Source organism: Triturus cristatus, chromosome 3_1 (assembly GCF_964204655.1).
Source record: "Triturus cristatus chromosome 3_1, aTriCri1.1, whole genome shotgun sequence".
Taxonomy (NCBI): Eukaryota; Metazoa; Chordata; class Amphibia; order Caudata; family Salamandridae; genus Triturus; species Triturus cristatus.
Genome location: NC_140583.1, coordinates 521460899 through 521532987, shown reverse-complemented (window position 1 = coordinate 521532987; position 72089 = coordinate 521460899). Strand labels below are relative to the sequence as shown.

Genomic DNA, 72089 nt, shown 5'->3' with positions numbered 1-72089 from the left:
TCCTCTCCCTGGCGGTGCTTTTGGCCAAACGCAGCATCGCTATGCACTGGCGCTCCCCCACAGGTCCACCGCTGGCGGCTTGGGTGGGAGCTACACACAAGTGGGCGGCGGCAGAGGAGGAGACGTTGCGGGAGGAGGAGGTGAGAGGGGTCCGCAAACACCACATATCAATGGAATGGGCCATGCTATTGTACCAGTTCAAGCAGCTATCCCCGGGTGCAGATCCAATAGACAACCCACTCACACCGTCGGCCCTGCACGCGCAGTCACAGACCCCGCCCAACCAATCTCTCGACACTCCGCCCATATGATATCCTTACATACTCCAAGATCGATTATGCTAACGTAATTCTAGGTCGACCCCCAATAGGATAGACACTCATGGGACACAGTGGTGCCTTACCCCTACGACGCTACATACCCTCGCTGATGTCATTGGTTGTGCCTGTTCATGCCTCCCCCCCCCATAGTTTAGGCCTTCGTTTTACCTTAGTTTCTGTGCCATATCTGGAACCTGAGACACCGGGGTATACACCTCATATCAAGTTTGCACGTGGGTCATGCTCTCCGATGACGTATCACGGATATATGCAGATGATGTGTACCACTATGGAATGTACAATCTGTTATAACTATTTGAATGATCTATACGATGTACAATGTGTCTAATGTAAAAATGGCAATAAAAAAAAAGTTTTAAAAAAAAAATGAACATAACCTTTGCTCTTCTATTAGTGAATAACAATCTATTATGCCCTACAACAGAAAACAAAAGGTAATGAAAAATATAATCAAGACTTCCATTCAGCCAAAGGAAATGGCCTTCAATTGTATACAGTTGAAATTCATCCTCTCCTCAGGAACAGATAAATAATACATTTTAAAAGTGTTACACTGCAAACAAGACCATAAAGCTAACAGAATTCTGTATAACTAATCCTGGTACTGCCCAAAGTTTCCCCTTAAGATTGATTTATTAATTGAGGGAGCTGCCTGCAGATCATCCTGCAGGTTAACTTCACACACCCAGGCATTCAAATGTGTGTACATGTTCAAAGGGTAACACTTTGAGCTTGGGGGTTTGATCTTGTGAAGTGACAGGGGTTTCAGAACAAGTATTTGGTTTCCACCGCATTGATTTCCAGGCCACTCTGGCTGCAAAAGTTCTGAAAACAGTCTGGTATTTTTTGTAGCCCCCTAGGTGATTTAGAGAGTAGGAGTGTATCAGTGGCAAACATTACGGCAGGAGCCCTAATGCTTGCCAAACACGGGGCATCACTATCACATTGGTTCAAATATGAAATCAGATCACTGGCATAGAGAGTGAAGATAGTAGGGGCAAGAACATTTGCCCCTGTATTTACAGGGAATGGGTCCGTCAGCTCGCCTAGTTGTCCACATCGGACCTGGGCATAACTAAGTTAGTGAAGCTTCATTAAGACGGTCAGGTCGATGGCAACACCCATATCTGCCAGAACCTGCCAGAGCATGGATTTAGGAACCAGGTCAAATGCTGACTGCAGGTCAACAAATGCAACAAAGAACCAACTGCCCCTGAAAACCACCATTTTCCAGAATATTAAATGAAGTTGAAAAACCTGGTCCATGGTGCTGGTACATTCCCAGAAGCCCGCCTGTAATGGTGTTAAAATCTCTCTTTCAGCCATCCATTCCTATAACCTTTCAAGGAGTATTCTACTGAACAGACCTTAGAGCCGTGAATTAGGTTTATCAGCCTATAATTGGACAGCTCTGATGGGGGACCTTTCTTATGAATTGATACTATCTCAGTCCCAACCAGGTTGGTGAAATTGGTGCCCCTGACATGATGACATTAAAAAGTAGTACGAAATAGGGTCTTCCGACATCAATCTCACTCAGATACAGATCTCCAGGAATCTTCTCCATTCACAGAATAAAGGATGGTGAAATGAGCGACTTAGTCTGCAGCAAGGACATTAGTTTCAATCAGGCGATATTTCTCTTGGCACCCTGTAGACACAAGATTCCAGATGGAACTCTAATCTCCTTTTCTAACTGGTCCAGCAGTCCTTCCCACTTCCTCTCTTCCTAATCCCTTTTAGCAACTTTAATGGTCTTCTTGTAGGCCTGCCTTCGTATTTCTATCATGCCCCTATCTTGCTGTTTGATGACAGGCATAAGGGCTGACATTGCTATTTTACAGGCTTGGTTATACCAGGTCTTGGGTCATCTTCTCCCAATGACCCTTTTTGTTTCAAAGTTAAAATACTTTTTTTAGTCCCACATATAAATTGTTATTGATTGTACTAATGTGTTTCCATGTTTTCCCCCTGGTCTAGGGCCCAGTCCAGTAAAAGAAGTCCCTCAATGCTTTCTACTACTAAATGATATACTTCCCTGACCAACTCTTGGGAAAGAGCCATGGTGGACCACTTTACTCTACGCTTATTGTTAGTTGCTCGCATTCTTTGGTTGAAAGTCGGCGGAGAGGTCAACAACAAGGACCAGGGCATTATGATCACAATCCTACCCGGATAGTACAGCCATATCAACTACGTGCGGCCAGGCCCTTACATCTACCAATACGTAATCAATCAGACTGGTATGTGAGATGAGATGAAATGTATGTTTGCCTTCCTTATCGGAAGCTGTTTTACTGTTCCCAGCTTTCAAGCATGGATTCAATGTTAAAGCATTAATTTGTATTGCTGGTGTAACATTTTTTTATCCGGGGATTTACCAGTTTAGGGATGCACCAAGCACCAACTTCGTCCTGGGTGAGTGCTTCTGCATTATCATCCAACGATTAGAATTGACAATTGAAGTCCCCACCTACCAATTTCATTACTTCCACCAGAGCAGTTGAGTTTAATAGATCTACAACTGAAGAGTCACTATTATTCCCACCTGGCCTTAAATACACATTTTTCGATGTAGGCTAAGTGCAGGAAACCCAATAAGATGCACAAAATGTCTTGGGAGGACATCATTATTTCCCATAACTTACAGGTTAACACTGTGGTGACCCAAGTTGTTAAAGCCCCTGAGGGTCTTCCCTTACCTCTAGTTGTTGCCTCTTTAAATTAACATAACCCAGACGTTACACCGGCTTAGCGGTTCAACTTTCTTGACAGAGACAGAGTGCATGCGTACCTATAAACTGAGCCCAATCTGAGCACTCAAGTTTGGAAGGCAGCCCGGCTATGTTCCAAGACAGCAGTTTAACGGGGGAGACCGCTTGATTGCTGACTCAGCATGATTATTGGACCTAAATGGCCCATCCCGAACCTCAGGTAAGTCGGTTTGTGCATAGGTTTCAGTGTGTTGGTGACCCTACTGTTATGTTCAGGTCGTGTCATGACAATTGTCATGTGGGCTCTGCAGTTGGAGTGGCTTGGCTCTCTGTGAGCTAACTAAAGGTCCATTACTAATGTCTCCAAAGGCTCGTGGTTCATGATTGACCATCTTTGCTCTACTTCCGAACTATCATTAACCCTTGCAATGGCTTGTGACCCAGCTGTAGATGCTCCCTCGTTGCTAACCCCGGGGTCATAGGGTTCATGTGCAGCTTCCTCACCACGTCCACAGTGGCCCCAGACCCCACCATGCCTAAGTGCTTATTTGAACCCCCCCTACTCCCTTCCCATGCTGTTGCAAAACAATCTATTTTGGGAAGGCCCACATTGAATGTACTACAAAGTGGCAGGTGCTGTAGGGGGTCTGGCCGGGGATGTGTTGATATGGTTTGGTTCAGTCAGCCACCTGGGCCGTTTTGCCACTCTAGAAGTCTGTGAGTTTGCCTTATGGAGTTCCCCAGAAAAATAAATGGCGAACAATGAGCTCGGTAAAGATATTTGACCCCTAACGAGTTCATGAGGTGCAACTGTGGTGACAACATTAAGAGGAATGGAAGCAGGGGCTGGAATGACATCCGAAGTTGGAGAAAGTCTTTCTCCTGAAGACAGTCTCCTCAATTTTGTTGGATATAACCCCCTTGGCCCTCTGCAGCATCTTATCTATGGTGGTTGTTTTAGGGGAAGGGGTCAAAATAGCAGGCCCTCCTGGTGCTTTCCTTTTTCCCATAGAGCTTAGGATGTAAACCCGTAGCGAGTTAGCAACTCAAACAAGCTCTGAGCACGCCCCTCGCCGCGGGGGATTAGCAGCCTTTAAGAATCACTGCTGCCGATGTGCGGCACCTGTGTCTGCCCTGCCGCAGTGCACCTTGGGCGTCGTAGTGTGTCCTGTGATCCTGATGCGATGTGCCCCCACGGAGCTTAAGGACGTCCCACACGGCTAATCTAATAACGAAGATCTCACTGGGGGCTTCTTGGTGCACAGGCAGAGAAAGAGAAAACAAGACCGTTTTTGACATTGCACCTCACATGCATTTTAAAGTGCAATGAAAAACATGAGTAGGGACGCTCATGTCAACTAATAAAATCTCATTATGTTAAACACTGTTTAAATATTGCATTTGCGTCTAATATTAATTAAAAGCACAGACTTATTAATTTCAAAATTTGCACTAACATGTTTTAATTTAGTGGAACCTGTATGCTTTCTCCAAAAAAGTGCTTGCCCTCCACGCACCTGTGATCATTTTATTTTTTAATCCAGCTGACTAAGCTTGAATTTTAAGGGGCAAGAGGCACACACAATATTGTAATGCTATTAAAGTGGCTTAGAAAGCAAGATATTTTACAGTACTTTTTTTCTCTAGCAGCAGCACAGATGGGGCAAGGGCAGTCATTAACTTTACACTTCAGAGTGCAATTTTGTGTTTGAGAGCCCAGGCCTACACTAATCTCCATGGATTTTTTGGTCTGGCTTGATGGAGTAACTCACATTTGCACTTATATGATTAACAAAAAAGAGCTTTGAGAGTCCTACTGAAAGAAGCTTAGGCTCCACCCTCATTTTACTTCCCGAGTACAGGATTTGATTGGGCCACATTTGTGTGCTTCCACTAAAAAGACTGCCTGTACTGTACTTTTTGGCATGGGGCGCAGTTTATACTTGATATAGTAGGACTGAGTTTGCTATGATGAAAAGCCAATGATCATAACTGTTGGCCTGATCTCTTTATTATGAAAGTTTATGATATAGGCACTGGTCCCAACATATTTATTGTGAAAAGCATATTTTAAAATGATAGGCATTTAAGTCTGGATTCTTCTTCTTTTTCTATATTAAAGCCTCACAGATTACCGTATTAGGGAAGAGTTTTGGTGCTGGCTAGCCCCTCTCACAAACTGTGTATTTAGAAGATTTGTCAGAATCCTAGTTATACCCTCTTAGGAGAGAAAGTATTCTACTTTGTCATCTGCAATTTTGTATACTATGTCATTTAATTACTATATGCCTGGTGGCTGCCTTGTGTGAAAGCTTACACACAGTACAGGAGGACTCCGTTGGTTATGGTGATCAGCTAATGATAACAGCTATTGGCTTGATTTGGTAACTAGAAAGAAATATATCTTTTGCTAAAGGTTGGATCTGTTTATTATGAAAAGTTATTATAAACACACTAGACTTGACATTTTGATTGTGAAAAGCATATGTTAAAATCAATGTGAATTTAAAGTTGGACTGTTATTTCTCCATAATAAAAACTACAGCTAGTTATTTTGTTACATGAAATGTCAGAGATTGTTTTTCTAGGGAATCATTTTAGCATGTGTTACTGCCTCTGACAAACCCTAAGGGGAGAAGGTTGCCCTCTAATAATTCTTTCAAGAATCGCTTCTTAGCTGCCTGCCATATTCCTATAATAAAAAATAATTAAATGATAAATAGATCCATATACATAACTATACATTCATAGAGATACATAGAGGACCTTTGGGTCACCTTTGTTCTGCTAGTGGTCCATTTGAGTGCCATTTACACTTTGCCTCCATCCAAGGGCGTCAATTCACCAAAATGCCAGTTGTTAGACTTGGCATCTTTTGGCGTGTTTCCCCTGAGTTTTTGCTTTCTGACCTCCCGGTTTTGACTCTGCTTGTGCTGGCTTAGTGTTTCTGCGCACTTTTCTCACTGCTGATTAAGTGGTAAAATGTAAGTGCTCCTGTTGTAAAATGTGTTGTGGATTGGTGTTTCCATGATTGGCCAGTTTGATTTATGTGTCTGTCCCTAGTAAAGTGCACTGCGTGTGCCAGGGCCTGTAAATCAAATGCTGTTGGTGGGCTGCAGCACTGGATTGTGCTACCCGCCCAAACAGCCCGTAAATGTAACTGTGGCCTGCCATTGCAGAGCCTGTATGCAGTCTGGTACTGCCATGTCGACTTGGCAAGTGCACCCACTTGCCAGGCCCTAACCTTCCCTTTTTCTTACATGTCTGTCACCCCTAAGGTAGGCCCAAGGTACCCCTGTGGGCAGGGTACAGTTTATGTGAAAGGTAGGACATGCCCTGGTGTGTGTGGCATGTCCTGATAGTGAATTACTGCCAATTTCGTTTTTCACTATTGCAAGGCTATCTGTTCCTCATAGGACAAAATGGGGAGTTTGTTTATAACATCTTATAAACATAACTGGCCCTGGGAACTAGGTAGGAAAATGAAGTTTAGTATGCCTGAACTCAGAATCTAAACATGCATCTTTTAGTGAAGATGATTTTTACATTCTGTGTTTGAAAATAACACTTTTAGAAAGTAGGTATTTTCATGCCTAACCATCCAGTGTGCCTCTGCTGGGTTTGTGGATTAACTGTCTGGGTTTTGGATAGCAGGGGCTGGGGAGCAGGAGTGGCTACAGATAGTCTAGGTGGGTTAGGAAAGGGCTGAATAGACCTGGGCTGCATGTAGAATAGGGGGAGGAGATTTCTTTGCACGTGAATGGGCCTGGTCTGCCTCTGACAATGCCGTCTCCCACTCCTGCCAGGAAGCCACACCAGAGAAGGCAGAACTGGTTTTGGTGGGGCACAGACACTCTCTGCCTAAGAGATCAAAGGATTTTGGTATATAGATATTGGGGCCCAGACCCCTGAATTTTAAAACTCTTTTGGACCAAGAAGACTGCCAAGAAGAAGAGCTGGAGAAGCTGTGAGGAGGAACTACAACTTTGCTGTGTTGGCCTGCAGTGGCTGCTTCTGTCTTGGGCAGTGAAAGGACTGAACTGAACTTTCTGCAATCTACTTTTGTGAGTTTCTCCAAGGGCTTGAGGTGGAGCGTGCCCCCTGATCAAGAAGTTTCAGGAACAACAAAGACTTCAAGCTCTTCTGCCCTCAGCACTGGGAACTGTGTGTTTTGTGCTGCTACAGAAGAAAAGCAACCTGACGACGTCGACCACGCCGCTGCTGACTCTGTGTCCTGAAGGCACCGCAGGGGGCACCGCCGCATCACCGCACCGCTGCACCGTGACCCTGGTCTCACCAACGATGCCGCCACCGAGCCGCTGCTTGCACTGCGACCTGTGAGTACCGCACTCTGCCCCGTTTCACGATGACGCCTCGGTATCCCCCGATAACGACACTCCACGCCAAAATCGACGCAGCTGCTTGCACTGTGGTTCGAGGGCACCGCTCGTAAAGTTACACAACGCACCGCTCTCATCCCGCACCACAGCCTTGGCCTACCGATGCCGGTGCCATCGACTCCAGTTTGTCAGCTGATGACAGCGCTTCAGCAACGACGCCGCCGCATCTTGCTCCGTGACCTGCCAGCACCGCGACAAGCACCGCATCACTGGTCTCACCGATGACACCATCTGACGCCGCCAACGAGCCGCTGCTCGCACCGTAACCTGAGATCATCGCACGCCGCACCGCTGCACTTCACACTGCAGCACCTGACGCAGCGCTCCTGACTTCAACCGCGAGGAGTTCGATCTGCAACGCGTGTGACTTCATGGGCCCGACGACTCCTGCACCGACCTCCGAAACCAACGCCTGCGGATGCCGTGCTTTCGGAAGCTCAACGAGAGGCCGCCGACGCCCTGCATCTCTAAAGGTACTGTTTTGCGGGTCTTCCCGACACCATAGCTGCCCGTGATGCCGCGGTCAGCCAGAACTGTTTGAATTTGTTTGCTCACTAAGCCGTGATAGCCCCCGACGGAGCTATCGACCTCAAGGAACTATTTTTCAAGCATATTTTGCTAACTGAAGATTTTTAAGTACTGTGTTGTGGATTTTTAACGTTTTTGGTCTTGTCTTAAGTTTAAAAAAAAAATTGGATATTTTTCTAAACTGGTGCGGTGTCCTTTTGTAGTGCTTACACTGTATTACTGTTGGTTATGTGCAGATGCTTTTCACACTGCCTCTAAGATAAGCCTGACTGCTGGTGCCAAGCTACCAAAGGGGTGAGCAGGGGTTATTTTAGGAGTGTAATTCCCTTATCCTGACTAGGAAGAAGGGTCCCCATTTGGACAAAGGTACCTACCTCTGTCAAGTAGAGGCCCCCATTTCTAAGACAAGGGGTAGCGGAAGTGACATCAAATATGCTTTGACCTTAATGATATCCAGGGAAATGACATCCTATGACTCTTGACCCTGTTGTTTTCCAGGATGGCATGTTGCAGGACCCTAGCATCACAACAATTGACATTGCTGTAGTTCCAACATAACTGCATGATTAGTATAACATCTCAACATAGACAAATGTCTATTTTAGATACCACCTATATTATGTTACTGACTTGATCTTTGAACGTTCTTGGGCATAACACTTGCCCTGATTTGTAGTGTGCTATTGAAGCAAGTAAGCCAGTCTAAGAATTTTTTTCAAGAATGGGGCGATATAGTTGATTTTAAAGCACACTTTTCACATAAATTTGCTAAAATGCTATAGGCGCCGAGAGAGCACTCATTAAATACTCAAATCCATTCATGATGTGTCAAGCCAATGAAACCTTATGATCCCCAGGAGTTGATCCCATTTTTTAAAAATGTGGTAAGAGCGCCCCCATCCGTCACAAACTACCTCATTTGTGCCAGGGCCAGCATTTTGTCATGGGTGCTCGCTTTTATACGAATTGCATAAAATATGCCAATGCCAAAACTGAGTTTTCAAAATGTGCCATGAGTACCTCCATATGTCAAAAATATCCTCTGCTGTGCCATGGCCAGCATTTTGTTACCAAAGGTCCTGTTCCAGCTAAATATGCTCTATTTTTTATTACACTAATAGTGAAAATTAGAATATTCTTCACTACTAGTATAATGAAAAAAAAACAGCAGAAAATAGGAATTTCAGAGTCACCCTGTGTTCTTGACAGTGATTTTGCCACCTCTGAGGCTAGGGGTTGCAAAGGCAGTTCCAGGTGTCGCAAGTGGTATGCCAGGGGTCACAGTTGTGACGTCCAGGCTTCCTTGACAGCGAACTGCTTGAGGTAATGGTTCAGTCCGCATCAGTCATGGACTTTATTGCCCATGGAATTATGTTATTTTCCGATCATGTGTGAACAAACTATATGAAAATGTGTGAACTTCAGTGTTAGGGCTGGTTGGCCAGTACTTTAGTTTGAATTTTCTACTTTCCCCTTTAATTTCTTTGCTTCTCCTCTTTTTATTTTAATGTTTCTAAAGAGTAAACTACAGGTCTAAAGTCAGTGCTAGTGGGTCACTTGCTTGCCGCTCATTTCATCTGCAGTGCACCACATCCCACGTGGTCACTTTCTGTAGACCAGGAGATTATCCATAGATCATTATTGTTTTACCATTCCAAGATGGTATACATGGTGGTTCTAAATGTAGCGCCATGCTTGAACTTTAAAACAATAGACTATTTCCAATACCTTTGCAAAACAGATACCTGCTCCTATGTTTAGTTTTGTTTTCTTAAGCATATGCCTGCTGTATTTAGACATCAGCATGTTTTCTTTTTTCTTCTTATATTCTTTTAATTTATCTTGCCTATGTTGTTGAGTATGTGTGTGTTTTATTGCAGTTGTGTCAGAGGTTTAATGTAAAAATGAGTCCGCGGATTGATGAATGGATGCATGAGTGTAAAGATTAGTGACAAAGTGTGGGTTATTGTACTGCAGCACTTATATAGTGCTTACTACCCCCTATCTGGGGCACTGAAGCACTTGCCTACATAAGGAGTGTACTACACATTGTAGGGCTTGTGGTTGGAAGGGTATTGTCTTTTTTACTCCGAAGTGGGAAGTGATTCAGTGTAGTGTGTAATGACCACCAAGGTGCAGTTATCGTGTTCTGGGATGTAGTGCATAGCAATGTGGTGGATGATGAAATGTGAGAGACGGATGCATAGCTTTATGGTTTTCAGTTTGCCATACAATAGTTTGGTGGCAATGGTACTCCATCGTAACAGTGACGGAGTACCCTCCCTGCCAAACTGAGGGTTCATCTCCCTCATTTAGAGTTGGGTGGACCTTCAGCATATCGACAGCGGAGACTGCACGGTCTCTGCCACGGACATACATCTCTAATTGTTCGACAGAGTACGGGGCCATTGTGGGTTTGTCCATTTGACCATGCACCCTATTTAAAGTGGGCGGACAAATAACCAGTTTTCACAGTCAGTCTCCACCAGGTAAAACCTGGCAGTAAGAGACAGTAAAACTGTAAAATTACCCCCACACCATGAGAGAAAATTCTCATGTCGAGGAGGTCATTGTTTGTTTTATTTACAAAAGGAAAATCCCACTTTGGGATTTTCGTTTTTGAAAATAAAAGAAATCATTGAAGGTTTGCCACACAGTTGCATCATGTTGACTGAGCCATCCGTCAAACTTTCCATGGATTTACAGGAACTACAGTGATGGCGATTATTGTAGATGCAAGAGATGTCCACTGGGCGGACAGACATCTAAATAAATTGGCAGGCAGATACTCCCTGAGGGTGACAGAGTACTTTACTCTGTCGCCCAGATGAAGTGAATACCCATCTGCCAAACTGTAAATCAGGACCAGTCTGCTTAGCTGGTTACTGCATTGGGTTGCCCAAGCTGAGATTTTGCTTATAGTTCTGGTCCTGAACTGGCATGGTGAAGGGAGAGAGAAGTGGAGAAATCTGTTGGGATGAACATTTTTACTATCATCCCATATCGGAGTGTCTTTGTGAGATGGAAAGAAGCAGTCAGATTGTATAGATAATATTTGGAACCTGTAGTGGTGGACTATATTAAAGTCCTCCAAATTGTCCAGCAATGAGTGGCAGATCTCTTCAGTTGTTCCATGCCCGTTCATTTGATAAGGTTTTTTTTTTTTTGTCTGTACAGTACTGATGATGGACAACCTTCGCACCAGATATCTCTTATGTGAATTTAAGAAGTTTAAGCTACAATTTGCTGCTGGCCGTTGCATATTATAGTCTTAGAATTATTGTGGGCCATAACTGTTATCTTTGGAAGTACATGACTATACTGTGCCACAGCGAACTATAGGTCAGAACTTCTTAGCTTACCTGCATGTCGAAAGAAGTTTGCTGGTTGACTTATTATCAGTTGTGAGTTGTAAGCTGAGGATTGTGCTTGACGGTGTACAGGCTTGAATGCCCAACTCCATCAATGGCGCAAAAAGGCACTTTCATTCATTAGTCAGACTTATTGCCATGAACAGTGCTTGTTTTATGTGTAACAGAGCACTCTTATCAAGTGCATACTGTAAAATGTGTTGCCTCTAGGTGTCTAGGTGAGTTCCGGATATAGGTGGGTGTTCATGACGGGTCAGGAATGAGGGCTCTGGATTTAAGTCTAGGACGAGTTTTTCATGGTACCTGTTGGTAAAGAAATTAAGGGGTTCAGACTGCAGGATGATTCAATTCTTGATCTTACTGCAAGACGCACAGTGACAGTCACATATATGTAATTGTAATTACCATTTTGTGCAAAAGTGTGTGAAAGAGGTATAACCAACTACTGAAATATTGACAGCAGCAAAGGAAAAAATGTGGCTGTCCGAGGCCCCTGCAGGGGGCCACTAAAGAGGGCAGCCCTCTAGTGCCATCGGGGCACCCCACACCCCCCTATGGGCAGGGACTCAGGGAGGAGTCCCACCCAGCCTTGATGCAGCTCGCAAGGCGAACGTCACTTCCTGTGCGCGAGGACAGGGGGAGGGGTATATATGCTTCCCCCACCATCTGGACATCCTCTTTCGCACGCTGGACACGCCGTCTCCCACCCTTCCGCTTACCCGGCGTGGTTCGTGGCAGGCAGGAGGCAGAGAATGTTGTAATGTTGTCTTTTTTCGTTGCAGGCGGAGTTACAGGGCGATTTGGAAGCAAAGGGGTACAGAAGGGTACCTGTGCGCGGCACAATAGGGGTGCCAGAGCCAAATCCCAGGAGCCTCATGGGAGGTTCCTGGAAAACCGTGTTGGCGTCCCGTTAGTCCTTCGGGCAGTTGTGGGCCTGAACAACGGGGGGCTTGCCATGCTACGCTCCACCCTGAAAGGGGCGTAAGCAGTGCTTAATTTGTAAAATTTTAAGTGCCAGGGCTCTGACCAGGAGGCCACTGCAGCTTGCACCACCCATCGCCCTTGTCATCGCTGCCAAAACAACTACTAACCATCTTTCTCGCATGTAAATGTGACAGTTCAGATTATTCCAGGTCCCCAAAGCTAAAGGAATGGCTGGGGAGGCAGGTATTAGTCATTTTTAAATGTATATTGTTTTCCTAAACAACTGGTATACTGCTCATCTCTAAATGACATGAGCAGCGCCACCTTGTGGCAGACTGCCCTAAGTGTGGTGTTGACAATTAGATGCCGGTGCTGAGCACCGGAAACCAATTAAGTGCCGGTGCTTAGCACCGGAAAGCTCCGGCTCAAATTAAGCACTGAGCGTGAGTAATAAGGGACCATGTGTCACATGATCCGGGAAGAGGATCGCCAGAAGGGGCAGCACAGATGGGGTTCGCCCCAGTGCTGCTTGGCTCATCAGGCGGGCAGGCGGCCCAGATGGTTGCCTGCCCTTGGATCGCCCGTAAAATAACCCACCATATTACATAACGGTGTATGTAATAAACCTGCAGCAATTTTACCCAAACAGAAAATGTGTGGTGTGTTTATTTATTAGCATGCATGTTACGTGTGGTGGGGTGGGGAGTGTTGCCAATGGTGGTGCTATGTGTTTTTACAGGTGAGGAGACACAAAGGATGTGTATGAGAAAGAGGGCATTGTAAAGAGGGGGTAACACAAGGACGTACACGCAGAAGGACAGAGTGAACAGGCAGTAATGAAGGGGAAGAGGATGCATGACATATGCAGATGGTGTATTTCAGAAAGTTGTCAGAAGATAAAGGACGTACATATCTAACAGAAGAAAGTGATGTGAAAGAAAGAACGGAAGAAATTAAGGCACTTCCACAGACCTTAATAATGTTGAATTCTCGGTCTCATATCTTCGGATTTGAAACATTTGCAATTCTAATTACGCATAACAAAATAATAGTAGTTCCACTGACTTGTTTTAGGCGTATTTTCGTTGTTTGCTGAATGCAATGAATTAGGCAGACAGCGCCAGCACGTGGCAGACTGTCATAAGTGTTGGTGCTGACAATTAAGTAGTGGTGCTGAGTACTGGAAATCAAGACCAGGGTGCAACAGGCAGATTCAGCCATCGCTGTACCAAGAATCCATCAACGCTATAGTCGAATCGAAATGGCATTCTTTACAGAGAAATAAACCTGGTAGCGTAATGAAACACGTAAACATTACCCATACATAGGGCTTTAAGTGGGCCGGTCCGGCCGGTCCTGAGCGCCGGCAGTTCTAAAAAGCAGGCGCGGAGACGGGTTCCTATCGGGCTCTACATTTTTTGCCTTCACCCGCAGGATGAAAAAAAAAAAATCTTAACTCTGCATCAGTACCACCCTTCACTGCCTATAATGTAACATCACTAAGACTCATAGTACTTTCACAGTCCCATCATTTCAGAACTGAATCATTATCATTATTCTATACTACAAAGCCATAGTTGTTGCTTATTTATCTTATGCAAGTAACAACCATTGACAAAGCCAATAACCCTGGCTTGTTGTAGGTGTAATGCTATATGTTGTACTGTATATCTGGGTGCAAGGACAGAAGCAGCAAAATGTCAGTCAGGTGGCACACTATGCTAAACACAGATTTTCAGTGTCTGTGTTTTTAAGCCACGCCCTTAATTACACCAGCCATGCCCCTTTGAGAGTGCCCCCCTACTTGCCCCCACCAACCCCACCCCGTTTTTTCATCCCACTTAAAGCCCTGCCCACACATGTAAACATTTTAGAAGGCGAAAGTGGGAGATTAAAAAAAATTCCCCCTTCGACGTTTAATGAAGCAGAGGCAATGTCTGCGGAGACAGACGCAACAGAGCCACATTTTGCTTTAAAAATCGGGAGTCTCCCGTCTGAAATGGCATGTGTGACTACTTGCATTTTAGAAGTGCACTTTAAGGGGAAAGTGTCCTTTGTGACCCAGATTAACGGTAATCATTTTACCCACTTTGGGAGGATGAAAGGTTGAGTGGACCCACAATGGGATCCGACGTAGATATCTTCCCAGGATACATTACTCATAACATGAGCCACAATTAAACAGGCCTTAAAATGATAATACTGGCGAGTGTAGGTTTCTTGGCGTGCCTCTCAAAGCCTCCGCCGGTCGGATAAGAGGAAACGATGTGCAGCCGTTCCCCATGATCGTCTCATGGGCGTAGCTTCCATTAGGGCAATAGGTTCTGTTACTGGGGTCCAGCGGCCTGGGGAGTCAGTTAACCCCGATGATCCCCTTAATTCAAAGTTTAAACAACGTCAGGCCCTTACACCAGGGTCTTTGACGCCACTAAATAGTCAACGCCCTTCTGTGTCTCCGTATCGCCCGGCCATGCTTGGCACATGCATGCCTCGTTTTGTCTCCGCCAGGTTTGTGTACATTGCGGGTTCAGCTGTATCTTAGCAACCAGTAGCACGCGCAGCGTTGAAGGCATACGGTGTACAAACTGCGGCCCTGCGCGCCCCGTTCCCGTGATACACAGTGAGTAAAGTTCACCTCAGAAGACCGTGTTAACTAATAACTACTGCTTCTTTGGAGCAATCGTAAAGATTATTGAGCGAGCACTAGAGAAAGGACACAGCCATAGTTTGCAGGAGGTTTGTGTGGATCTGTTGGCCGCAGGGTTGTTGTCATGTGTTTGAGAGTTTGTACTTCAGTGTGTAATGTCGTAACCTGCCTGGCGGACTGCACAGTGAATGCCTGAGACGGCTGACAACCCCCCCTCCATCTCCCGTTGGAATGTACCCGAGCTGCATGCTGGACGGGTCCTACCACGGCAGAGAGGGAGCGCGGATGGAGGCCCGTTCGATCTAAGGGACCTGAGCTCCCCCCAGGACTCTGCTTGGGCTGTTTCCTTAGAGCAGAGGCGCAGAACATAGCCAGCATTGGCAAAATCAGTAGGTCTCGCGACCCTTAAGACCCTTTGGCTTTGCCAACAGTTTTAGCAATATGCTACTTTATTTTGACTGCATATTTTGCGTAAGTAAAGAGACTGGATTTAGAGAACCCCCTTTACTTTAGTACAATTTTGTAGAGTAATTGGAGTTGACTTTACTAAGTATTGGCAAAGAAGTCTCAGCTCTAAAAGGATGAGCTATTGGCTTTTCCAATAGGTGTTTGGTGCATGTGTGCGGTCGCCTGAAGGTATCCGGTGAGATTTGGCTGTGGGAGGGTGTTAATATTGGGGCACGACTGAGAGCTCTGGAGCGGAGGCTGAAGGCACTGGAAGTCAATGGGCCATACCACTGTTGAGATTACATGTTCATCCACTCCGTGGCCTCTCTCTAGTGCACACATAGTGATGTTCACATATGTACCCTTTGTAATTACCAGTTCTAATTATTTACAACAAAATCATTGCTTTACTTATGTATATCAAACTACCTTACAAGCACTCACAAAGCAAATAGGTCTGTCTTGTTTCAGGCATATGTTTGTAGGTGTGTGATATGTCTGGATGCAAGAGCAGAAAACTCACAAAAAGGCACCTAAATGCTGGTCAGGTGGCATGCTATGTAAAGCACAGGATTGTAGTTCACATGTTTTAAGCCATGCCTTTAATTACTTAGGCTGTGCCTCTTTTAGAGCCAACAAAGGGCCTGAGCTCTTGAACTGTTACACGCCAGATCGCGATTTCAGGTCCCAAGGCACTTGGTGCCATCGCAGCCCTTTAGAAGTGGAGATGCAGTGTTTGTTCCCCTGCCAAGTTGATCCAAAAGCTGTGCAGGTCATTTGCTCCTTGATGAAGCAGATCCACCGCCTCTGGCAGTCAAGTGCAGAAGGAGAAACACGGGAGAGAGATAGCAACGTGGAGATTGGGGGGGTCGAAGCAATATGGGGGGGCAGAATCACAGTGGGGATGAGTGGTGGAGGCAATGGGGGGGCAGGGGGAAGCAACACCAAGGGTGGTACAAAAGCAACATGGAGCGCTAGTGGTGAAAGCAGCAGTAAGTGCATTGAGAGGGCCGTAAATTAACAGGGAGAGAGAGCAGCATAGAGAAGGAGAGGAAAAGTAAACATGTAAAAGCAACTGCAGTGGGTGAGGGAGAAGCACACGGGAGAGAGTGCAGCAAAGAGTGCGAAGGGGGAAGAGAAGCACACTAGGGAGACAGCTTCAAAACTAATGCACTCTTGTGGAATGCTTAAAAATATTAAAAAGAGTAGCACCTGAAAAATGAGGAGTTGAAGGACAAAAGTAATAAGTCCATGCTTCAGCGGAGGAACAAACGCAAGAAAAGGAAGGAAAGCCAGCACAAGCTAATCAATAAGAAGCAAGCAAATGAGAGTGACAATGAAGCCATCCATTGGTAAGCAAAAGATGGATTTTGAGCCCACTGTCAGCTATCAATACATCCCACATTAGACAGTGCATGCACTGTCTAGTAGGGGAGACCTAAAAAGCTGTCCTGAAGAGATTCTTGCATAGTTTGACCACTGGTTTCCAGCCTCCATGTCCGACATTTACCTTAATTTCTGGCAGGTAAACTTCTTTTTAAAAAGTGTGCATTACTTTGCAAATATGGAGGTACCAACATTTATATAGACAAAATGTGAACATTTACAATATATTAAAACACTGATTCCCTACAAACTATCCCTATTGAGGAAAATAAATCGACATAGCGGTCTGAAACTTTCCTGACCTAAAACAATTTAACCTTGTCCCCAGCCCTCTTGGTGTAAAAGCCCTCATCCTTTACTTAATACCCAAACCTCACCAGACATAACAGTCCTTCCCCCTTACTCAACACCCCCACCCCCTTTTTGAGGAAAATTCACTGTATTGTGTATTCCCTGTAAATTCCGACCTAACTGTTACTGGGCCAACTGTGAGTTGTTGGACATGGCTGCAAAATTCTACCACTTTTTTCCATTTCGCAAAAATAGCTAAACTCCCTACTAAATCCTGAAGATGTTGTCCCTAAGGACCTTTTACACATGTGAACCATTCTTTAGATGTTTTGTCGTGGGAGCCTCCCAGGCTTGAACCTTAGTGTGTCAAAATACAGGAAAATGAGTAGGATAAAATACCACAACTCAAAGTTAAATAGAACAACAGGCAGGCATGCAGAACGGGTGGATAGGCAGACTGGCAGAAGACCACGGAGCACAGAGAGCAGGAATATTAAAGCTAAACCTTCTGCCTTCAGACACCCAGATGTGGAGTGTACACAGTGGAAACAGTTAGCGGACATATGCAGTGCATAAATGAAAGTGCAATGAGGAGGTGCTGAATGGGACAAGCAAAATCATTTTGACCCAAGGGGTTTCCTTGTGAAAACAGGAGAAGGTCACAGATGGGGAGATGGCTGTGAGATGTTGAGATTGTCAGGTGCAAGGCAAGCTGGGATGGAGGACAAAGGAATGCCATTAGAGGAGGAATACGTTCTCGGCACAGATATAAAATATATTGAATTTGTTGTCTATGACACTGTCTTTTGGATACTACATCAGATTTGCTCCAAAACCTTTCTTTTCATGGTGGACCTCGCCATGCATTTCCCATTGACCTCACTCATTTGTATCTTGAAAAGGTCTACTCCAGGGTTTTCCCTGCATATTCTGCTGGGCGTCCTTCCGTATGTGTTGTCATCATTCTGCCACATATACTTATGCCCATACTGTAGTATGGCTACAGTCACTGTCCCAGCTGGTCCCAGTCTGCCCTGTACTACTTGAGTTCCGAGGCTTTAACAGTTCCTAAGTTGACTGGGCATACCAACTGCACCATCAAGACCTGCCCCTTCAATGCCTGGGCCACATATTCACTCTTTTAAGCCCGCCCCCTTTATGCTCTTAAGGCCCTTAGGATGAGTAGAAGGCCAGTATCTGTGTTTGTAGAGTGTTAAAATAAGTAACCCTTTGATCCAGATCTCAGTACGACGAATAAACCTTATAAAATATGCATGTCATCACTTAGAAGAAAGGGACATATTAAACAGAAGCCATCCTGGGTTTTTGCAAAATGAATGAAGTCAAACTAATCTGGGTAAGCAGATGTGGTGAACTGTGTTAGCATTGTACAGCATTTGATACTACAACACATAATAAACCTCGATTTGTTCACATGGGCACCTCTAGGTCAAAAAAGCTTCCTAAGACATATGGTGTCGTCAGGGTTCTATACTGTCTCCTGTCATCTTCATCCTATATATTGGAACCACCTAGTGCTCTTCTCACACATAACAGCATCAAGATTCACCAATATTCCAATGATACACAATTCTACTCTAAATTCTCATCTGCTCAGACATCCAACACCTTAATCACTGCTTACACATCCCCCAGACCTGGATGGCCTGCGCCAAACAGAATTCCTAATTATTTGCCAAGAAAAACAAACAAGATATAGGACAAACCTGGCTCGATGGCATGAACCTTGATGGCTTCGACCCTCAACTCTCACTGAATGCCAATCACCTGGCTCCACCTGGACACCAACCTCTCCTTCAAGGAACACATTTAGTTAACAAAAGACAGCCTGATACCAGCTCTCTCTTGTAATGAAAGTCAAGAAAATGATTTCATAACTGCTGTTAAAGCCCTTGTACTCTTGCCTAGGGATGATGGCAATGCCCTACTACTCCCTGACCCCCTGGACTCCACAGGTACCCCTTAGGAGCATCTTTCGTGGTAAAGCACGTCTCATCCAGGGTCTAAAGAAATGTGATCACATCACCCCTACCTTGATGGAACTCCATTGGTTTCCCCTACCAGCCAGCAACATCTTCAAAACCAGCTGTCTCATTTACAAAGCCATTACAACCAGCACCCCTGCTTATCTTGCAGGCAAGCTCACCATTTTTAGTGGTTCTTGGTACCCCTGAACTAAAGACACCATCAGACTGCAGACTAAAAAGTGTAAAAAAGAAGAAAAAAGACAGCAGGCTTTATCCATCTGTGCTCACAAGAACTGGAACAACATCCCTGTATCCACCAGGGCCACCCCAATGCTGCTCCAATTTAGAATAGAGATGAAGACTCACCTCTTCAAAGAATACCACATCACAATACATTAGCTCTCCAAATCGGTTTCCTGTGATATTACTCTCAGACTTTAATCTTGCCTTTGACCACATACAGTGCTCAGCTGCCTTTTGGCTGACTGTGTACTTTTGAAATACCATATACATACATAGATAGGTACACTGGCATAAACCGAGCAATGCATCTTGAAACAGGTGATTGCTCATAGGACCCAGAGAGGGATCAGCCTCCTGAGCACATTCATAAAAGGAACTGGTGAGATGGGTTGTGTGGCTGTGCCTCACTATTGAAGAGGCTTGAGGCTTGCAGCAAGATATTAGTAATGGGGGATCATTGTCTGCAGAAATCTGTAGAGGGATAACACTTTAAACAACAAGAACTTTTGATGGACAAAAAGCACAATGGATAAACCATCATCATCATCGAGGTTATTTATGGATTCAACTTGAAATGCATACAAACAAAAAATATCATATACAATTAATAAACAAGTTCATAATACATCACCATTACAACAGATAACAATTACATATTGCAAATAGTTAAAAGTTAAATGTTCAGAGAAAACTTTTATATATTTACTGGAAGATCAGTGTACTGTAGTCCAGTATGCAAACACAAACTGCAAGCGAATAGGCCAAGAGCGATTAATGACATTTTGTTTAGCATATATGCGTAGAGCAGTCTCGATGGAATAACATAATTTCACAGCAACGAAAACAGAAAGCCAAAAGGGGAGAGGAGTTGGCCTACCGGCTAGGGCGGTCGACCTCGAATCTGGGGAACCGGGTTCGAGTCTCGGCAATGATGCTGAACATCCTGTGATTCTGGACAAATCTGCCTGTGCCTAACAATAATGAATGTGTCCTCATGTAACGCAACTGGTGCTATGTAAAGAGCTCTGATACCCGATGCCAGGTCAAGTTCTCGCTATATATAAAAAAAAAATCTTCTCTCATTCCAAAGTAACAGGCAACATAACAAGAACTACACCATAGAGTTTAAGTGGAATCACTGGAGAAGTAAAACATGAATACAATTTTTGAATGCCCCTATTCCTCAGCAGTTTTCCACAGGGGAGAACACCCACTCAAAACTTAGGACAGAAGGTTTGTGGTAGGTGCATCACATCTAAGAATGGTTCAAGCTCCCTGGTTAGATTGTTGGAAATATAAAATCATACATACGAACAGTTCAGATTTAGGCGGAGACTTCTGATTTTTAAATCCAAAAATGTCTTTATTTTAGCCGTCTCCACCTAAAATTGCCTCTGTATCAATGTTAGCCAATGAGGAAAATACATTCCCCTCTTTCCTGTTGAAAATCTTGTCATGTTTATAAAATATATGGATTTGAATTGATGTGTTCCTGGTGACTCTATCCACATAGGCCAAATATTTCTATTGAGGATCACGACTGACTCTTTGACAGATGAATCAAGGCAAAGCCATAAATCCTTGCGACCAGAGCATCACATAAGTAAAGTATTTTATGTGGCTAAATCAGGGATGGGTCATAGTGTGAAGTAATACTCCATAATACTACCTTACATACTACAATATACATTCAGAGATCGTTGGCAGAAGAGTTACACCTCCGCGTCACCTATGTTTTCTCCCTTGAAATACCCTCCCAGTGGCGGAGATTTCCACACATGTAAGTATCGGATTTAATAGTAAATGTGGGAGGGACAAAGGTGAAAGGTGTGAAAATGATTAATAATTTCTACAATATATGTGAGGTTAAGAGAAAAATAAGGAGAAATGTAGGAAGGGACATGCTAACATTGAACATACATGCACATCTAATTCTACTGCAATCTTAATAGTGAAAAAGTAGGCACAAAAGTGCTCTAGCCAGCCTTGAAGTAGTTAAAAGCATGACATACAGCCAACCACTGGTCCTGCAACACACACCCCTAGAAAGCTATGGAAGTAGGCTATGAAGCTAACACTCAATTTATAAAAATGCAAACTTATCTAAAATAATTATAAATATGTGTATATATATCAATTTTAAGCAGTATTAAACCTAAGGAAAAAGATCATTTCTAACCAAGTTTGGTACAGATTGAATAATGATAAAAATGCTAGTGCATGTGAGTGATTTTAGTTCCAAAGGATTGATAAAAAATAATATTGAAAAGGTGATCAACATATTTAAATTCATTTACAATTTGATACAAAGTTAATTTAAGGAGGTAGTGTGTTGTATCTTCTTCTTTAAGTGTTCTTAGGTTAATATTAATTGTCTAAAGTTATTTTATATCCATATTTTACATTTACTTATTTTTATTTTATTTTTTGAATTGATAAACTTTATTGAATTTCTGTATATTTCCTATAGAGAGATCTCTGCCCTAGTGCCGGAGAGCTCCACAAACAGGTGAAAACTTACCAATAGTAACTTAACAACTTTACACTAGTAAATTCAGTCGTAGGAGTCTCCATCGCCTAATTTGATGGGATGACGTCTCTAAAGTCTATATCTAGGTGTAAATCTCCACTCGTAAATTGGGACTAGCAAACAAGTGGATGTTTACACCTAAGTGTAGGAGCACATCTACATGTATATATGCAAAATTACCTTTCTGAATCAGGCCCAAATTTTCTATGTATGGCTCCACCTGGGTTTGATCACAAGAAATCCAATATAAAAGAAGTATTAGGCGACTTTGTTTAACTGTACGTTTTATATCTAATTCAGGATGAAGTTATAGGTTTGGCGCCCCAAATGGTAAAGCTAAAAAAGCGTTTCAAGAAACTGTCCTCAAAAGACGCAAAACAGTTCATATTCACCTGGCCCTGCATCTCTGGGTTTTGATGACAAACAGGCACAGAAGAATGAAAAAGTGCTGTTTAACAAAAGACCTTACTTCCCACAGTCCTGTCTTTGAGTGGGTGATTGGACTGTCAGCCGTGTCCATCCCTATGCCACACATTGCATGTAGCAGCAGCTGAGGTACTTCCTCTCTGGTTGGCCATCATGAGGGAAGAAAGAGAGGACTTTCTCCCAGACTACTTAAGTATTCTCTGGTCCCAGTGGTGACCATCAGGTACCCAGCCCATCTTCAGGAACATGTGTTTTCAATGGTCCCCTGCGGGAACAAGAACATCTGAAGTCCCTTTACGGGTGTATAAACTCAGATAATCTTGGAAAGTCATGATGAAACACCAAACCAACTGACTTCACATGCCTATATGGGACAGGCAGCTGCTCATCCTTTCCATGCACATGGCCAGTCTTTTCAGAAGCCTAGCTTTCAAAGGAACCTTTACAAAGGCAGAGTCTCAGTACTATGATTCACTCAGGAGATGGCCCTCAAGGGGCGGTCTCTGGATCAGTCAATGGAATCAGAGGGCACAGCATGATTCTTATTACATTTGGAAGTCCCAGAGACTTAAACCCAGTGTATGATGAAAGGCGTCATCCTCAACCCCATGATTGAAACCCAACATATGAGAAGGAGTGATGCTATGGCCACATTAATTTACATTTTCACTCAAGACCTTTCCTTTGTGAACCTTCGAAAGCATGTGTTAAGCGTCTGGGTTGTTACCTTAAAGCTCTACATAATTACAGTGAAGCACTACAGACTTGCACTATAGACAGAAATGAAGATATTTCTTTTTGAAAGCCCAATTAAATTATTAGGTCTTCATAGCCCATAATCAATTTATTAAAGGTCCCATCTGCATCAGGTACCGTTAGGGAGATACTGGGCTGAGTTAGATAGGAGTCCTACTTGCTCAGCCTACACACAGGCTCTTACATTTTGTAATTAGCCTGGAATAGTCCAACTGGCTATTAGTAGAAAAGCAAAATGGGCAGAGTCCTTTCAATTTGTGATAGCTGTCTGTAAATATTACCTGAATATTCACATTTTATTTCCATTTTAGTTTAGATGTTTTGGGGCAAATTCCCAAAGGGAAGTAAAGGTATGTAAAAGAGTATTACAGGAGTTCTATTTTACATGCTTAAAAATGCCTCTGTAAATAATATGCTGTTTATATAAATCTGAAAATTTAGTATTCATGTCTTATTAACTGTCTAAATCATGGTACAGCAGTCTAATTTAGTTGCCATACCACTTCAGATGTTCTCATGTACTGTGTTTTGATGATATGAATGGCATGACTGGCCTCAAATTGGTGATAGGTATTTATGTGCATGTGCAGAATGCAAAACCAGCTGAGCGGAGCGCTGAACAGGTTCTAAAGCAAAGATACAGTCAGTGTGTGACTGGAGGGGCAGCTGGTCTCTAAGTCAAAATAGGACAAATATCACATCATAAATAAATAAATAGTCACAGTAAGAATACCCTGGAAGTACACTGTAACAGCAACAAACCAAGGGGGGATTTGGTTCGAATATTTGCATATGAAATCCACAGTGTGTAACTGTTCACATTAGTTTAGTTTAGTTTAGTTTTTAAATTTATAATGCGCGGCAGCTACCCAAAAAGGGTTTGCCGGCGCAGCAGCAGGTCAAGGTGTGATAGACAGAAAGCCTTCTATTTATCGAACAGCCAGGTGTTTAGCGACTTGCGGAATTTAATATAGTTTGTTTCATTTCGAAGAGCTGTAGGAAGAGAATTCCAAAGTGAGGGGCCCAAGTGTGAGAAAGATTTGCCGCCCATCCGGGCTAATTTGAATTTGGGGACAACAAATTTTGCTTGGGTGGCAGATCGAAGGTTGCGGGAAGGAATATAAGGTTTGGCCAGGGCAAGCAGGTAGCTGGGAGCATTTCGGGTTTTAATTTTGTGCATATAATTGAGTGCCTTGAATTTTATTCGACTCTCGATCTTCAGCCAATGTAATTTGCGTCGATAAGTTGAGGTGGGATGGTCTTAGGGACCCCACATAGAAGTCTAATAGCGGCATTTTGGGCCATCTGCAGTCTGTGAATTACTGATTTGTTTGATCCCACATAGAGCACATTGCCGTAGTCAAGCCTTGATGTAACTAATCAGTATTTAATAATATTTCTTTAGAAATTTTAGACCTTCTTATTGCCGAAGCAATTTTTTTAAAACAGAGAATCACAATACACAAAAAAAGTTCATAATAGTAACACCACACCGATTATTCACTCGCAACTAACATGCTGATCTCACATACCAAACACTCTTGTCCACTCATACGTTCACGCAGGCTATTTTGATCAGGAAATGAACACAAAAAAACAACGTATTTTACACTCTTTTCTGTTTAGACCACAGAAGAAGGACATTCAAAAAGACATATAAATCAATAAATGATTCTTATTTGTAGATTTTTCTAGTTCTTGTGGTCTTTATACAAGGTCTACGCGTTTCGAGACACTTGGTTTGCTGGGCCTCTCATCAGAACCTGTAAGGTAAGGAAGGAGAAGCCTGTATAAGTTTCAGGAGGGCCCCTATACCTTGTTTGCATTGATTGTTCGTTTCTGTAGAAATAAAGTTACCTTTGTTTGAATGGAGACAGGCGTTTTAGAATAGTGGGAAAACCTGGGTGAAAAAGAGTGAGAAAAGAGGTGTAATAACATCCATCAAAGCCTGACTCATAGGTATGCACTTAGTTAGAGAGATGGCTTACTTTTCAGTGTGGAGGACGGAAGGGGAACGATTATATCTGCTCTATTGGGGTGATCCTCATTTGGGTGCTGGGGATAGAGTAAGGGAGTTTGTTGAGTATATTGGGGGAAACATTATTGATAGCAACGTCATTTGTTTGAAAAACTTGTTTTGGAAAATTAGATTGGTTACCTTATTGTGGGGCCGATTGGGAGCGCGTCTCTTCTGAGCGCTGGGTTTTAGGTCATCATGTTATCTCCGTTTGGATTATCCTTGGAGCTGAAAGGGTTTAAACTCGGGTTAGCTGGGGAAGTTGTGACTACGTACTCGTTGGTGCGAAGATGTGGCAGCGGGGCGTACCTGCGTTTTTCAATCGATTACTTCCACGTTAGTCAGTCGGTTTCTTCTGCGCTTCCAGTCTCGTTGGTGCTGACGTGTAGAGCGTCGGCATGTTAAATGGTCTTTTGATTGGTTCTCATTATATAGACATAGAAGAAAGACTTTGTTATGTCATTTAATGCGTGCCTTCTACAAATTCGTATACTGAATGGATCTAATGAAATACTTATGGAGGCGCATGCTAGAAATGGAAAACATTCTAGCGAAGACCATTAATGGGTAGAGATGAGCAATTTAAAAGGTGTCCACCACATGTCTGGTGATTAATAAAATTGGGTTGCTACCTATATGTGCTTAGTAAGAAGTGCTTGTCTCCAGTTCATTACAATGGGGAGAGGCCAGCAACGGTCAAGAGGAAGAGTACGATTCAACACACAACCATGGGAGATGACAACCAGACGACAGAACTACAAAAACTAGATACATCATTAGTTTATAACTTATCCAAAAGAATTCTAACCAAAGATGAACAAAGCATCTTAGAGAAAGGTTTATCTTTTGTTCCTGCAAAACATACAGACTTTATAAGACTGAAAACAGAGGTAATTGAATTCTGCAGAAAAATAAGACTTAAAACCTTTTTTTCGCTCAATCCACTCACTGAGATTCAAAATGACACTGGTCTCAAGAAAAAATCTACCTTCTGTCCACCTGCTAATAAAATCCCAAAAGAAGTAGTCATTTTTGAAAAAACCCTACTTTCAGCCATAACTGACATGGAAAACAACAGAAAATGGGTCAAATTCAATACAACAAAACCTCAAACTGAAGCCCTTTCCAAACTCCCAAAACATACTTCTATTATAATCAAACAGGCCGACAAAAGTGGGTCAATAGTCATTCTAGACAAAGAAGACTATATAAGGGAGGTCACCAGGCAACTGGATGATATCCAATGCTACAGGAAAATAAACAGAGATCCAACTCTTTAACTCCAGAATATTCTGTTTCCAATTCTTACTAAAGGTCTAGAAAAAGGTTTCCTTTCAAAAAAAGAATTCGAATTCCTACAAAATAAAAATCCAAGGACACCTTTGTTCTACGTCCTCCCAAAGATCCATAAAAGTGAAACGGCACCACCCGGCAGACCAATCATCTCTGGCTGTGACTGCTTGATGGAATCCTATCTCGAAATTCGTGGACTACTTTCTAAAACCTTTTATAGTTGAAGTACCATCTTTCCTAGCAGATACAACAGACTTGATTAACAAATTGTCATTCATTGACTTCGTCCCAGAATCACACCACCTAGTAACACTCGACGTGGTTTCACTATACACACAAATACCTCAGGACGAAGGTCTTTCTGTAATCCAATCATACCTAGAAACAAGACAAAATCCAAAAGTCCCGATTATGAAACTAGCCAACTTCGCACTTAAAAAGAACTATTTCAACTTCAACGGCGAATTCTATTTCCAAGTCAAAGGAGTGGCTATGGGTTGTCCATTTGCACCAGAATTGGCGGTACTTTTTATGGCCAAATATGGAGAGAAGTTTATCTCTAATAACAATCCCTTTACTCAGTACATCGGTAAATGGATTCGTTACATAGATGACGTGTTCATGACTTGGACAGGGTCTCTAGAAAATCTAAGAAATTTCCATGACTGGTTAAATAATCGAACCACGGACATACAATTTACTTTAAACCATTCTCAGATCAAAATCGCTTTTCTGGATGTAGAAATCTATCCATCTGACAATGGTTTGGCCACTACCTTGTACAAAAAGACAACCAATAGAAATAAGACCTTACACTTCTCAAGTTACCATCCGAGGAACTTACGCGAAAATTTGCCTTACGGCCAATTCTTGCGCATAAGACGAAATTGTCAACACAAAGATGAATATATGGCCCATGCTACCACATTGTCTGAAAACTTGAAGGAAAGAGGATACCCCAAGAAACTCTTGAAAAGAGCAATGAAAAGAGCTTGGTGGACCCCAAGGGAAGATTTACTAAAAAAGACTGAGAGGCAACCACTCCAAAGGATTGTCTGTGTCTCCACATTTTGTCCTAACTCAAACTTATTGAAAAAGTGCATCGTACAAAACTGGCACTTGATCAAAAATCTGGATGCCTCATTCAACCAAAACCCACTGTTTGCTTTTAAAAAAGACCGCAATATTGCCAACCAAATTGTTCGAGCAGCAATGCCGCAAAAGAAACCTACTACTGTGCGAGACTTTGTAGGACTTCAACCAATCCAAGGCCATCACCGATGCGGCACTTGCATCTGCTGTGATTCCACAATTGAAGGAGATCTCTTCGAACACAATTCCATCTATTGGAAACACGAATCGTTCACCAATTGTAAAAGCAAATCAGTTGTTTACGCGATACGTTGCCCTTGCAACCTCCTATACATAGGAAAGACCAGCCAAGAAATCAGAACCAGAGTGTCCCAACATAAATCCCGGATTAACAAAAACTTATTAACAGCTCCATTGGTTAATCATTGGCGAACTAAAAACCACCTAATTGAAGATCTAAAATGGACAGTTCTTGCCAAAGTAATACGTGATGCACGAGACGGCGATTTGGAACAGAAACGTTCTAGGACAGAGGCTATGCTAATCCTTAAATTTAACACTGCTACTAATGGCCTCAACGAACTTTCTGAACTCTACAACTTAAACTAAAACCCCATTGCAATGAACTGGAGACAAGCACTTCTTACTAAGCACATATAGGTAGCAACCCAATTTTATTAATCACCAGACATGTGGTGGACACCTTTTAAATTGCTCATCTCTACCCATTAATGGTCTTCGCTAGAATGTTTTCCATTTCTAGCATGCGCCTCCATAAGTATTTCATTAGATCCATTCAGTATACGAATTTGTAGCACTTTTATTCGTTTTTCATTTCAAAAATGTTATTTACCTTGGGGAACATGAATTTGGCCAAGGCACGCATTAAATGACATAACGAAGTCTTTCTTCTATGTCTATATAATGAGAACCAATCAAAAGACCTTTTAACATGCCGACGCTCTATACGTCAGCACCAACGAGACTGGAAGCGCAGAAGAAACCGACTGACTAACGTGGAAGTAACCGATTGAAAAACGCAGGTACGCCCCGCTGCCACATCTTCGCACCAACGAGTACGTAGTCACAACTTCCCCAGCTAACTCGAGTTTAAACCCTTTCAGCTCCAAGGATAATCCAAACGGGGATAACATGATGACCTAAAACCCAGCGCTCAGAAGAGACGCGCTCCCAATCGGCCCCACAATAAGGTAACCAATCTAATTTTCCAAAACAAGTTTTTCAAACAAATGACGTTGCTATCAATAATGTTTCCCCCAATATACTCAACAAACTCCCTTACTCTATCCCCAGCACCCAAATGAGGGTCACCCCAATTGAGCAGATACAATCGTTCCCCTTCCGTCCTCCACACTGAAAAGTAAGCCATCTCTCTAACTAAGTGCATACCAATGAGTCAGGCTTTAATGGATGTTATTACACCTCTTTTCTCACTCTTTTTCACCCACGTTTTCCCACTATTCTAAAACGCCTGTCTCCATTCAAACAAAGGTAACTTTATTTCTACAGAAACGAACAATCAATGCAAACAAGGTATAGGGGCCCTCCTGAAACTTATACAGGCTTCTCCTTCCTTACCTTACAGGTCCTGATGAGAGGCCCAGCAAACCAAGGGTCTCAAAACGCGTAGACCTTGTAAAAAGACCACAAGAACTAGAAAAATCTACAAATAAGAATCATTTATTGATTCATATGTCTTTTTGAATGTCCTTCTTCTGTGGTCCAAACAGAAAAGAGTGTAAAATACGTTGTTTTTTTGTGTTCATTTCCTGATCAAAATAGCCTGCGTGAACGTATGAGTGGACAAGAGTGTTTGGTATGTGAGATCAGCATGTTAGTTGCGAGTGAATAATCGGTGTGGTGTTACTATTATGAACTTTTTTTGTGTATTGTGATTCTCTGTTTTAAAAAAATTGCTTCGGCAATAGGAAGGTCTAAAATTTCTAAAGAAATATTATTAAATACTGATTAATTCAAGCAAAAGAAAAGTCTTTGACACTTTTTGTTGCATTTTCAAAATGTGTCCTCCTAAATAATATTGAGTCTAAAGACTAAGTGCAGTACTTGCAACATTACTGTTCAATCTAATAGAGGCTCAGCTTTACTGCCTCCAGCCTACCTCCAGTTTTGGTCACGGTTGATGTAACTAAGGCATTGACTACGGTTTTTCTAGTTGCTTCTGGTAGCATCCAACAGATTTTTCGCAGCCATTTAACGATTGTGAAGCAGGTTGCTGCAACTTTGACGGATTGAGGATGCATACTAAGTGCATCGTCAATTATGATGCCTAAATTTCGGACTTGTGGCGAGGGGATGGGAGATCCCCCATTTTGCATGGCCAATGTTGCTGGTTCCAAAGGTCTTTCTGTTTTCCCAGCACCTCTGTTTTCTCACTGTTTAATTTCAAAAAATTATTTTGCATCCAAGATGCTATGGTGTTTAGGCCAATTTTTAGAGTAGAAGGGGTAGTTGTATTATGTGAGGATAGAGAGAAGATAATTTGAGAATCATCGGCATAATAAAACATGGATAAGCCGGATTTCTCTGCCAACTCAGCTAATGGTCTTACATAAAGATTAAATATTAGAGGGCTGAGAATGGATCCCTGAGGGACCCCATGGGTAAAAGAGTGGACTTCAGAGCAGGCAGTTTGGGAGAAAACTTGGAAGGTACGGTTGGAGAGGAAGGCAATGAGCCAATTTAAGGCGGCCCCTCCAATACCCTGGGTTTTTAGTGGATTTATAAGCACTGTGTGGGATACTGTGTCAAAGGCGGCGCTCAGATCTAAAAGAATGAGCACCACTGTCTCACCATTGTCTAGATGGTGACGTATGTCTTCCATAACCCCGAGTAGTGTGGTTGCAGTCGAAAAACCTGCTCTAAAGCCTGATTGAGAGGAATGTAGAAGGTGGTATGTTGTGGCATACTGAGTAAGATGACCGTGAATATGTTTTTCTAAGATTTTTGACAACACGGGGAGCAGGGATATAGGACGGTAGTTGCTAGATATCTTTGGGTCAGCATTCGCTTTTTTAAGCAGGGGATGTATCATTGCATGTTTCCATGATGAAGGGATCTTAGATTCTTCTATTGGAGCATTAAGAAGATGAGTTATTACAGATAGTGCTGAGGTATTTAGCTGTTTTAGTATGGATACTGGTGATGGGTCTTTTGGAGATCCAGATTTGATGTTCTTTAAAAGTATTGTTACCTTATCTGTTGTAAGGAGAGGCCATATTGTAAGAGAATGATCTAGATCATGAAGTTTTTCCATTTGGTTTTGGGAGGAGTGTGTTATATCAAAAGAGTGGTGTGATGGATGGGTTATGGTGGACTGCGCTGTCTCTTCCGATACAATATCTAGATACATTTTGTCAACTTTATGAATAAAGAAAGAAGCTAACTCCTCGCATTTAGACTGAGTCAGTGCAGGGGGCTGCATTTGGGTTTTAGATCCAGCTAATTCTTTTACAGTATTGAAGAGAGTTTTCGAGCAATTTGCCGTTTTGGAAATGGTTTCAGTGACAAAATTTGCTCGTGCCTGTTTGCAGAGTTTATGGTATTTGTTTAAAGCAATTTTATAGACCCGTTTGGATGCAGAAGCGTAATCCTTTCTCCATTTTCTTTCTAGGATCTTGCAATTTGTTTTTTCAATTTTGAGTGACTCATCGTACCAAGGCACAGGGGAGCGATGGTTATTAGTTTTTTTGAATGATCAGAGGTAAACAGGTATCTATGGCATCAGTGAGCCAACTGTGCACTGAGGTAGAGAGATGATCGACATTTTGCTCATATGATGGTTTATGGGTGTCTAAGAGATTATTGAGACTATCCATATCTAGTTTTTTCTAGTTTCTTTTCAATGTCCCCAGTGAGCTGGTAGTGGTACCTTTGTTTGATGGCAATGTGAGGACAAAATTGATCAGATAATGGTCTGACCAACTAGTTGGAAGGGCCGATGGGCAGAAAATTGTTGTTAGGTTGGAAAAGATAGGATCCAGAAAATGCCCAGCAATATGTGTCGGGCCAGAGTTTAATAAGTGGAGATTAAGGGAGGCCATGTCAGAAATGAAATTGGAGCTATTTTTACATGCTGTGTTTTCTAGATGTAAATTAATATCTCCTAGAAGGGTGAAATTGGCTGTTTTTATGGTATATGGGGCTATAAGTTCGGCGAAAGTTTAAGACCAGGCTGAGGAGGAATCTGGTGGACGATAAACAAGTGTGCCCGAGAACATAAAATTGGGAGAGAGCGTTAGCTTGAAAAGGGCAGCTTCACAGTTGGGGATGCAGAGATGTTCGAAATCGCATTTGAATTTATTCTTAAAGATAATCGCTATACCTCCACTTAACTTTAAGTTGCGATCCTTTCTTACTATGGCGTAATTAGTGGACAATGCTGCTGTTATGTCTGGGCCTGAGCTCTCATGGAGCCAGGTCTCAGTAAGGAAAACTGCGTCGGGTTGGTCATTAAATAATAAATCGAAGATATCAGATTTGTGTTTAGGCAGCGAGCGACAATTAATACCGATGAAGGTAAAGGCTTTATTATGTGGAGTTTGTGGATTAGGAGCGAGTGATGCATTAAAAGTTCTGCTTTCTAGCTTGCGGGTAAAACTAAAACCGCAATTGACACATGCTTTGAAATCTACAATGAAGTGTGCTTTAGTGCAATTAGGCATCAATGGTGTCTGTAGGGCCTTAAGTTTTTCAACGTTGTATTTGTAATTGTGGGCATGTGACTTGTTGCTGGATTTGAGTAATGTGGCATCGCTACCTGCTCAAAGGTAGGGCCGGAGAGTCTGGCCCTAGGCTCGGTCCAGGCGCGGACGGGCGCAGACAGGCTTGCCTTTAGCGCGCCTTTGGCACGCCGTCGGCGCGCCCGCTGCACGTGTCAGCTGCGCTCCCGCGTGGTAGCATGCATTTGAGCCTGTGCCCGGCCTCTGACTCCTCCCCCTCTCGGAAGATTGGCTAAGACCTAGGGGTGTTGTCTGCAGCGTCAGGAGCGCCTTGAACATCAAAGGATCAGCGAGCAATTTGAATCAACTTTTAAAAGGGGGTGAGTGATTCTAAGTACAAACAAATAATAATGTGACAGTTTTTTAAAAGCAAGCAAGAGCGCAAGCAACACCGGTCAGCGTGATAAATACAGCCTAAATCGCTAGTTTTCGCGCTACGGCGCGCTTTTAGAGCCTGTGCCCCGCCTCTGACTCCTTCCCCTCTCGGCCGATTGGCTAAGGCCTAGGGGTGTTGTCAGGAGCGCCTTGAACGTCAAAGGATCAGCGAGCAATTTGAATCAACTTTTAAAAGGGGGTGAGTGATTCTAAGTACAAACAAATAATAATGTGACAGTTTTTTAAAAGCAAGCAAGAGCGCAAGCAACACCGGTCAGCGCGATGAATACAGCCTAAATCGCAAGTTTTCGCGCTACGGCGCGCTTTTAGAGCCTGTGCCCTGTCTCTGACTCCTCCTCCTCTCGGCCGATTGGTTAAGGCCTAGGGGTGTTGTCTGGAGCGTCATGAGCGCCTTGAACGTCAAAGGATCAGCGAGCAATTTGAATCAACTTTTAAAAGGGGGTGAGTGATTCTAAGTACAAACAAATAATAATGTGACAGTTTTTTAAAAGCAAGCAAGAGCGCAAGCAACACCGGTCAACGCGATGAATACAGCCTAAATCACTAGTTTTCGCGCTACAGTGCGCTTTTAGAGCCTGTGCCCCGCCTCTGACTCCTCCCGCTCTCGGCCGATTGGCTAAGGCCTCGGGGTGTTGTCTGGAGCGTCAGGAGCGCCTTGAACGTCAAAGGAGCAGCGAGCAATTTGAATCAACTTTTAAAAGGGGGGGAGTGATTCTAAGTACAAACAAATAATAATGTGACAGTTTTTTAAAAGCAAGCAAGAGCGCAAGCAACACCGGTCAGCGCGATGAATACAGCCTAAATCCTGAGATCGAATTTCTATTTCTAAAGAAAATATACAACAAACTATCACATTTTTATTTTTGCAGCTTGGAAACAATGCTGAACTCATCTCTTCGCCTGAGGACACCTACAGCATATCATCAAACCCAAGGTAACAAAGGAAGGAAACAGTAGCCTATGCATTTTGTTAAGCAACCCTTATACTGTGAAGATTAAAGAGGTGGAAGATATATAAAGATAACCAAACATTGGGACTGCTTAATACTCTTGCAATGTACATTGGAAAAGACAGCGACTCCTCAGCTTGAAATTGCAGTTGACCATTTACAAATGCTTTCTACTGAATCTAGCAGGAGCATCTGGAGTTTTGAACATTGAACTAACTATATGCCAAGAGGAAATATGGGAAATTCTACTGGTTAACCAATAACACCAACTAAGGTGAATATACACAGCCAGACATTAATAACCAGCAGTTCAGTAACTATCGACAGACTTATACGAGAGGTACTTGATCCAAAATCCAGAGTTTATTGTAATCATATGCAACTAATTTCTCATTTCGGTGCACAAATAACATCATTATTTTGATTATATACCAAGAGGCAACAAAAAGACAAACTGTTCACCTGTATGAGAAATGGCAAAGCAGACATTGCCATAGTCCATAATGGCCCCTGGCTCAGAAAGTGTCAGACCAAATTAAGAATTGATGGTAGATAGAAGACATCCCAGCGTATGAAATAATTATGGACATGATAATGACTGTAAATGCGATACTAGTCATTTTGTAACTGCCCCGTTATTTTTGATCACTGGACACACATAACATGCAATCTGCAATTAATGGGAATCTCAATATATTTAATCCTGATTGTTACCTGCTGCCATTGCTTTCTCACTTTGCAGTTGGGAGGCCCACCAGCAGGTTTTAAGACCTTGATCTTCTATTGGCAAAGTGTATGATTGCTATGAAATGGAAAGTCACATCCGCCCTCTCATTAAGGGATGGGGATTAAAACTGCAAAAGTGGACAGAGTCCAAAACTATTTTATTGCACAAAGAGAAAAGAAAGAGCCTCAGGATAATTCCAGTGTCAGACCAGTGGAATGATTTATTTGTTAAATGTGGTGAAATAAACAAGGAAGATGCATTACCACCCAGAACACCTCAGGGCAATATGCACGTAATAGTGTTGAGGCACTGTTAAAATTTCAATTAGAAAAACATGCGTAATAATTGACTGATACCAAATGCGTCGAATGTGTTCACCCATGTGCCAAAATGGAAAATGTATCTTGAAAGTAAAATGCGTTTATATTGTGCCCCATAATGTTACAATATTAATATTAAGATAGACTAAGTGAAACCAAGGATTGTTGGACACATTGTTTGGGTTGATACCACTGTTCTTTGTCCTGATGAAGACCCCATAGAAGTCAAAACGTTGATGAACTCCACGTTGCCAATGGATTTGTTGAAATCCATGCCCGAAATGTTGGGGTCCCCTCATCACAAATACATTTAACACTTCTTTATCTACTACTATTCCCCCCTCATGGTCTACCACAAAGATACATCCTATATTCAAAAAGAGTGACCGTATGTCGCCCAAGTGCTATCAACCTACTAATATATTAAAATTATCGGCAGAGTTATTTATGATTGCTTGGTCGAATGGGCAGCTGTTGAGGACCCACTCTCCCCTTTTCAATTTGGATTCCGGCCAAAACTAGGAACCAATGAACAATGTCTGAACTTGGCTCCGATTATTTTTAAATATACTAAGGTCAAGAGCTCACCCATATACTTAGCGTTCATGGATTTATCCACAGCCTTTGACTCAGTGAACAGAACCAAACGCCGGTTAATGTTCCTGGATCAAGGTGTGGAACGCCCCTCTGGTGAATTTCTTGTACTACCTCCACTCAGACCTCTCAGTTCGGGTCTGCTTAAATTCTTATGGGGAGCTTTTCTCTGAATTCCCCCTGAAGAGTGGTGTGAGGCAAGGATATACTGGCACCCTTATTATTTATTTTATATATCAATGGATTAACAGCCCACTTATCCACTTCTCACACAGTTATACCCAGAATCGCAGGCTCTCCACTTCCCGCTTTACTGTACTCTGATGATGCGGTTTTACTAGCACTCACCCCAAAAGCATCAGGTGGACTGCTTCATTTCTTTTATGCAAAATCTGTACCTAATTACAAATTATTCTAAGTCACATATCATGTCCTGTGGCCCGGGCAAATTAAGTCTAAATAAAATCAGTATTAATGGGCATGTTTTGACGACCGTTGACAATTTTTGTTATTTGGGAATAAATTTGAACTCATCGGGGGGTCATGGAATCCTCATCTTGCTCAGGCCAGTGGTAAATTAAACAAAACTGCGGGTACAGTTTGCAACTTCATTAGACTGCAAATTAGGGGACTGTGTATCCACCACTGAAAAGTTTATAACTCACAATGCATCAGTGTCGCCACTTACGGAGCTGGAGTCTGGGGTTTCAGTAAATGCTGTTCTCTACAGGCCAAGGAAAACTGCTTTCTGCGACAGTTGCTGAGTTCACCACCGTCCACTTCTAGTCTTATCACCCATTTTGAGTTAAACCAGAGTTTCATAGGGGATAAGATTCAGCTGGCGCCACTTTTACTATGGCTTAGTATTTGGTTGAATCCAGGTGCTAAGCTCTGTAAGGACATCATATCTGAATGCCTGAAGCTGGCTAAGGCACGCTCCATACCTTGGCTGAATTATATAAAGGATACTCTCGGTTCCCTTGGTATATCCTGGTTGTTCACCGAACCCAGTCTTATGCCTAAAAATGCAAAGATGGAGGTGAAAACAGTATTTAAGGACCACAGTGCAAACATTAGATTGGAACATGAGTAATCCAAACCCACGGTGTTGCATTTTTATAGTCTCTTATACACAGACAAACCCCCTCTGTATATTTCTCTTCACCTGTCAAGATGGGAATGATCACCTATTTTCCGCTTCAGAGCAGGGACAATTTATAGGTCCTTATTTTTCAAACACCTTTTAGATCCAGCGGGGAATCCAGTCTCCTCCTGCCCCTGTGATAATCATTCTGCACAATCTCTACCGCACTTTATGTTCTTTTGCAAATTGCAAAGCCTAGCTCGAAATAACTTTTTGATACCCTTGTTATGGAGACTAGGCCTCCGCCGTTGTAGACCAGCCCTCCTTAATTTACAATCCCTGTGTTCACCCGAAATTGTTCTCACTGCCTGTGCCTTTATTGAAAGCAGCACTTAGGCTCGGACACTCAATGATGGGCTAGACTGTTAGAATTTTATGTGTACAGTGGTTCAGTATATGGCGGTGGCAAAGATGTTGGGTCTACCTTTGGGGGATAGAAGGAGCGCATGGCGGACCCTATTTGAGGTTGTTGTTCTCTCTCTATCCCCTTCTCATGCTTTCTTAACTACACCTACTGCTTATAACATCATAATGACTTCTGAAATTTGACTTCTACTTACACTTTTCTGTTCATTTCAAGCTTGGTTATTTGTTGTGACGATGAACCCTGTGCACTCATTTTGAGGGACAATGCCAAGGGAAAATTCGTTTTTTATTTAAGTCTCCCTTGGCATCGTCCCTCGCACTCCACAGCTGATTTAACAAAGAAGTTTATTCCGGTGACACGTTTCACCCGACCTCAGGCTTCTTCACGGCCAAACTGTTAAACATAGTGTCCTATCACCTTATGAAACAAAACAGAAGGGTCGGCTAGGTGTACTATAGGCATAGAAAACAGATGTCAGATGGCTTTTTCAGGCAGGCCATAGCAAATGAAGCTTTAAGCCAATCTTCTCTCTTCGTAGGTTGGGAATATTTCCATGCATATTTCTCTCCGGGCAAGCAACACCAAATATAACAACAACCCACTATGAATCTGTGATAAAATCGAAGTGGAAGAGCCATCATTCCCAAAAAACACTAGTGATAAGTTAACCTCAATGTTTGCTTTAAAAATGTCACAGAGAGAATCTCCCACCTCCTTCCAGAAAGTTCTTAATTTGGGGCACTCGTAGAAGGTATGAATGTCGTTGGCGTTGGATGTCTTACACTTGGGGCATTTAGGAGTAGGCAGCGGGGCGAACGTGTCCTGGCAGGTGTGTAGTAGAGACGAATGGTGACAAAAAAGTGATTCTTTTTTAAATTGGCTGGTTTAATGAATTTGTAGAGTATTTTCAGAGAGGGTTCTAGTAGATCTACAATGTTTGGCTCAAAGGGGGATTGGTTCCAGACCGAAGATTGTGGTGGAAGTTCTATGTCTTCTGCATCTAGAAGCTTCTTATACCAAGTGGAGATTTCTTTCTTCTTTGGCTGTACTTATTGAAAAAGAATTTCCATATCACAATCTCGACTTATATCCCCCTTTTCTGCTTCAAACCAAGATTTAAGTTGTAATTACTTAAACTTAGAAAAACCAGGGCCTATCTTAGCTCTTAATAGCTCTCAAGGGAGGATTCCTTCTACGTCCACCAAATCAGACCAAACGGTTATGCCTGCTCGCTTAATTGGTACAGCCAAACAATCTTGGAGACAGAGTGGTGTCCCAGGGGAGTCCCATATAGGGGCAAATTCTGAATAATATCCGATTCCCCAGCTACATCTCACTTTATACCAAGTTTCCAGGGCAGCTTTAAGGACCTTCAGACGCACTCGTTTAAAGTACCTCGGGCCCCAAACTTATATAAAAAGCCTCCTCCGCCCTCCATCATAGCCATCTCACCCAACAGCCTTCCCCATGATGTCTCCGCTGGTTTAGAGAGTAGCATCCGAACACCTTTGAATTGGAATGCAACAGAATACCATCTGAAGTCTGGGAGAGCCAACCACCCTATGCCTCAATTTCTTCCACAATAGCCTTACTCCTTTATCACCCCAGATAAAGCTCCCTATCTTACTTTGAATCTTACGAATACACAAATTAGGGAAAACCAAGGGAACTACATTAAACAAATAAGTCAACTTGGGGAGCATAACCATCTTCACCAGGTTAACCTTCCCGTAGATTGTCAAGGAAAGATTCCTCCACCTAGCGAAGAGGCGATCAATTTCCTTAATGGTTTTGCTCAAATTGATCTGGGGAATTTTACCCAGTTCTTTAACGATATAAATACCCAAGTATTTTAACTCTCTGCTAGTGGAGCCCTCCCATTGATCGATGTTCCAACACATCACCTCCATTTTGGAAGAATTGGCTAAATAGCAAGAGATAGAACCAAATTCTTCCAAAAGGGCTTCAACCCGCAGAATGGTCGCCCCTGGGTTACTGGTGTATAGTATTATGTCATCTGCATACAGGGCTAGTTTACATTGATAATTCTGAGATTTGAAGGGATAGATTGAGTTATCCAATCTAATGGCTTGCATCAGAGGCTCTATGTAAATATTGAATAACAGAGGTGAAATAGGGCACCCCTGTCTTGTTCCCCTCTGGATATTGAAACAAGAAGTAAGCATACCATTCAACAGAATCTTTGCAGAGGCTCCCTGGTAACATTTCCTCAGTGTTTGAATACAAATGGGGCCAAAGCCCATTGCCCCTAGTACCTCCCAGAGATACACCCAGCAGACCCTGTCAAATGCCTTGGCCGCATCCAAGGCAACTACTGCCAAAGGATCTGATCTTACTATGGCCAGGTCGATATTGCCTTTTAGCAATTGTGTCTGCTCCTGGATATATCTCCCGGTTACAAAGCCTTTCTGATCGATGTTAACTAGGTTTGGGACCAGTTTAGCCAATCTCCCTCCCAGAATACCCATAAAGATCTTATAATCGGCATTCAGCAGGGAGATTGGACGGTAAGAATCGGCTTTTAGTGGGTCCTTTCCAGGTTTAAATATCAATACAATGGTTGCTTCCTTCCAGGAACTAGGGACCTGGCCTTTTGGACTATATACTGAATTAAACAAGGTACCCAGTGCCGGAGTCAATTCATCTGATAGGAGTTTATAAACATCATTTGGCAGCGCATCGATTCCTGATGCTTTATTTTTTTGGGATTTCTTTATTTGATTTTTGATCTCTTCTAAGGTAATAGCGGCATCGAGGAGGTCGCGGCGGGCTTCAGTTAAAGTTGACAAAGATTTACCCCTCAACCAAGTTTGTATTTGGTCTGGGGAGGGGGCCAAGTTCTCTTTATAGAGATCCAAGAAGGGAGAGAGGAGGTAGGTCTGCATTTCCTCTACTCTGCTAGATTTTTCCCCATTGTTGTTTATTATAAGCTCATTAATATTATTTTTTGAGCGGTCAACTCTAGCTTTCCAAGCCAGTAGAGCACCGGCCTTCTCCCCTTACTCAAAGTTTTGCATGCTCTTAGTGAGCCATTGTGCCTTGCACTTCTGGTCCAGTTTTCCCTTATACTCCTGCCTGGTCCCCTCCTGATCTCCTTGGACTTTTGCCAGTCTTCCTGGACTCCTGTGACTGAGTCGATTCCTCTCAACTTCCAATTGCTGGATTCTTCCCTCGATAATGTGTAGCTCCCGGGCTTCAGTTCGATTCTTAGAACAGATAAGGCTATGCAGCCTGCCCCTCAGATTAGCCTTAAAGGCATCCCAGACAAAGTCCATAGTCGTGGAGCTAATATTTAATACAAAATATTCTAAGGAGGATGATTTAATGGCCCGAATAATTTCAGGGTCCAATAGCTTTGTTCTATTGAGCGTCCATCTAGTTTGTAGCGTGTTGCTCTTCCTAAGATATGAAAATAATATTGAAGCATGATCAGAAAGGTGACTTGGCAATACTGAGACCCCCATCAGGCTATCCAGGACATACCTATTAGTTAAAATGTAATCAATCCTGGATGAATGATGATACTTTTTACTATAAAACGTGAACCCCTGAAGATCTCCCCTCTTTGCTCTCCAGACGTCTACCAGATCCAAGTCGTGCAACCGGTTCTTCATAGCTCGATGAATTCGGGGGGCCCCTATATAATGGGTCTGGTTTGACCTATCTTTTAGGGGGTCAAGGAGGACATTAAAATCTCCACCAATGATCAAGAGGGGAGTTGCCATGATTCATTTAGATTGCAGCTTACAGATGTAGGTTGGGTCGTCAACATTTGGTCCATAAAAGGAGGCACAGATTTATTCTGTCCCTCCAAACTCCAACTGTGCCACTATCCACCTCCCCGTCTGGTCTGTCTTCACAGATTTGATAGAACATGAAGCCCCCTGCATGATCAGGATTACAATTCCCCTACTATTAATCATTTGTTGTGAGGTGCAATAGCATTTTATCCAGGGGATTCTAGAAAATGTTGTCTGGCATTCTGCAAAACTCAAGTGTGTCTCTTGTAAGAGTCAAACCTGAGCTGGGGAAAGCTCTAAATATTTCAATATCAGCCTTTGTCTACGTGGACATTTTAACCCATTTACATTCCAGGAAATAAATCTGACTTTACTATCATTTGTGGAAGTTCCTGCCATCAACTTACAAACCCTTGGTGTTGGCTAGACGTGCATTTCCCAGAATTCAAGTGAGACAAGGAATATTTTTTTATTTTATCCACTGCTCCCCACCCAGTGCTCCCCACCCTCCCTCCCCCCACACCCTCCCTCCCCCCACACCCTCCCTCCCCCCCCACACCCTGTGACCCCTTTCCCCATGAGGAACCCTCCCTTCCAATAGGCTAAGCCTATTCGATCACTGCCCCCTCGGGCTTCTAAACAGGTACATGGATACTATTAGTTAGATCTAGGGACTTGATGTTGAGAGACCCCCATAACATCAACACCCTCCCCCTCTACCTTCTGACTTCATTTTAATTTTAACAATGAAGGCATCCACCTCCTCGGTCGTGCGGAACTGATGCATCTGATTGTCCCACATTACGCGTAATAGCGCCGGAAACCTCAACTGAGCCTTTGCCCCCAAACTTTTTAGAGCCTCAAGTCTCTTCCCCAGCTCCCCCTGTCTTGTTGCAGTAACATACGAAATATCTGATCTTATAGAAAAGGGCAATGGGTTTTTACTGGTGGGTGTAAATGTTATAGTACCTTCCTTAAGAGCAGAAGATAAAATTAACTCCTTAACAGAGTATGACAGAAAATTAATCAATATCTTCCTTGGCCTTTGCCTGGATTCCTCTTAAAAGGATCGCGGTGTACCCTTTGGATCTCATGTAGAAGATCAATACTGGGCGAGTTTTTTAAGACTGTTCCCTTTAACAAAGAGATAACAAACCCCTATATATCCCCTCAAGGGCTTCAGGAATATTTAGGAGCCTTCAAATTATTTTTCCTAGAATGATTTTCCAGATGCTCTAGATCATCCTCAAGTTCCTTGTTTTGTGCCGATAATTTTGCCACATCCACTGTAGTAGCATGTATAGCTTCCTTAAGTTTCCGGATCTCTGACTCTATTACGTCCGTCCTTGTGGTGACTTCTTCCAATTTCTGGACTAACACTTCACAAGATGATTGAATAGCCGCCTGGTTTGCTTCTGACACGGAGAACCTGCTAGCCATCTCAGCCTGGTTCATCTCTGAGACCGTAAACCTACTCGTCATCTCTTCCTTCTTGGAGTAGTATGTTAGCCAATGAACGAGTCGTAGAGCTGGTCGTAGAGTCTAAGGCAACGTAGTTCTCTGTGACAGTGTCGCTCGTAGTTTTGGTGACCCTCTGGTGACCTTCCTGACTGTCTTGTATTTCCAGAACAGAGTACCTATTGGAGAGGCTGACTGCAGGGCGAATAGCTAATGCAGTTACTGTTAATCCTAGTTAGGACTATCCTGAACAACACTTTTTATAGGCTCGCCAGTAGTTGCTGTTGAAGTAGACATGACTTTTGTAGCGGTCTAGTTGTTAGCGCGTCACGTGACGTGACGCGGCTACGCACGTTGGCGCCGCGATGCGCGCGCAGGTGTGAGCGCGGAGCGGAGAGAGAGTGAGTGCGCGGCAGTGAGCGTACATAGTGGTGGCCGGCGCTCCTCGGTGTAACTGCTCATTAGTTGTGTTAATAAATCATAGCAGAAGGATCACCGTGTTCCGAGTGTTCATTGACCAACATTACAGTGGCGACGAGGTCGGGACGGAAACCAGACCGACGGGGAAGCGCAGTAGAGGGCAACACTCCACGTGGCCCCACGAGTCAAAGGAAGACACGCCACCAGGCCATCAAGCCCAAACAAAACACCGCACAGGCCGCCTGGAAGGGGGAAGTCACGGGATACGCCCCAGCCAACTGCGGAGGTCGACCCCAGGCACAGAGCATCCGAGGAGCGTGGCAGTGCCACGGTACAATAACCGAACCACATACAGGCCAAAGAGACGACGCCGTCCACAACCAACAAAAGCACACGAGCTGCCTTCGCACGTAATCAAGCACATAAAGCGCTGCACTGGCTACCAAAGAGGAGGAAGTGGGGTCCAGTGACAAGAGCCCCCAGAGGATCAAGCACACAAGAAACAACGACAACACCCCAGGCAGCCCCCCGAGCAAAGCCACCGACGAAACAAGCACCAAGGAAGCAAAGATGAGTACCCCGGCAGGGTATGCGATTGCACCGGTGCAATTCCTAACGAAACCCGGTGAACCAATGATGAAATGGGAGGACTGGAAGGAATACATAGACAATTTCATAGGGGTTTTGGAGGACGAGAACGAAGAAAAATTCACGCCCCAGAGGAAAAAACGCATCCTGCTACTAAATCTAGGGCCCGAAGGGCTGAGAATATACAAGAGCCTAGTGCCCACGAAGAGAGAAGACACAGACGATGATGTGTATGCGCACGCGGTGGAGGACCTGGATGAGCGATACCGCCCCACCGTCTGTGTTTCGGTAGACAGATATAATTTCCAGCAAAGGAAACAAAAGGTGGGGGAATCCATCGAAGAGTATGTAGCAGCACTGAGGAAGCTAGCAGCCCCGTGCAGGTACGCACTGTGGGAAGACGAATTTATAAAAGATCAGGTGATCATGCACACCACCAGTACAAACGTGCAAGACAAGCTGTGGGCGAGTGGGGACACCACACTCAAGGAAGTAATGGTCATAGTGAAGAGGGCGGAACTCTCAAAGAGGTGCGCCGATGCTACCAGAAAAGACACAGGCACCCCAACCATGGTGAACAGGATACAGGAGGGAGATCACCGCAGGGACCAGAAAACCAAGTCTCCCACAACCAAAGGGACCAGCAGATGGCAAGGGAAACAAGCGGACGGTGAGAGCAAGAAAACGTGCTACAGGTGTGGAAGTTGGTCCCACGAAGCCCACGACAGACGTTGCCCGGCCTTCAGAGCCAAATGCATGCACTGCGGTATCATGGGCCACTACGAGAAGGTGTGTCGGAAGAAACAACAGAAGGGAGTGGTGAAATACATGGACCAAAGCGCGGAAGACCAGGAAGACGCCACGGAGGAAGAGGTGGTCACCGTACTGTGCATATACGATCAGGTACTGAGCGTGGATGCCAAGAGATCAACCAAACCGGTCCTGGAGATGTCCATGGGCGGCATAACCATCTCTGTTGTGGCAGACACCGGATCCCCATTCACCATCGTACAGCGTGCAGTGTGGGTAGAACAATTCCAACCCAAGTTGGGCCCTGGGCTGGAGAAACTAGACATACGACCGGTAACATACAATGGTGATCGCATTCCCATGCTAGGGTTCCGACGTCTGTTGTTCGAGTTCAGAGGCCGTGCAGCGTGGTGCAAGCTGTATGTGGCCGAGAAAGGACCCTCCGTCCTGGGATGGTTGGACCAGGGCGACCTGGGCATAAAACTCGACCCAGGAGGAAAGGAACAGATCCTGCTCACAGACCAGGTGGAATGGCTGGACATGGACAGATGGAAAGAAAACTACCCAAGAGTGTTTGGGGGCGCAGTAGGAAAAATGGAGAAATTTCAACACAAAATAGTACTTAAGGAAGGAGCCACACCAGTAGCACACAAGGTGAGGAATGTGCCCATTGCAGTAAGGGAAGCTGTCCAGACGGAACTCCAAGATCTGGAGAAGAAGGGCATCATAGAACCCATAACCTGTGCCGAATGGTTGGCGCCTTTGGTGGTCGTGATGAAACCCAACGGGAAGGTCAGGCTCTGCGTAGACTTGAGAGAACTCAATAAGAACATAGTGGTGGAGAAATTTCCCCTTCCCAAGATAGAGGAGATGCTGGCACGAACCAGAGGAATCCAGTGGTACTCCACCATCGACCTGACATCAGCTTACCACCAGGTAGCCCTACACCCGGACAGCAAAAGTCTCACATCGTTCATTACCCCGTTTGGGTGCTACAGATTCTGTCGCATGCCGTTCGGGCTAGCCTCGGCGGCGGCCGTGTTCCAGAAGATGATGCACCAACTGTTCAGAGACTGCAAGGACGTGCAGTACTTCCAGGACGATATACTGGTGATGGGCAGAGATAGGAGGGACCATGACCGGACACTGGAAAAGGTATTACGGACACTGGAAGCTAAAGGTCTCACGGCGGAATGGTCGAAATGCCGGTTGGGAATGCAATCGGTGACCTATTTAGGCCACGAAATAGGGCAACAGGGGGTCACCCCCAAGATGGAGAACGTGAAGGCCATCGTTGAAGCTCCGGCCCCCAAGAACAAGGAGGAGGTCAGGTCTTTCCTGGGGATGGCGGAGTACTACAGTAAATTCGTGGTACAATTCGCATCCAAGACCTATAACTTGAGGAGGCTGACCAGAGAAAGCACGGTGTTCCAATGGACACCGGAAGCCCAAGCGGAATTTGAAGTCATCAAAAAAGGGATCCTAGAAGCAATGCCTCTCAAGGGTTATGACCCGCAAGGCGCCACCATACTCATCACGGACGCCAGCGACAAGGGGTTGGGCGCTGTACTCATGCAAGACCGAGGAAGTGGAGACATGGAGACAATAAGCTTCGCCTCCAGAGCACTGACGGAGACAGAAGGCAAGTACAGCGTCATTGAGAAGGAGATGTTAGCGGTAGTGTGGGCCATGACGAGATTCCGGCAATTCCTATGGGGTACCCGATTCCTGCTCAAAACGGACCACAAGCCGCTAGTGAAGGTTCTGACATCGTGTGGACACGCCAGCGCCACACCCAGGATATCGAAAATGTCCCTAAAATTGTTGGACTACAGATATGACGTAGAGTACATCCCGGGAAACAAGAACCGAGTGGCAGACTACCTGAGCCGAGCGGCGGCCATGGAGCCGGGAGAAGAAGACCCTGCGGACAGAGGGGAGATGGTGGCTCTCATTGAGGATCAAGAGAAGATCATCAGCAGACAGGAGTGGACAGCCGCGTATGACGAAGATGCGGACCTGATGGAGGCAAAAGTTCACATCACCCAAGGGTGGCCCGATAAGAAAAAGGTGAAACCCAACCTCAAACCTTTTTATGAAGTGAGAGAGGAACTGACTGTGGGAGATGAGGGCATATTCATATACCGGGGAGACAGAGTAATTCCCCCCACGAATCTCATCAACAAACTACTGGACCTATTACATGAAGGCCACCTGGGTATTGGGAAACTCAAAGCTAGATCGAAACAGAACTACTGGTGGCCAGGCATGGACGTGAGAGCAGAGAGACATGTCAGGGAGTGCCCCCAATGCCAAGGGGCTGACAAAACGTTGAGGCCATTACGCCCGGCTCTGGGAAAATTCGACACTCCCGCAAACCCATGGGAAGAGTTGTCCATAGACATTTTAGGGCCGGTGCTGGATGACCAGAGCGTACAGAAATACGTGTGTGTCCTCATCGACCGTTATTCTAAGTGGCCAGAGATAAAAGTGAGCGAAACGATGGACACGGAGAACATCCTGGAGTTCCTATCGGAAACATTCACCCGAGAGGGAATTCCCAAGTCCATCTTAAGCGACAACGGGCCACAGTTCACATCAGAAAAATGGAAACAGTTCATGGGGAGAAACGGCATCGAGGTAAAGCACACGGCCATATACCATCCAGCAGGCAACGGTCTAGTGGAACGATTTAACAGGGTGGTGATGGGGGCCATACAAGCAGCCATCACCTGTAACAAAGACTGGAAGAAAGCGGTGGAGAATATGGTATGGGCCTACAGGATAACGCCCACAAGCACAGGGTACAGCCCGTTCCAAATATTGAGAGGACGTGAACCTTTCACGCACGACAACAGAATCTGGAAGGAGAAGGTAGTGACCAGTGAATGGTCTCCAGCAGTCGTGAGAGCAAATATGGAGAGGGCTCAAGCCATCTACACCAACAACTACAATAAGAGGAGGAGTGTGAAGGACACTCGGTTAGTGAGAGGAGAATGGGTGAGAGTAAAGTTGGCTACCCTACAGAGGAAAGGAAACAGCAAGTACAGCAAGCCCATGCAGGTCAAGGAAGTGTATGACAGAGCGGCTCTGCTCAGTGACGGGAACGTGTGGTCGCAGGACCGCATGGCCCGGTGCAACAAGATATTGAGATGGGAACAGTGGGAGACGGAAGGCGAAGGCACGGGAGACGTGGATGAAGAGAATAAGGCGAGCGGAAGCGAAGAAAGGGAAGAAGCAGGAGCAGGAGAGGAGCAAGGAGGAGAGCAAGGGGGTGAGACCCCAGTGACAGAGATGGACAGGCTAGGAGGTAATCTGAACAGTGGAGGAGCGATGGCCGAAGGGACAGAACGTGAGGAAACACAGAGCCAAGGGGCTCGAGGGTCTAGTGGTAAGGTGACCAGGAGCGGAAGACAAGTAGTAAGGCCTTCCAGGTTCCAAGACTTTGAACTGGACTGCGAACTGTAAGTGACTTATTGTTGGGTCGGTAAAAGGGGGAGATATGTAGCGGTCTAGTTGTTAGCGCGTCACGTGACGTGACGCGGCTACGCACGTTGGCGCCGCGATGCGCGCGCAGGTGTGAGCGCGGAGCGGAGAGAGAGTGAGTGCGCGGCAGTGAGCGTACATAGTGGTGGCCGGCGCTCCTCGGTGTAACTGCTCATTAGTTGTGTTAATAAATCATAGCAGAAGGATCACCGTGTTCCGAGTGTTCATTGACCAACATTACAACTTTATAATAGGTTTTCAAAGATGGGGTGATTTTCACCTTTGAGGACTATATTTTCCTCCCTCTGCCTCTCCCCTTACCCGTACCAACCTCTCTCCCATTGGTAGCAGACCCGTTGTCCGTTGTGTCCCCTCTCTGCTTGCGCTGCTTGACTAATGCTTTAACTTCAGATATAGGAGGGGAGACTCGGGGGGTCAAAATAGGCTGGATAATGTCGGTATTAAGGGTAGAGTGGGCCACTATAGCTCGCAGCATGTTTTTGCTCACTCTAGGAGGTGAGGTGTCCACTATCGCCGCTTCACCTGTCTCCATGCAATAAGAGTGCACCTCTGCCTCCACTGGCAACTTAAAAATCACAAATGCCTTCTAATAATGAGGCAAATAGGCTCTGCAGGCTTTGCAGGTGAGGCTGACGGTAGGGCTGCCTGGGAGTACTATAAGCCCCCTCTTACCTACGTTTTGCTCGACTGACTGTACCTGCCGCCTAAAATCTGCACGTTGTTCAGTTTCTGTCTCGGGGCTTGAGTGAGAGCCGATGCCGGTGCTGCCCTTGCCTCTGGCGATCTGGAGCAGGAAGCGGGCGGTGTTCTTGCGTCGCCACACCCGCGCTGCTTCCTCCCACCTCCAGTGCCAGTCTCCAACCCCCGACGGGCGAGGATTCAAAACCGCTCGTCCACCGGAGCCGAGAAAAGAAATCGGAAACTCGCCACACATCACAGCCTCCAAGGTAGGCAGGAGAGAGGGTTATGCTAACAAAAAGGAAAAAATCAGGGTTCCGACATCAAGATCCCCAGCGAAGAGCCCACGGGAACGTGACCGCAGCCGTTTAGCTAGCGGTCGCCATGTTCCTCCTCCACCAAGAAAGGTTGCTTTTGGGAGTGGTTTAGTTATCAGTTATCACATTTATTTATCAATTTATTTATATTTTTCATGAATGAAAAACATTCTGAATAAGCGAGCAGGCATTGAAAGTACACAACCATCTTCAAAACTCGAACAAATACAAATTTATATTTATTTAACATGCGTTTAATGCCTTCTGAGTCTTTCTAATACACAAACAATTCGCATTTGAAATGTATGTTTGGTAAATTACAGGAAACATAAAAATATATGGTGTTATCAGATTGAATTAAATTCACAATCCCCAAAGATAACTCTGTTAGTTGTGCATTATCAAGAGCAGCCAAGAAGATTATTAAAACATCTGGGTGAATGCAGTCTGCACAATGTAATCCCATGAACATAGTGTTGCACAGCCTGATTTTCCTTTGGATATATCCTTACACAGGTCAGAGCAATGGTTGTGAGAAGGTACACAATTTGGAGGAGCTGATGAGCAAGATGGAGCTCATACAGGCAGAACTTGAGGAAGGGTACAAAGAAGAGGCAGCGAGTATGAGTAGAACCTTGGAGAACATAACGCGGGGCTATCTTACCAGGTAAAAGATGCAATCTGGTGCATGACCTCATTAACATGATGATGGCTGTTGACTGTAAAGACAGCTATTAATCAAAACAGAAGAAAATCATCCTTTCTGTCAACAAAGCCTGCTTCAATATGCTTCAATTGGTGAGGTGGGAGAGTAAAACAGACTTTTTAGACGTGTGCAAGGCAGCACAGCTCTATTACTATTACGTTCATATGTATCGCGAGTTGAATGGCAGGTAATAAGTGACACGAATAGTGGTGGATTTAAAAATGCAGATGAATGATATGAAGATTTATTGGCATTTTGAAAATGGGATGTTTGTGGCACTAGCATGGGAGAAGGTCTGAAGGCGGAGTGTTCGACCAGTAACCTTCTCAACAAGAGACAGGCTTACAGTCCCTCAGCCGGTAAACGAATGAATAAAAGATGGAAGCTAGAGGAGGGGAGACCATAGCAGTCATTTCAAGGAATGAATAGGACTAAAAGGCATGACACTGATAACTGAATCCTAGAAGACAGTGCTGAGGACTACGGACCCTCAGGAAGGACTCACACAATGATCATCTGCAGAGTAAAATAAATTACTCTCTCTTCATTCCCTTAATATTCCTACTGGGCCCAAAGGAACTGCTAGAATGTTTCACTGGAAAGCATAATTCATCTGCCTCAGCAACTCCCTTCATAGAGCCTTCACCTGCCTCTCCACCTATACTTTCATGTAGCAGAGTTACTACACACACAGATGTTAACCTTAACCAACCCAAGTAACCTGGAGAAAAGTCCCTCCCTGTTAAGAAAGAGGCTGAGAATTAGAAGAAGGGAGGAGTAGCATTTGAAGAGGTATACATACACAAGACAGATGTGGGATTAACTGCAGAAGGAAACATGTTGTGGCATAATCAACTATGCACTTGACTAAGGATTGGCGAACTTGGACTCTGATCAACAAATATGAGGGACGTTGTCATTACAGGCGCCTAAAACGGAGACAGAGGGGCCTCATAATGCTTTTTGGAAGAAATATATCTTACTGTTGAAAGAAAAGGTAGGCCATGGGCTATGAAAGGTCTCGAAATATAAAGTCTGTACCTAGCCTGAGAGTAACAGAGCTGTACCAGCTGACAGATTGTATAACCGGCGGGTAAGGCAAGATCCATGCTCAGGTATTTGAGAAGGAGTCAGAGGATCAAAAAACCTCACCTCCGGCATACAGCTACATATGTAATTTGTAAGGCATGTTATTCTGAACACTGCCCCTGCTGCTGATGGCAGTCTTGCCCACTGAGGAGGAAAAAGCAATGTGCATCACGATCAAGACTGACACAAGAGTCTCCAAGATGCCATCTCTTCCAATGCTGCTTCACTCGCCTGCGCTTCTTCTCAGATTATCCTTTCAAAATGTCTTGTCCTTGTCTCAGAAAAGCAGAGGGTGCCCAGCTCCTTACCCATATCATTGCAAGAGAATCTGATTGCGACATATTTCTTTTTTTTAATAAGTATTCTATGTCTTCAGTGCTTAACATTTAGCTGTTCCTTTTTCTTTCTATTTGAATAATTTTTACCACGTTATGTGTTTCACTACCGTTGTTAGTACACTTATTTACAAGTAAATGTACAAGTATATCATTTTGATGCTTGTCCTTTTTCATGTAGAAAGGGCTGTTAACTTGAGTCCTGTAACTCTGCGCTTGCCAGAAAAGTGACTCCAGATGGCAGGCGCTCATAGCCAATGTTCTCAGTTTATAGGACTCTGACACCCATAATGTCACCTCCCTGGAACAACATTTCCTCTGGAAGCCTAATTGCTCGACTTCCACACCATCAGGTGTCATCAACGAGTCTGCATAACTAGACTGAAGAGCGGAGATGGGGCCCTTGATTTCCTGTCCTGAATTTAAACAAAAAAATTATATAAGGGGGCAGGGTAGGGATACCCTGTCTCCCTAGGCCCCAGGGTGGGAACTCTAGGGGCAAAATAAAAAACCAAGGTTTGCTGCACAGCTCCCCTCTCCCTGATTCTGTGTATACCCTGGGAACCCCAACACCCTGAGCCAATTTTGTTTTTTTTTAAAAAGGGAGAGAGGCCATGTATCCGCTCTTCCTGAGCTTTCTTAGGTCCCTGGGACACTATCCCCTGAGGCTGAATTGTAAAAACAATGGAGGGGGGACCCCCATCTCCTGGGGCTGGCTTACTTACTGTGCCCTGGGAGTCCACCCCTAGGACACAGTAGTTTCCCTGCCCGCACTAGCACAGGCAGGGGAACACGCAAAACGGGAGCAGACAGTAAAGCCCTCATTGTGAGTTTAGCAATCGGACCGCCTTAGGACTGCGTTCGCCCCAGCCCATAGCGCTGGCAGTCCAAAGACCACCATATTACGAAATGACCACAGGGCGGGCGGTGTGGAGGTGTGTATATTTGCAGGGGTCATGATTATTTTTCACAAATATATCGATGCCTTTGTGTGCATTTCGACTGCAGATGTGCCAGATGCACACATATGAATGATACATGTGGAAAAAAACATATACCTATTACCGGGGTTCAGCCCATATGTTGCATATGGTTAGAAACGCACTCAGCTGAAGATCGCCCCAAAACGGGTTGTAATCCTTGGTGTGAAGATCCTGCTGTGAAGAGGGAACCTGGTGAAAGGGATCACGTCGGAATCTGCCAGGAAGAAGAAGAAAGACATGAGTACGCACCCCAAATCGTTCATCACCACCACCTTAAAGCAGACGGTCAGACCGCTGAGGTCCGCTCATGGAACAGGTAACTCATAATACGGATGGCGCTGCAGCTCCCCCCTACAGCCCTATGTCGGCTGACTTTCCCTGACCATGAACTCAGCGGTCTGCTGGTGGTCTCAGCGGTCCAGTAGTGGTCTTCCCAGAGCCGATCCACCCAACTCCTAATACAGCGGTCAGACCGGCAAGCTCACCGCGCACGGGCTGGCACCGCTAATGCGGCGGTCCACTGGACCACCAAACATGTAATAAGGCCATTAATCTGCTCCCAGCTGGCTGGAGATTTAAAAATGCTCCCGCCTGCTGGGAGCATACTTGGGCTCTGTTTCCTTTGCTGCACTGATACGGGCAGGGAAACAGAACTCATATTGATCCCACCCGGAGGGAATAGCATAAAAAGCTGCATGGGGCTCCCCTCCACAGCCCCTAGTGTGGAGTTTGGTGGGTGCCCTGGGTGGGCACCGAGGCACCCTCCTATTATTAATGGAGGCCCCAGGGTATGGGGTCCCTGGGGCCATAATAGGATCAGGGAGAATGGGCGCCCTCCCCTTTTTAATAATTTACGTGCCTGGTGTATAAGGTCCCCAGTGCTTAATATGGTTGGGGGAGGGGGTCCATGTCTCCCTCTCCTCTTTATAATATCATGCAGTCCAGGGGAATGGGGTCCTCGGGTCCAAAAAGGTCCCCTTACCTAATAGAAAAATCCATGGGCCCAGGGGACAAGGTCCTCAGGACCTAATAAGGCTGGAAGAGGAGGATTGTGCAGCCCCTCCTTTCCTTTTTTGTTGTATTAGGCCCTGGGGGATGGGGTCTCAGGGGTCTATTAGGGCTTGTGGAGGGGGCAGCATGCCCCACTTAGATTTCGCTCTCGGGGATGGGGTCACCAGATCACAAGAAGGCTCGGGAGGGGGGCTGCACGCTCCCCCTCCTGTTTAATTATACCTGACCCCAGGGTATGGTGTCCTTGTGGCCTTTTAACTCTTGGAGAGGGTGCCACACTGCTCCTTTCACTTTTTATTCGAACTGTCCCTGGGGGATGGGGCCAAATAAGGTGTGGGGAGGGTGCTACATGCCCCCACTCCAACATATAAATGCTTCTGCCTCAGGGGATGGGGTCCCCGGGGCCTCAAGATCAACCCTACTCTGCGTATGCCAAAGGGTGTGTGCGGCGTGGGGTTGGCAGCCGGCTGGAGGTATGGACACAGGGCCTGGTGGCAGGCCAAGACCTGTGGCCAACCCCACACTGTGCATGCACAGCGTGGGGTTAGCTGTTTGGGGGGGGGGGGTTGCAACAGGCCCTACGGCAAACCCTCTGCCGTGCATGGCCAAATGGGGTGAACGGGATGGCTTTACGTATGGTAATAAAATATTACTTTAAATTAAATAAAACATTAGAAATTCACTGAAAAAAGTAAAGGTTAGATTAACGTTATAGTTAGGTGAATATGTCAGTGACAACATTAATGTTTTGAACAAAAAAAAACCACAGAAATTCACCAGTTATAGTTAGCAGCGATAACTATAACTTGTGCCCCGCTGTTAGAAATGGGGGTCTCTAGTTGGCAATGGTTTGCACCTTTGTCCAAGTAGGGACCATTGTTCCTAGTCAGGGTAAGGGGTATACACTTCTAAAATAGCTCTTCCTCACCCCCTTGGTAGCTTAGCACAAGCAGACAGGCTTATCTTGGAAGCAGTGTGTAAAGCATTTGTGCATGCATACAGTAACACAGTGACAACACTACAAATGGACACCACACCAGTTTAGTAAAATAAGCAATATTTATCTAAACCAAAATGACAAAAATTCACAAAACAGTAATAAAGATATGACATTCAAAAGGTAGAAACATTTCTCTCCATAGCAAACTATAGATGCAACACTTTCAACACAAAGTACCTTGGATGCGTTGAAATCCTAATCAAAAACAGGCGCAGGGAAGGTGATGCATCGGTTTCTTGCATGCAGGGAAAGTGATGCGTTGGTCCCTTACTCCAGGGGAGGTGATGCATCGGTTCCTTACTGCCAAGCAGGGGAGGTGATGCGCCAGTTCCTTACTGAAGGGGAGGTGATGCGTCGTTTTTTTACTGTGCGGGGAGGTGATGCATCGTTTTTTTACTGCGGCCCCAGCGTTGATGTCAACTTGGCGCCCCAGTGCGATGCCTGAGAATCGGGGATGCATCGGTTCTCGATGTGGCAACGGAGCTGCGTTGATTTCTTCAGCTGTGGTCCCAGGGCCTGTGTTGGAATTGGTGCAGTGATCTCGGCCTTTGTAGATCGGTGCACTTGATGGAGCGTGCTGGAATTTCTCGAGCCCAGGCAGGCGCTGCGTCGGTTTCTTCGACGATGCGTCGGAAACAGGTACAGATGCGTTCCCTCGTTGCGTTACTCTTCCAGCTCCCAACAGCAGGAACAACCTCCAGAGTCCCAGAACAGCAACAGGCACCTCCTGGCAGGTCAGAACTCTCAGCAAGGGAGTTCAGGTGGGCAGGGGGTGAAGTATTTGTATCCCTGAGACTTCAAAACAGGAGGCAAGCTCTACTTCAAGCCCTTTGAGACCTTCTTCAATCAGGGGACACAGCACACAGCAAAGTCCTTGTCCTTTCCTTGGCAGAAACAGCCACTGCAGGCCAACCCTAGACAGGACACAGCAAAGGGGCAGTACTTCTCCTCAGTTTCTCCAGCTCTTCCCCTTGGCAAAGGTTCCTCTTGACTTACAGAAAATTATCTTTGGAGTCTTTTCTATCCCTGAGACTTTCAACAGGAGGGAGGCAAGCCCTACTTCAAGCTGTAGGAGGAAACTCTAACAGCTGGATGATGAAAGCACAGTCCAGTCCATTCCCTGCCCAAGACAGAAGCAACCATTGCAGGCCAACCCCAACAGCACATGGGCAGCATTCCTGCTCCAGCTTTCCTGGTTCTTCTTCCTGGCAGATTCCTTAGTTCAGCACTAATCTAAAGTTATGGGGTCTGGGCCCAACTTTTTATAGCACAAATTCCTTTGTTCTCTGGTAGCAGTGAAACTCTTTGCCCAGCCAAAACCAGTTCTGCCCTCTCTGGTGCATTTGCCCGGCAGAAGGTAGAGGCAGCATTGTCCAAGGCAGACCAGACTCATTTGGGTGTGAAAGAAATCTCCTATTCAGCCCAGCCCTGACTCAATCAGGAAAGTCTGAACACAAATCAACACCCTCCTCCCCCGGTGGCTGTCTAAGAGAATGCATATCCCCAGCCCCTGTCACTCCAAAGCCAGACAGTCAATCCACAAACCAGCAGAGGTACAGAGGATGGCTAAGCAAGAAAATATGCACTTTCTAAAAGTGGTATTTTCAAACACACAATATAAAAATCATCCTTACTAAAAGATGTATTTCTATCTTCTGAGTTCGCGCATACTAAACTCCATCTTTCTATCTTGTCCCAATGCAAAGTTATATTTATAAGATGTTATAAATAAACTCCCATTCTATTCTATGGGACAGATAGCCTTTCAATAGTGAAAAACAAAATTGGCAGTATTTCACTATCAGGACATGCCACGCACATCAAGGCATGTCCCATCTTTCACAAACACTGCACCCTGCCCACAAGGGTACCTTGGGCCTACCTAAGGGGTGACTCACATGTTAAAAAAGGGAATGTTAGGGCCTGGCAAGTGGGTGCACTTGCCAGATCGACATGGCAATACCAAACTGCGCACAGACACTGCAAAGGCAGGTCTGAGTTACATTTACAGGATGATCATGTGAGTGGCACAATCACTACTGCAGGCCCACTAACAGCATTTGACTTACAGGTCTTGGACACACACAGTGCACCGTACTAGGGACTTACTACTAAATCAAATATGCCAATCATGGAATCACAAATCCATAAAGACAATTTACAGGCAGAGCATATACACTTTAGCACTGATCAGCAGTGGTAAAATGCCCAGAGTCATAAAACCAACAAAAACAGGTCAGAAACAGAAGGCCAAAAAGCACGAAGTCTGGGGATAAACCAGCTGGACAAGCCAGGTCTAACACCCGTCATGCACTGCTGATGATCTCACATATTACATCACTCATGAGCTGTTAGATGACATCATTTGTGACATCACTGATGACATAATTCAATAAGTGTGTTAGTTTGTTTTATGGTTTACAAAGTGGCAGGTAACTACCGTATTACTTTTCTACCTTATTTTGTACAGCCTGTGTCTAGCTAATGGGTGTAAGTGTTTACAGAACACATGTGCTTCTAATACATCATAGGTGTGAGACAGCATTGAACACGTTATAAATCTTTCGATTGAAGAGAGGCTCTGGAAACTATAACTGGTGAAATTCTGTGGTTATTTGAGTTTAAAAGATTAATGCTGTCAGTGACATAATCACCTAACTATAATATCACTTTAACCTTAGTTTTTTCAGTGAATATATATATATATATATCAACAAGAGGACAGAGTCATCCGGGGCAGCTTTGGCACTTTCTTTGTATTCATGGTAATGGATAGGCTCTGACCCACCACACCCGCCCGCGGTATCTGTGCTGCTGTTAACTGCAGTTCGTGACTCCACGAAGGAATCCAGATCACTGTATCCGTGTTTTCCAGGCCACCCAAGGAGCGGATCAGTGTGGTTTGAGGCGTTTTGGGGACTCAGGAGGAGTATTTGTTTTAAACTGCCTCGACTACCACAGACCTGAACAGCGTTCTTAATGTTATCCTGATGGTTTTGTTTTACAGACATTGCCGGCTGAAGTCACTTGCCTAGCATGTGGTGAGAGAGCATGCTGGGACTTGCAGTTTACTACTGGGATTGCAGGTCTGTGTGTGACTTTTAACTGGCCTATCAGGAGAGTCACCAATGGTGGAACGACTGGAGGAATTTAAACGGAACTGTGGTTGATCGGGGGAGGAGCGGGCATCTGAGAAAGGCAATGTCCGAAACGCGTCATGCCCATGCTCTTTGAAATAAATCCCCTGTTTGAAGTACCCCATGGTGTCCCTCTGGTTCTTTCAAGCAAAAGGATCTATTCGTGGCATATGTTGTGTGCAAGTCCCGGGCGCACATGGAGGAGACCCGTCTCAATAAGAGGACAGAGTCATCCCTTTCTTTGTATTCATGGTAATGGATAGGCTCTGACTCACCACACCCGCCCGCGGTATCTGTGCCGCTGTTAACTGCAGTTCGTGACTCCACGAAGGAATCCGGATCACTGTATCCGCGTTTTCCAGGCAACCCAAGGAGCAGATCAGTGTGGTTTGAGGTGTTTTGGGGACTCAGGAGGAGTATTTGTTTTAAACTGCCTCGACTACCACAGCTCTGAACAGCGTTCTTAATGTTATCCTGGTGGTTTTGTTTTACAGACATTGTCGGCTGAAGTCACTTGCCTAGCATGCAGTGAGAGAGCATGCTGGGACTTGCAGTTTACTACTGGGATTGCAGGTCTGTGTGTGACTTTTAACTGGCCTATCAGGAGAGCCACCAATGGTGGAACGACTGGAGGAATTTAAACGGAACTGTGGTTGATCGGAGAGGAGCAGACATTTGAGAAAGGCAATGTCCGAAACGCGTCATGCCCATACTTTTTGAAATAAATCCCCTGTTTGAAGTACCCCATGATGTCACTCTGGTTCTTTCAAGCAAAAGAATCTCTTTGTGGTATATATATATCTATATATATAAAAACATAGTTTTCAGGCACGCGTTATAGTTAGAAATTAGCGTGTAAAAAACCTTAGAAATTCCCTGAAAAAACCATAGGTTTCAGGGGGGTTATAGTTAGTTGGACATTTCACTCGTACAAAACCAGTGAAATTCCCTAAGTTCAGCTAACTATAACTCGTGCCCCCGCAATGCACTGCTGATGACGTCACAGATTACATCACTCATGACATGGTAAGTGACATCACTGATAACATCACCGATGACATCTCAACTGACATCACTGATGACATCACCCAGTGACAGTGTATTTCTGTAAATTTTAAATTTGTTTAATATATATAGGGAAAGGCGTATTGAAGAATGAGTGGATGTATAAGTGTCTGAATGGATGATTTAGTAGGTGCGTGACTGACTCTATAAGTGAGTGGTTAAACATATCTTACTGAATGCATGGGTTAGTGACTAAACTGTGTGAATCTCTGTATCCGGGTGTCTGTTGGTGTGTAAGCGACTGCATGGGTTTGTGAATAACTACATAAGTGTCTATATGAGCCTAAATGAGGATGACATTCATATGTTTGTTACATGTCCGGCGATCAAGATTTTTTGGGATGCTGTAAGTAATTGCTTGTCAGTGATCCTAAAGCAAAGAATCAAGGTAAGCCCGGAAACTATTATTACAGGAAGATTGGATTTACAAGGTAAGGGCTTGGATGAGAAAAACGAAGTTGGTGTTCTATGCTATTTTGTTGGCCCGTAGGGACATTTGTAGACTTTGGGTTTCTTCTGACCCCCCGACAGACTTGACTTGGATTAGAGCTATGAGAGCTATAGGTAAACTGGACATGGCAGCTCCACATAAAAAGAAGTATAGATTTTGGACTTTATTTTTTGAGTGCTATGGGTGATGGGCAGGGTTATAAGACGATTTAATCTTGGTTATTTAAAGATGGAAAATAAGGGTCCTATGATTAAGTTGCTTCGAATCTCTTGGAGGATGCTTGCTTTGGAAGGCTTGGGTTAAGATATGGCATCCCCCCCTCTCCTCTGCCTTCAAATAAGCGAGAATCTTTCGTATATGAGACGAATAACACCCTAGGGCGCTACAAAGAGAGAAAGGGTGGGAAGTGGCATATGAGGAAAAAAAAAAAAAATTGTCTATATGAGTTATTGATTGGTTGTCTGAGTATCTGTATGGGTGCCTGTATGTTTGTGTGGGTGGGGTGTGTGTGACTCTGTGCATAGATGTGTGAGTGAATGATTCATTGAGTGCATAGTTTGAAGTGTGCATCTGTGATGGACTGTATGGGTGGGTGAGTGTGTCTATGGGTGTGTTAGTGAGTGAATGTATATGTCATTGGTACATGTGTAAGTAGCTGCATATATGAAAGGCAGTATATATATGTGTTAGAGTATATAAATGGCTATAAGTGAGAGTGTGTGATTGTGAGAGTGGCTGCATGGATGAGTGTTTGCTTGTATAAGTGATTGTATAAGAACATAAGAGTGTGCTAGTATTTGTATGAGTAAGTGAGCTGGTGTGTGTATAACTGTATAGGTAAGTCAATGGGAGTGTGAATAATTATTTGCATGACTGACTAGGTGTGTGAGTACCTGTATTGATGAGTGGCAGTGTGTGAGTGTCTATATAGGTGTATGAGTGCATATGATAGTCCTGTACGGAGTGACCATAAGTATGAGTGACTGTACAGGTGAGTGAGTGGATATGTGTGTAGACCACAGAATCAGTGAGTGGGTATGTAGTTATTGGTGTTGGAGTTTCTATGGTTTTGAGAATGGCAGTTTGTAATTTAGAGTGGGTGTTTCAAACGTTATATTAGGGTGTGAGAAGATGCATCAATTTATCACATGAATGATGTCATCAGTGATGTCATTTGAGATGTCATCAGTGATGTCACTGACCATGTCATGAGTGATGCAATATGTGACGTCATCAGCAGTGCATTCCTGGGGCGCGAGTTATAGTTAGCTGAACTAACTATAACGGGGGAATTTCACTGGTTTTGTACGAGTGAAATGTCCAACTAACTATAACACCCCTGAAACCTATGGTTTTTTCAGTGACTTTCTTAGGTTTTTTACATGCTAATTTCTAACTATAACGTGCCTGAAACCTATGGTTTTTCAGTGAATTTCTAAGGTTTTTTAAATGCTAATTTCTAACTATAACATGCCTGAAATCTATGTTTTTTTCAGTGAATTTCAAAGGTTTTTCAAATGCTAGTTTCTAACTATGCCTACTAAGGTAGGACATGTGAAGAAAGAAGAAAAAATGCACAGAAAGAAGCAAAAGAAATGCAGAAAGAAGCAACAGAAGTGCACAAAGACGAAGAAAAGGGCAGGAAGAAGCAAGACATGTGCAGAAAGAACCAACAGAGGAGCAGAAAGAGGCCTTGTTCCAAAATCATCCTGTGCCCACAACTTTTTCAGACGGGTACTGGTGGTAACTGACTCTGACTAACCAGGCCTAGAGCCAGTGCTATTCTAAAAGACACTTAGAATACAGTGAAAACACCTACATACACTAGGGAACACTATGCGTTGGGGTACCCCTGTGATTAGCATGACCTCCTCTGTAAGTCCCTAGTACATAATAGGGCAGGGGGATTAAAACTACCTCTTAAAACGCGCCTCGGGCGCGATTGAACAGTGGTGAAGGGAGGGGGGGGGGCCTGGGGTGTCATGTGTGCAAACACTCACTGTGGCCGTTTTAAGTTGGTAAATTAACTCCCCTTCAATCCTGACGGTCCCTGGGGTCCAACTAGCCAACCAGATACCTCCAGTAAGCGCCACAGAGCTGCGTTGCAGAGAGGTGTAAAAAGGGGCATGGCCTGGACCACCTCTCTGCAACGCAGCGCAGTGGCGCTTACTGGAAGCACTTAGTGGGCTAGTTGGTCCCCAGGGGCGCTCAGTATTGAAGGGTAAGTAATTCACCAACGGAAAACGCGCCACAGGGCGTTTGCACACATCACCTCAGGCCCCGCCCCCTCCCTTCACCACTGTGAAAACACGCCCATGGCACGTTTTAATTTGGGGGATTAAGTCCCCTTGAATCCTGAGGGTCCCTGGGGTCCAACTAGCCCACCAGGTATCTCCAGTAAGCACCACAGGGCTGCATTGCAGAGAGGTGTAAAAAGGGGCATGGCCTGGACCAGCTCTCTGCAACGCAGGCCTCTGGCGCTTCCTGGAGGTACCTGGTGGGCTAGTTGGCCCCCAGGGGCCCTCAGGATTAAAAGGGAATTAATTCCCCAACTTAAAACGCGCCACAGGGCGTGTTTGCACACATGTCACTTCAGGCCCCGCCCTCTTCCTTCACCACGGTGCAAACGCGCCCTGTAGCGCGTTTTCATTTGAGGGATTAAGTCCCCTTGAATCTTGAGGGCCCCTAGAGGTCCAGCTAGCCCATCAGGTACCTCCAGTAAGTGCCACAGAGCTACATTGCAGAGAGGTATAAAAAGGGGCGTGGCCTGGACCACCTCTCTGCAACGCAGCCCTGTGACGCTTACTGGAGGTACCTGGTGGGCTAGTTGCCCCCCAGGGACACTCAGGATTGAAGAGGAATTAATTCCGCAACTTAAAACGCACCACAGGGTGTGTTTGCACACATGTCACCTCAGGCCCCGCCCCCTCCCTTCACCACTGTGCAAACGCGTACCGTGGCGCGTTTTAAATTGGGGGATTAAGTCCCATTCAATCCTGAGGCTCCCTGGGGTCCAACTAGCCCACCAGGTACCTCCAGTTAGCCAATTGGGGCGGAACATATAAATCAAACTGAATGCGATGTTACCTGTTTGCTGTGTATCCTCCTGTGAAGCCATGCCAGAGACCAAGGGTGAGGCACGCCCGAAACGCGTATGGTGAAAATGGCACATTTGATGCTGTAACAGCGAAGTGCTTTGCCTTGCGGTCCTTGCAATAAAAAGGAGAAAAGAACGCTATGTGTGGTGCCTTTGAGTGAGTGAGCACCTTTCTTTTGGATTTATTATGGCTGCTCTGGTCGTGAAAGCTCAAACTGCTGAAAGGCGGGTCCAGCGCCAGTGATTACAGGGCACAATTTCAATGGCGTGTCCAGTTGTAAGGAAAGGAAAAGAAGCTTGGCACCGACTTGGCAGGTTTTCAGCAACCCACTGTGGTGAGAAACAAACTATTTAAGGGAAAAAATGTTGCGGCACCCACTGGGTATTTAAGACATTATTGAACTGCTAAGACCATAATGCACTACCTGCACACGCCCAATGGGGCGTAACATATAAATCAAACTGAATGCGATGTTACCTGTTTGCGGCATATCCTCCTGTGAGCCATGCCAGAGACCAAGGGCGAGGCACGCCTGAAACGCGTATGGTGAAAATGGCGCATTTGATGCTGTAACAGCGAAGTGGTTTGCCTTGCTGTCTTTGCAATAAAAAGGAGAAAAGAACGCCATGTGTGGTGCCTTCGAGTGTGTGAGCACCTTTCTTTTGGATATATATATATATATATATATATATCCTTCCGCAGTTTTGCTCCTGCCGTTCTCCCAAGCTCGTTGGTAGTTGGTGCGCTAAAGCCGGCGCAGCACACCGGACATAGATATTCTGTGTAGAGCCAAGATGATCAAACTGCGTTGCAGTGCAAACACGTTACTGGAATAAACAACTGCCTGTAGGATTATCCCCGGAGTGTGTGCATTATTTTGGCTCCACATAGAAATATATATATGGTTTTTAAAATGCATTCCATCAATGGCGACTGCTTGTGTGAACAAGGCAGGGGTGCCAAAATGCGTCATAGCAAAGAAATTGATTAAAACTCAAGACTAAATGGCAACGCTACCCCTGTGTCGGTGTCCGATTTTTATGCGGAAGTCGGAAATGGTGTTTATATATAAATATATATATATATATATATATACATACATATACACACATATAGAGTCATATAAAAATTGCTATTAGATCGCAAAATCCTAGTTACATGTGCCATGGTGTAGACTGATTTAGTTTTGTCAGGCTCTGTTAAGTTCAGCCAGGGCAAGCGCATTCTCTGTGCCATCTGCGCATTTTTTAGACAAGATCTTTATGACTTCTCCATGCTCATGCTCCATAGTTCTCAAAGCTGAATTTCTGTAGAACCCCTCAAACCGCGGGTCTACACCAAAACTTCTATCATCAAGCAGCTGCTCCAGTCTCAGACACTCCCTGCAAAGATATGTAAAGTCCTAGTAGGAACACATGGCACAAGCCATTCCGAAATATGGGGTGTAGTTTGTATTGTTCAATTAGAATTCAGGGTTCTCCTAAGTCAGTCCTGGAGGGCCGGATCCATGCCAGATTTTTAGCACATCCCCATTTAGATAAATGTAGTTATCTTAAACATCTGCCATGGATCTGGCCCTCCAGGACTGACTATGGAGAACCCTGATTTAGATGAGCCAGTGGGTGCGTGGGTACGTGCAACTGTTGAAAAGAACAATGATAGAGTAAGGATGAACCATGTGGTACCAGGTAAGGGGAATTACTAATAGAGGGTTCAACCAGTTGCATGTATTTGGGGACCCAGATTTTAGGTGAATAAATGGATCCAGTCGGCTGGTGCACATGGGATTCCAGTATATCACTATTAACAGATTGTTGTGTTCCACCATGTCATAAGATGTGATCAGGTGTGCTTTTTTTCTGGGAAAATGTTCTGATGTCTTCTAGCACAGTCTCCATACCTCTTGTAGGTATGAAACCAATCGATAGTAACAGAACAGTGTATTTTGTTGCGTGTGTTCCTATAGTTATCTTCTAACTTCAATTTGCAAGATTTTGGTAGATATGAGATTGGTCGATAATTCACCAGGACTTGTATTAGCCATTGGTTTCTTCAAAAGTGAGGTGACTACAGCATGTTTTACGCATCTGGGTATTATCCCATGTGCTAGGGACACTTTGAAGAGATATCTGGAGCCAGGGTTTGGAAAAGTTCCTTGGTGACTGAAGCTGGACAGAGATGCACTGATGATTTACCAGTTACAAATGTATCTGTCCGTTTCATCACCTTATCTAGCTGCAAGTGTTTTTAGGCACATTCGTCACTGCTCCCTTGAACCAGGGTAATGCTTGCAAATAAAATTAAGTTAATAGGATGATTTATAACATATCAAAGTTTATATTCAATTGTTAGCATTATCTATTGCAACAGCATTGTCCAAAAGGTGACACTTTATATTCAGCACAGTTCTGTCACCACACAGCCAGAGAAAGGTATATCACAGATTACAGGAAAGGAGTGACAGCGCTGTTCTACTAGTATGTGGTGAAATCGTATGTGGAGGCACTGCTGTCCACAGCTGAAGTGGTTTTGGAAAGATGTTGCAAAATCCCTCTGTCCAGCTCTCTCTAACTCTCCCCATGCCCATTCCAATATTTCTATCTCTCGCTTCACTCTTTTTACTGCTGTCCTAGGCTGAATATTCAGCCCCTCCACTCCCACATCTCCTGAGTTGTGGTTCTCTCTTTAACTGTCGTTAATGGTCATGATTCTGTTTTAGCACCTGGGAACACATGTACGAATTCTTTTTGTGAGGTCGCAAATGGCCTGATTTGCAGAATCAGTCCATTTGTTAATGCAAAAAAGCACTTTTTAATGTGCAAAAGCCAAATCACGATTTAGTCATTTGCTACCGAATTGCTATTTTGGTATGTGATTCGGTATATGGAAGGGGCGTGTTTAGGGCTCCCCTTCCAAATACCATTTGGCAGTGGTATGTATTCATGTTTGCCAACTGAATTACAGTCGCAAATTGTTCATTTTTCACAGACACTGTGAAGGAGGTGATAACCATTCCCAAATGGGTAAGAGTCCCCATGGAGCACCTTCCCCATTACGTATGTTGTACAAATAAATTATTTAAGACAGGCAGTGGTCCCAGGGACCATTGCCAACACTTAAGAAATAAAACTTAAAATTTTCATTTGTCTTTTGAAAAGCATCCAGTTTTCCTTTAAGGAAAATGGGCTTCATTTCAAAGCAAAAAGTTTGCTTTATTAAAAAGCAATCAGAGGACATGGTGGTTTGCTGACTCTAGTAGGTCCCCATCCCAGTGATTGCTGTGATTCCTAATGGCTCCCAAACTGCGACCTACCTTATTAATATTCATGAGGTAAGTCGATTTGCAACGCACTAGGAATCGCTTATTGAAACTGAACAAGTTTCCTACATTAGAAATAGCGATTTCCGAATAGTGATTCTCAAAAAAATGCAATATAGAATTCGCTATCTCAAAAATGTTGCATATCTAACTCCTGGTTTGGTTTATGAGTGAACATCATTAGAAATTGTATAAAGATTCCTCCCATTTCTCATATTTTGTTATTGGTGTCGTATTCACTACAGGGCACAACTAACAGATGTTATACTTTGAACACTCCACCCAAGAAAATTGTGTTTGAAATGGGACACCTACTGCACTGTAAACATGAGACCTTCCACTGAGTAAACTTTCTCTTGGTATAGAGTATTTAACTCTTTCTCATCATATCAGTCCCCGGCAGCACCATCTCCGAAGCTCTCGGTCCCTCGTTGAGTTGTGAGCAAGGTGCACAAGCAGTATACACCTGCATTCCAAGACGTTGCACTTACAATATCACATTTATGCTTAATGTAGAGTGTTGCACTCGGAGATGGAAGCAACAAAGTGTATGTTGAACAAAAGGTTGTTGTTTACGAACAAAGAAATAAAAAGATGGGCGAACAAAGAAATAAAAAGATGGGTGTGGGAGGATGTCAGCTGCCAGAAAAGAAAAAATACATCACAAGTCAATAGAAAGGGTCCTTTTGTGCATCGTGTATGAGAAAATGTTTTTGTCCTCCAGACTCCAGGGTTTGCAGAAGGAGCTGACGAGTGCCAACCGTGAGCGCGAGCTGGCGGAGCAGAAGCATCGAGATGCCCAGAAAGACAAGGAGCGGCTGCTCCAAGAGAACTGGCAGCTCCTAAGAGCTCTCCAGCACCTCCGCCACTCCACGGAGGAGCACATGAGGCTCCGGCAGCAGAGGAAGAGCAGGAAGACGCCTCTGCACATAACGAGTTGGAAACACGTCCACTTCCCCCGCAGCCCACAGCAACATCTGTAATTGTATATAGCGTCTTGCAGCCCATATGGTACTATCTGATATCAGGCCAGGCCCACAGAACAGCCAACCAACCTGTAAAGTCCCGATATGATTCAGTTCTCAAAGTAAGGAGAACTACACGGAGAGATCATCTCATTTCACAAAGGCAAGCATTAGATGCATTGAAATAGAAGAAGGGCTTTGCGGCAAAGTATTAGAATCACAAACAAAAAACAGCTATGCTGCTTGTTCACATTATCAGGGTGTCGGTACATCTCACAAGTATGCCAGCTTGCCAAATGTTGAACTATGCTCAGGGCTGCTTACTAGAAAACCCGCAGCATACGTCATTGATCGGCCCGTTGGCAACAATGGCTGGGGTTAATAGCTGTACACCCATAGCTTACCTCAAAATAGCAGCAGTTCCAAAATATTGTTGCAATGTTCTTGGCTGTCACCCATATGAGCCGTCCACAAACAATGGTCAGAACACTCTTGAACATAACTGAAAACTCTGTTGCTGGCCCACCTCTCTTGTGTTTAGTTTCTATTTATGATTCTTTTTGGAGTGTCCACACCCCCAACTTATCAGATCTTTTATCTCTAGAAGGGTTCTTTGCAAGGTTTGAGTACCACATATTTCAGAAAAAGACATTTTGTGGCGTTGGTAGGCGTTTTTCAGAGCTATGAGCCAGGAGTGAGGGATGGCCAAAAATCACACAATAAGCTTTCAAAGAGGGATGAGGAATATTCACTCATTCAATCCTTCCATGTACTCATCTAGTCATCCAGTGAACGGTCCAGTCACTCCCTCATTTGTTCATCTATCCATGAACTCATTCACTCATCAATTTTTTTTTTTTTTTTTTTTTTTTTCATTTCTAAAGCGCTACAGCTACCCAACAAAGGGTTTCCCGGCGCTGATGATTCCGTGCATTGAGAAAATCAGGATTTTTAGATGTTAAACAGCCAGGTTTTTAAGGCTTTCCTGAATTTCCGGTGATTCGTTTCCTGCCTAAGAATCAATGGAAGAGTATTCCAGAGGGAGGGTCCCAGGTATGAAAAAGATTTGCCGCCCATTCTCGCCAGCCTGATTTTAGGGATCACAAATTGGTTGGCTGTAGCTGAACGAAGGGTGCGGGATGGACGGTAGGGCTGAATAAGGTTTTGAAGATATTTGGGTGCCTTGTTGATTGAGATCCTATGCATAAGACATAAGGATTTAAATTTTACCCGATTCTCGATTTTCAGCCAGTGCAATTCGCGGATATACTCGGTGGTAGGTGTGGAGATGGAAATTTTCCACAGCAATCTTGCGGCGGCATTTTGCACTGTCTGTAGTCGTCGGGTTATGGCCTTGTTGGCCCCTAGATAAAGCACGTTGGCGTAATCGAGCCTGGAGGTTATCAAAGCATTGATGACCGATTTTTGGGTGTTTTTGGGTAACATCCAACAGATTTTCTTCAGCCACTTTAGAATCGCAAAGCAAGTGGATGATGTCTTAGTAGCTTGCTGATTAAGACTTAATGATTCATCAATGATGACTCCGAGATTGCGTGCTGATTTGACTGGGACCGGGGGGGTGCCCATCACATCAGGCCAGTGCTGGGGTCCCCAGAGTTCTTTGTTTTTGCCCAAAACAAGTAACTCTGTTTTCTCGCCATTAAGTTTGAGAACATTTTTTCTCATCCAGTCTGCGATGTTAGTGAGGCCGATTTTTAATGACGAGATGTTATTTGGATCCGAAGATGATAGAGAGAAAATAAGCTGGGAATCATCAGCATACGAGAACATGAGTAGGCCAGACTCTTCTATCATTTTGGCCAATGGACTCATGTAAACATTGAAAAGCAGTGGGCTCAATATAGAGCCCTGCGGCACTCCATGTTTAAGGGTCATAGTGTCAGAGCATGCTGATTGGGAGAAAACCTGGAAGGTGCGTTGTTCTAGCAGTGATTTAATCCAGTTGCAGGCGGCGCCCCTGATACCGGTGGCGTGGAGGGTTTGCTCAAGTACAGCATGTGACACAGTATCAAATGCTGCACTGAGATCCAGTAACAGCAAGGCAACCGTTTCTCCGCGGTCCAACAGTAGACGGATATTCTCAGTTAATCAATGCATTCACTCATCCATTCCACCATCCATATATGCACTCAATCATTCATTTATCCATCCTTCAATCTAGTCTCACCCTTTCGTCCATGCATCCATTCATTTAGTTATCCTTGCTTTAAATCATTCTTATATTTACACACTCACTAATCTGTACAACCACACAGCCAAAGTGGCCAATCAATGAAGAAGCACTTTTATTTGACAAAACAACAGATCTTTGGCTTTGTCAATTTTTGCTTTGATGCTGTGGAATCAAATCCAGCGAGTAAGTATTTCAATTGCTGAAAGGTGATTGGAAGATCTGAATCTGCTTAGACTTCTGTCAAGTAAAATTTACAAAGATATGATAAAGAGTTTCGAATATGGGCTGAAAGGGCATCTCTCCGGCAGTCACTTGAGTTGATTTCCTCAAGTGTCTTCTACACAAGCACTTAAATTATTAAGTTTTCACGAATCTTTGCTTAATTATTATTTCACATTCACTTTCCATTATTTATTATTACCACATTTAAAAAAAACAATAAACCCATGCTTCAGATATAAATTATTAGTAATCTAGTTTCCCTCCGGTTAAGTTTGCTTATTGTTCAATTCGTCTCCTGAGTTGCCTAGAGTTATAAGAATCAAACGCAGTAAAATTATTAAAGCACCTAAAATGCTAATAAGTGTCCTTAGTGCATCGATAGGTTTCAGATTTGTAATTTTCATCTGCAAAGCAATGAAAATGTGGTATTACTCGGGCAATCATATGTAAAGAGCTGCATCTTTGTGGGGCAATTGTCCTTCTCCAATCGCAGAGAAGAATTCAAATATTCGTATGGACGAGCTATTCTTGATTTCTCAAAAGACCAGTTTGCTCCGGCTTCTCATTGCAAACTATCTGCAGCATGGCAGTCAGGCGTGTATATAATGGTGTGAAATATCTTACAGTCAACATTTTTATTAACATAGAAGATCTAACATCGGTGACTCAAATACTGGTTTTCTGAGGAATGAAAAACACGGCTAATACTTGGTGTTTTTTCAGGTTGGGCATTAGCCAAGGACATTTTGATTTTTACTAAAATATGTATTATCTATTTATATATAGGGACTTACAGCCACCTATCTTCATCCATTGGTCTGTTGTTGTGTCATTCACATTTTGCTTCTGCAATTACAGCATATAGCATGGGGCAGTGGGTCAGCTTGGCTAAGCCACTGGTTAACTTCAATTTAAGTGACTGCATTTTGCTCTCTCACAAGGTGCACATCCGCACACAAGGTAGCTCCATTTTTGACATTTTTTTTATTTTTACTTTATAATTACCTTAGAGTTGTCTTTGTGTTTAGAGTACGATGTGATAGCATGACGCTTCTGATGCTCATTCCATCTTTATCTGAACCCATCTCCTCCCAATGCTGTTGTAAATTCCATTTGGAGTGTTTTGCTATTCTGACTGCTGCTATTTCACAGCATACCAGATCATGTATATATTTGAAACTGATCATTAAGTTATACACTTTTTACTTTTTTCTTACTCTCCTTCTTCCTTCCTTCCTTCTTTCCTTCTGTCTTTCCTAATTTCTGTCATTCCTTCTTTTTCTTATTTTTTTCTCTCTTTACGTCTTTCTTTTTCTCTTTCCTTCTTTAATTCATGCCTTCTTTCATTCTTTTTTCTCTTCTCTCTTTTTCTCTTTTTAATTTTCTTTCTCTTTCATTCTTTCTACTTTTTTCTTTCTTTCTTTCCTTCGTTCTTTCTTTTGTCTTTTTATCCTGCTTTCTGCCTCTCTTTCTTCCTTTCTCTGTCTTACTTACCTTCTCTCATTTGACTTTTTCATTCTTTCCTTCCTTCAGTCCTTCTTTCCTTTTTCTTTCTGTCCTTTTTCTCCTTTTTTCCTCCTCTCTTTACTTCTCCCTTTTATGTTTTCTTTCTTTCCTTCTATGTCCTTCTCTCTTTCCTTTCTTTCCTTTTCTTCTTTGTTTCTCTATTTTTTCTTTCTTTCCTTCTTTCTCTATTTCCATCTCATTCCTTCCTTCTTTCTCACTCTTTCTTTCTCTTAATTTTTTCTTCTCTGTCTTTCTTTCTTTTCTTTTTCCATAAGAGGAGCAGTTACTACCAGCGAGCCACTAGCGTCAATAACTGGAATCAAATCCAGTAACTCACTACTATGATTTAGCAACATTTGTTACCAAAATCTGTTACCCACTGTTGCTACATCATAAAGGAATTCCACCCTGCTCATGCTGTGATCTCTGAGTACCTATCAGAGCAGCGCTGTAAACCATGGCGAAGAGCTTCTGGAGGAGATGACAAAGAGAGTGCTGGGGGTGGGTGGCAGAAGGCCAGGTATTAACATTTTGGAAATGGAAGAGAAGCTATATTATGTCAGCCTCCCCTATTACTACCTTGGCCCTGTGTAGTAGTTGGAAGCAAGGGCAGCTGGTTTTGGAGGACAAACATACCATAAAACTATAAATGACTAAAAAGTTAATTAGGATATGTTTTTCACCTAAGGGTTCTGAACAACACCATAGACAACTCGAACTTCACTGTTGTTGTCTATGTGATGTTACTCAGACCCCATCAATAAAAAAACATCCCCTTAATTCACTCTATATTCATTCTATATGGTATGTATGGCTTACACTGGAGAACAGTAATGTAAATTCTGAATTCCAAATCTGGCTGTTCACTGCTTCACTGCTATTACATCACAGCAGGGGGAACAAAAGTTGTTTCTCAGTGTTGTGACATCACAGGCAATTTCAGGCTGCGCTGACAGGGCAGCAATGACTTCTCTAACGAAGAACATAGAGCACAGCTTCAGAATAGGAGGGTAGGGGTGGCACATATGGCAGAAAACCAGATACCATTTTTATATTTTTGGGCACAAGAGGGGGTGCATTGCAGCAAGGATGGTATGTGTGGGAAGCAGGACCTCAGGTTTTATTTTATGATTTAGGCAGTTGAATGGCAAACGAGGAGGGTGTTTTGGCTGGATGGTCGTTAACCGGGCATGGTTTGCTTTTATGTATGAGCGTTACGAAGGGGCAGTAATTGGAAAGATGGTTATGAGGATGGGAGGTAGGGTACTAGGTGGACGACCGGCAAGTGTGTTTTACTTAATTTATAGAATGGGGAAGGGCAGTCACAGGCAAAGGTGATGCCATGTTTTTTATGGCTTCCCCACTCCTCTAATCCCGCATTGCTGATGACATCAGTAGAAGATGAAATGTAGGGGCAGTACTTAACATAAAATTAAAGATGGAATGTTTTTTCACTTAGAATTCCAAATGACATGAGAGACATCTCAAGTTTAATTCTTTTTGCATGTTTGTGCTTATAACCTTTTGGTGAAAAACATCTTCATTATTCACAGTTACCCATTTATCATTCCATATAGTTTTGGTAATTCACACAATTAGTATCTGGGAAGGTACCATCTTAAGTTCGGAAAGATTAGATATATATCTATTATATTCATTTACTACATACATTCAACCAATAAGAGCTATCCTCACCACCACTACAGAATATATGTTTTGTGAGATACCAGTAAGTGAATGGCATTGGTTACCATGATTGGAAGAAGTATAATCAGATCTACACACTGGACGTAATTGTTGCTATATCACAGTGACTGTAACACACCTGCTATAACAAGTTTAAAAAGAGATTACAAAACTAAGAGTTCTGGAGAATTTGTTTAAATTTGAACAGCTTGGATTGTGAAACTAATGCAGCAAAAGTATCACACACTGTTAAGGTTTGAAGGACCTGCATGAATTGAAAAAGAGCTATTTACTAAACACTAGAGCACCAATTTAGAACAATCCAGCTTTATAAATTGGTAGCAAAAATATGAACTGAAAAGATATTAAAATAGAGATAAGGGGGGGGCGTGGCCGGGCAAGATGGCCGAACGGACGTAGACCGTCTCGGCTCCCGGTCCACGCGCTGTTCCCGTAGTGACAAAGGGCGGTTGTGGTGGATAACGGACTGCGTAAACAGTTTGCAGCGGTGCCAGACGATGTGGTGCACAGAAGGGAGCGATTTGGGTACCTGATCACTGCGGCGTTTATTCTATTTTGTCGCACGCACCCTCGAAGTATGCTGACAGCCGGGTGCAAGATGGCGGCGTAAGCTCGGGAGCCGCGGGAGCCCTTGCGGATTTCATCCTGGACGCATTGTTGCGGGCGCCCAAGTGTGCGGAGTGACAGCGGACCAAAGGTGAGCGGCAGCAGGGGATCCTCCGCAGATATAGTTGAGGCGTTAGCAACATCCTGAGCCTCCTTCCCCCACGCGTGCCAGACCCTAAAATGGCAGCCGCGTCGCCATAACTGACGACGGAATGCTGCAATTGCGGGCTGCAGCGTGATCTCACCCGCCTTCCCTGCCTTCCAGCCAGACCTCTTGGTGCATGCAGAGACTACATTGAAGACATCCATACGAGCACCTGCTCCTGTTTGGTTTGGGCATCTGGGACACTGGGGCTCACAGATGCCTTGGTGCTAACTCGCCGATACGCCTCCGTGGACACCTCTCCTGCTCAGTAGATCCAACAGCCCCCATGGCCTAGCTCCTCCAGGCCCACGCCTGCATTGAACGCCAGCAACTGGGGACCCTAGTCCTTCCTCTCTCTGCTCACACTGACGCCATATCTTCTCTGCCTCCACTTTGCTTTCTGGGGGCGCACTGCGCCA

The 72089-nt window shown here is 44.2% G+C and overlaps 1 protein-coding gene across 1 annotated transcript; it reads left to right on the top strand.

Annotated features, from left to right (window-relative positions):
- The first annotated feature begins 14832 nt into the window (after positions 1-14832).
- Positions 14833-67966, top strand: LOC146860526 (uncharacterized). Its single transcript, XM_085646354.1, has 4 exons — positions 14833-14898; positions 33420-33484; positions 48648-48798; positions 65050-67966. Exons 2-4 carry the CDS (start codon positions 33430-33432, stop codon positions 65306-65308), a joined length of 465 nt encoding a protein of 154 aa, XP_085502480.1. The 5' UTR covers positions 14833-14898; positions 33420-33429; the 3' UTR covers positions 65309-67966.
- Positions 67967-72089: the final 4123 nt, after the last annotated feature.

Coding starts and splice junctions, on each gene's coding strand:
- LOC146860526 (XM_085646354.1), top strand. CDS start 33,430: ATGCTGAACTCATCTCTTCGCCTGAGGACACCTACAGCATATCATCAA. Junction 33,485..48,647: donor AGCATATCATCAAACCCAAG/GTAACAAAGGAA, acceptor ATCCTTACACAG/GTCAGAGCAATGGTTGTGAG. Junction 48,799..65,049: donor ACGCGGGGCTATCTTACCAG/GTAAAAGATGCA, acceptor TTTGTCCTCCAG/ACTCCAGGGTTTGCAGAAGG.